The sequence below is a fragment of the Emys orbicularis genome, chromosome 7 (assembly GCF_028017835.1).
Source record: "Emys orbicularis isolate rEmyOrb1 chromosome 7, rEmyOrb1.hap1, whole genome shotgun sequence".
Lineage (NCBI taxonomy): Eukaryota > Metazoa > Chordata > Testudines > Emydidae > Emys > Emys orbicularis.
Genome location: NC_088689.1, coordinates 34975168 through 35047256, shown reverse-complemented (window position 1 = coordinate 35047256; position 72089 = coordinate 34975168). Strand labels below are relative to the sequence as shown.

Sequence of the window (72089 nt, the reverse complement as noted above, 5' to 3'; positions counted from 1 at the left end):
GCGCCGGGGGGGAGGGCAGTCGGAGCCCTGGGAGGAGGGCGGTGAGCCCCGGCCGGGGCTCCGCTCTCCCCCCGGCGGCCAGAGCGCCGGGGGCAGGGCGGCGAGCCCCGGCTCTCCCCCCGGCGGCCAGAGCTATACAGCAGCATCAACCTTGAGACCTCAGCCGTCCCTCTTATCGCCTGCTCAGAGACTGCAAAGACTCAGGAAGAGACCGCGAAAAAGCAAAGAAGACATGCTGCAAGAAGTGATGCGGCAATCTATTAAAGAGAATGAGAAAGCACAGAACTGGAGGGAGAGAGAAAGCAGGATCCGCCAGGAAAACGCAGCGCACCGGCAGCAAAGCACGAAGCACCGGCAGCAAAGCACGGATCGGCTCATAAGCATCCTGGAGCGCCAAGCAGACGCTATCCAGGAGCTCGTAGCCATGCAGAAAGAGGAGCAGTACCGCAAACGCCACCCCCCCCCCTCAGCCTTGTCCCAAAACTCTTTCCGTTGTGCCCCACTGTCACCTCCAACCCACTTTCCCCAACTTCCGTGTTCTTCACGCCACCCGCTGCCTCCAACACCAGTATCTTCACCACCCAGCCCTGAAAACCACGACCCTTACCCTCTGCACTCAACCTCCATCACCATGCAGTATAGCCAGCCTGAAGTGCAGCACTCACTGCACAGCACACCAGACAGGACATACGCGAATCTGTGATTATACTGTTCCCCACTCCACCCCCTTGTTTCTTTTCAATAAATATTTTTTTTTCTTTTCAATAAATTGATTCTTTGGCTTTGAAAACATTCTTTATTATTGCATAAAGTAAAAGACTCCTGAGCATGTCCGTGAATGCCACAAGCAATTTTGTGTCATACGTGTTACGCGGCTCGATAGCATCGTCGGACTCCTAACTCTCACTGTCACTTTGGATCTTAAGGAATAGTTCGACAACCAAACGTGACGTGCTGGCGAGATAAGTCAGCATACGCCTCAGCAGTTCGGGCTCCATTTCCCGCAGACAGATCGCGCTGCACAGAAACCGTTGAAAGATGGCGCCAAAGGTGAACAGAAACAAAGGGATTTCTGGGATGCGAAGCGATGCATCACGGGGCGTTGGGACAGGACCCAGAATGCCTCGCACCCACGCCCCCTTCCCACAACCCACGGTGCCAGAATGGGAAAAGGTGCTCTGTGGGATAGCTGCCCATAATGCACCGCTCCCAATAGCGCTGCAATTGCCGCAAATGTGGCCACGACAGTGCTCTGGGCAGCTGTCAGTGTGGACAGACTGCTGTGCTTTCCCTACTCAGCTGCACGAAGTCAGGTTTAACTCTCAGCGCTGTACATCTGCAAGTGTAGCCAAGGCCTAAATAAATCGAGCTCCTGGAGTCTATCACTATAAGGCATGTTTTCCAATCCTTTAATCATTCTTGTGGTCCTTCTCTGAAATGTCACCAATTTATCAACGTCCTTCCTGAATTGTGGACACCAGAACTGGACACAGTATTCCCGCAATAGTCACACTAACACCGAATACAGAGGTAAAGCAACCACTCTACACCGACTCAAGAGTCTCCTGTTTACTTGTCCTAGGATTGAATTAACCCTTTTGGCTACAGCATTGCACTGGGAGCTCATGTACAGCTGATTATCCACCATGACCCCAAAATCTTTTTCACAGTCACTGCTTCCCAGGATAGCGCCCTTCATCTTGTAAGGATGGCCTATATTCCTTGTTCCTAGATGTATATATTTACACTTAGCCATATTAAAATGCATGTTGTTTGCTTGCACTCAGCTTACCAGTCAATCCATATCACTCTCTATCAGTGACCTATTCTCTTCATCATTTACTATTCTCCCAATCGTGGTGTTGTCTGCAAACTTTATCGGTGATGATTTTATGTTCTCTTCCTGGTCATAGATAAAAATGTGTAACCCCCAAGGAGATTATCTAGATTCCTGGGGCTCTGTCTGCTGGCAGCTCAGGGAGAGGCACACTGTCCCTGGGAGGGAGGGGGAGCCAAGGCTGACTCAGAGTCTGCCCGGCAAACAATAGGGAGTGAAATGCCCTCCCCAGGGAGCTCAGGAGAGGGGAGAAGCCATTTTTTTGAGACAGTCTGGTGCCAGCCAGGGCAAGGGCAGGACTGGCTGTGTGGGGAGCTGGTGAGTCCCAGGCCTGCATGCAGGGTTCCCCCTGAGAACTGGCCTGTAGGGACCTGAAAGCAAGATCCATCAGCTGGGCTTTTCCTTCTGCACTGATGACTCCCAGTTTGTAGAGTTTTGATGGGAAACTTCCCCAGCCAGGCTGAGTTAGCCCTCCAGCTCCCTAGGTGAGACCAGTCACCACATGGTCACCTCTGCTCTGTCTGCTAGTTCAGGGCTGCTGCCTGCTGTGAGTGTGTCTGGATGCTGGGGTAGGAGACTACAGTTTGGATTTTAGTTTAGTTGTGTAAGCTGCACCTTGAGCCCTGCACCCCTTTGAGGTGAGGGAAAATCCTGGGACCAGAAGCAGCCTGACTCCTGCCTGAAGAGGATCCCTGCCAGCAGAGATCAGCCCCTCTGCAGTGACCGAGGAGTCCAGAGTCATCTCTGAACCTGAGGATCATTCACGGAGTTTGTGAGTGCACCATCTTTTAGTCAGTCAGTCAGGGAAATTGTTTTGGGGACCCCCTACTCCCTGAACTGTGTCCTCAAGCCAGGGAGTAAGGGTTTGGGGATTTTATAACCTGCTGCGTATTAAACCTGTGGAGGGACTTACCACCTCCTGCCACTTGTGAGTCCTTTGGGCTGTACTGAACCCAGTCAGCCACACTGCTAAACCATTGCAGAGAAGATATCGTGGTCATAGGTCATGAAGGGCCCCAACAAATTACGCGTACCAATGGGACACTGATCTTACATTTGCTACATCAGGTCACGTGACTGGGGAAAGTCACCGGTATTATCAGTGTGGGCACCGGTGACCCTAAGAATAGTGTTTTACCCTGTTGTGTTATATTTGTCTCCTGTTTAATATAATTACTGTGTTGAATATATTGTATGTATCTGTGTTATTTCTTGGGCATCTCCAACTATCTGGCAAGTAAGTGGTGGTTACCCTGTGGTTTGAATTTTCCTCCCAAGCTGCCCTGGTGACCTTGCCAGGAAGGAGCGAGGTGGGTGGAGGCATTGCCAAATAAATTCATAGGGAAAAATAAAGAAGATACACCCTGCTGAGTGGGTGGCGGGATCCAGAAGAACCCAGACCTGTCCACCAAAACCTGTAAGCAGATTGGCATTAAAGAAGGTAACCGGGTGGAGAGGGGGCGCTACAAATGTTAAGTAACAAAGGCCAAGAACTGATCCTTGTGGAACACCATTAGAAACACATCTGCTTGATGATGATTGCCCATTTACAATTACATTTTGAGAACTTAGCCAGTTTTTAATACATTTTATGTGTGCCTTGTTAATTTTGTATCATTTGCATATTTCTGGTCTTTGATCTGAAACTGTACACTGTATGCTTTTCAGTTTCAAAGTCCCAAATCACTATCCAGAGTGACAACCACTATAAAGTTATCATAATTTGGAGGTTTCTCTGGATAGGCTAAAATACATCCTATTCTGAATTAGTTACAAGATTATTTTTACCCACTGTGGTAAATCACCACTGAGCACACCTTTTTCTCTACCTATTTCTGATATCACCAGATTCCACTTACTTTAAAAAGTATGCCTGGAACTTTTAAATTATTGCAACATCTCAGTCTACCTCTTGATAAACTGCAATATCCATTTAAGTTTCATTTTTTAGGTCTTCTGAAAGCCACTACTTGTAATCAAAAAAAAGACAAGACAAGAAGAGGCCAGTTGTGATTTTCTTTTTAAAAAATCTTTTATCCAGACTCATATTATTTAGTTATTCTATTCTATTCTAAATCATCAGTCTTTCTTCATAATAATCTGAACCCCATTGCCATCAGAACCACCCTACCCAGATTTGATTCCGCCATGTCCATTCCACATAAGGGAGTTTTATAATAACTAAGCTATTAAAATATTAAATAAAAATAATTACGTGAGAAACTTATTCTTAAATATTCTCAAAGTAGTTAATGTATTTAATGTGCATGATTAAAAATCACCATTTACATTCTTCATTTCCCATTAATTCTGCAGAATCTTAGAGTAACATGCCATACAAAATGTTAACTCATCCATTCATAAGGGAAAAAAACCCACCCATTTTCAGCATGCCTGAAATCCTTTTGACTATCAGCCTGAGGCCTTCAACAAGCTAAGGATCTGACTCCCAGAAATCCTGATAGCTGAAACATAGAGATGAAAGGCATTGGTTAGTGCACTGTCTCCAGTCGTTAGTTTGCTTATAATGCATGACAAACTTATATTTTTGTTGTTACTTCTAATTTTTGATGCTCTTTGAATATTTTTTCTAACAGAAGGACAATAATTGAACTGAGTAAGAGCTTAAAAGATGGTGGTGGTAACGCTAGAATTGCAGAATGGGAAATGTAGAGCTAGTGAAGAGAGGCAAAAGGCAACTGGGATGGAAAGATAAAGGAGATGCAAGTCAGAATACCTAGGACTGGAAAGGGCTGCAAGAACGTGAATGTTTCAAACATAGCACTTCTATTTCCCCAAATCTTAAATAATGTTTAAGGTCCATAAAAAGAAGCGTGTGAGAGGAAGATAGACACAGACATTTTTAACCAGGGTTTGTGCTATCCATTTAGACAGATTCAGCACCTCTCAGGGTCCAATCTAATACTGTGCAAGTAGGTGGAATTTCCTTCACCACAAGAAAAATCCCAACTTCTCCATCCCACTAGTCTGGTATTCCCCTTATTGCTGTACTGTAAAGTTGCAAAAGCACCTTTTTTTTTTTTCCTTCTTCTAAATTTCATTGCCTCAGAGAGCAGCAATTAGGGAGCATGGCTAAATTCATCAGCACTTCCTCCTTTGGGATTGATTTAAATTAATGATACTGATCTTGCCATGTTAAAACTCCTTTCCCTGGGAGAGTTCATTAATACCTACTCAGTTTTCCTTCATTAAGGCACCTATCCCATACGCAGGCAAAGAAAAGCTGTGCAGCTCCCAGGCCCAATCCGCACTTCCTGGCAAGGAGGGCTGCTTTCTGGATGTTGGCAAGCCAAATGAAGGGTAATAAATGTAAATAATTCTGGAAAAAAGGAAGTGGTGCTGGACAAAGTAACAATACATTCTAACTAGCAGTTGTTTGCTAAGGCTGGCACTAAAGTCTTATACGTAAAGGAACTCAGTCAGAAAAGCTTTCGTGCTTACTTAATCATAGATACTTTAAGGAAACTAGAGGGATTTTGAAAAAAAATGGATTTTTCTTGCTTTGCCACAAGAGGAATGTTGGTTGAAGCAAATTACTGGTGGAAGCAGAAAATTAGCATGTTTGATAATAAAGAAAAGGCCCATATTATACAGAGCAAACTAGTTCTACTATAAGACCATAGCTATGAACAATGACACCCCAGTTAATCCTGCACAACGACACCCCAGTTAATCCTGCACAGTAAAGACAAGTCTGACAAATTAAAGCTACATGGTGGCTGCCTGACCTTACAGACCCAATTTTAAAGAGGTCTCTTACAGTTTTAAAGAGGACAATGCATGCAATTGGCAGGGACAGTTCTTTCCAGTGATCTCACTTTCATTTCAAGTATGCTATGTTCAGAGTACCCCGGGCTAAACTGATGTCATAATAGGCTACTTCATTTGATGGCAAAAGTCTCTGCTACAGTATTTAATTTTGACTGCATCATTAACATCTGGCCATGCATCGTAAACTAATCTAAACTGAGTTACTGTATAAAACAAACAAACACGATTATTGGATTGTCAAGAAATTGACACCAATGACTTTTAATCATTTAAAAAAATGGGCAATGATGATCAAAAACAGAAGGAAGATTTAAAATTCAGTGTAAGTAAAATGGCTGATTTTCTCTCTCACACAAAATGTTGCCAAACTACAGAAAAAATGCACTGGCACATCCTCCATTAGGGAGTCCTTCCTGCCATTGACTTCAAGGTTCTTTGGCTCAGGACCTTAGAGCACAGATTATTTTGTAAAGGTAGAAGCTGCCTGCCGCCAATCGCCAATAGGACAAATAGGTTGCAACGACAGGATTTTCAGTAATAACTATTACTGTCCCTCGCAGCTAGGCGATGTACAAAGGCTCCGTTTGAGCTCCCTACAGTAAAGGTTGCATTTTATTCTATTTTTACGTGTTTGTTGCACTTGACTTTGACTGACAGTGGAAAATTGTTATTCCAGTATTCATTTCTATTCACCTTCTCCCATGAGCTTCTTCCCAAGACAGCATATTGTACATTAGCTTTGGAAATAAACAAATGTCAGAGTTACCATTAGCCAACAGCATCTGCATAAATTCACTAAAGAGCTTGAACACTATCATTTTATTACATAATTTGGACCTTGTTATCAAAGGGATCTGATGATAAATCACATAATAAACACAAAAGCACACAGGGATCCACCCTAACAGCACTTGAACTTTGGATAGCTAGACTACTTATTAATTATTATTAGGAGTAGTAGTATTACCATAGTGCCTAGGAGCCCAGTCATGGATTAGGACCCACTGTGGTAGGTGCTATACAAACACAGAACAAAAAGATGGACCCTGTCTCAAGGAGCTTCCATTCTAAGTGTAAGACAAGAAACAACAGACAGACAGACAGACAGACAGATGATGGAGCACAAGAAAAACAATGAGACAATACTGGTCAGCATGATAAGCAGTGGTCTCAGCACACCTACAGCCTAACCATTGTCAAGTTTTTTGTAGGTGTCATGGCAAAAGAGAGTTTTGAGGTGGGATCTGAGAGCTTGAACAAGAGTTTTAACTGTGTGGATAGATAAGAAAGGCCGTTCCTAATATGTTGTAGCGAAGGCTGTAGATAAGAAGGATCCTGCTCTAAAAGACTTCAGTAAACTTTCAGACTTTCATGTCAAAAAGACTTCAGTAAACAATACGTGGGTATCTGAATAAGCACACAGTGGCTGTCATTAAAAAAAAAGACTTTTTTAAAAAAATCACCACACCACTGTAATATGAGCACCTTAAATATCACACAGCAATAACTAATGGTAAATACTGACAGTGTAAAAAACTACATGTTCATGGAGCTCCAATGCTGGACTATTGTCTAAAAACTGTTGCGTACCTGCATTTTATGCACCTTCCATCATGAACTCACCTACCTCTGTGATGAAAATGTGACCGTTTTCTGAAAGGCACAGATCTGGGGAGCTGGATGGAACACTGGTTTAGTAAACTCTCTTTCACCTTTTCTGGGCCACATTCAAATCCTACTTTTGTTCATTTGCCACAGCTGAGAATTTCTACCCAAAAGGGCAGGGCCCTTAACTACGAGCCATGTAAAAGGTGTGTTACTATAACTCTCTGGGGAACCTTGCACAAAGTTACAGCATGCCTATGTTCCTGTGCGCTGTGCAGCAAGTGAGTCCTAAATTCCATGGCAAGACCTGCTGGTCTTTGAGGGTATGTCTACACTGCAATCAGAGTTGTGACTGCAGCATGGATACACATACCCGAGCTAGCTTTGATCTAGCTAATTCGAATAACAGCAGCAGTGAAACCTTGGCAGCATGGGCTGCAGCATGAGCTAGTTCCACATGCCCAGGACCCTGGGGATGTTCTCAAGCAGCTAGCTTGTGCTATCATGGCTTCATTGCTATTGTTATTTGAGCTTGTTCAATCAAAGAGTTTGCGTACACATGCTGCAGTGACACCTCCAATTGCAGCATAGATATACCCTGAGAGACTCTGCTGTGGAAGATGGCAAATCCAGTAGCAGCTTCAGGTAAATAAGGTTTTTATTGAAGTAAGTGTGAAAATGAAAAATACCAAACAGTGCACTATTTGTGTTATTTTGATATTAAATTAAATTTATTTTCTGCTACCCTTACATTTTCAATGTATCTTACTGTGACACTTTCTTGGGGTGCCAGAGCTGGAGGCCACTATGTTACCCCCCTGCCTCAGCAAGACAGAGACTTGCTGGTGCTAATGTTCTTTGTCGGCTTTCTCTCTCTCTATTCAGGACAGCTCTAATTTCATGTGTGATTCACTGCGGCCTGCCCCAGCCTGGTTTTCTGGCTTTTTATTTATCTTGCTCATCTTTATACTTGCCCTGTAACCTTTTCTTGGTATCCACCCTCCTCACTTGTGAATCTCTCAAAATCTAGTTTATGAGTGCTTGAAGTGTGAACCTCAGCCAGCCAGCAAACTGTGTGTAAATCCTGCCTGACTTCCCAACTGTGACGCTTCCTCAGGGCACTCAGGATTGAGAGGTTTCAGCGTAGCAGCCGTGTTAGTCTGTATTCGCAAAAAGAATAGGAGTACTTGTGGCACCTTAGAGACTAACAAATTTATTTGAGCATAAGCTTTCGTGGGCTGTCAGCTTGCTGTAGCCCACGAAAGCTTATGCTCAAATAAATTTGTTAGTCTCTAAGGTGCCACAAGTACTCCTGTTCTTTTTTCAGGATTGAGAGTCACTTTGTTTCTTCATCCACCCACCCCCGCCCTGCCTCAGCTGAACCAAACAGGCTGATGTATAAACTGTCTCTCTGGAGACAGCGAACTTATTAATTCTGTGCATGTCCAGTGACAGTGACTGCATGCTACAGAGGAACACTCTTCAAGACGGCACAGGGAGTGGGGTGCACTTACAGTTAACCTGCAGGGCAAAGTAAAGGCTGGCAGAACTTCTAAGGAGATTGTTTGGGCGGCTAACAAACTGGAGTGACAGGGAGATGACACCCAGTTTAGCACAAGAAGCTCTCTCTCACTGAGGCATGTGAGTAACAAGGTAACTCACAGTCCTGTGAGGAAGCTTCACAACTACACTGCAGATTTCTGTACATACACAGTTCATAACTCCATTGTAGGAACTGTCAGGGAGGCAGGAGGGATTTGAACATGTGGGCAGTTGGATAAGGAACATTTGGGAACCAGGAAAGGCATTGGCAACTGTTTTGGAGTCAGGTTTAAGCCCATTAGTGAACATTTATGTTACAAAGATTAGCAGTGAAATAGTGAATGTTGACATTTAAATTGCCCTCATTACATTTCTGAGTTAACAGCCCATTGATATTATAAGGGGAGTTCTCATATTTCTTACAGCTGTAGTTTTAGGCTCTCTGCAGACTCGGGGAAAAACTGCATTGGTTTACACTTGGCTTGTATTTTGAAGGATTTTGTTTGTTTGTTCTGTGATTTGTATCTATAAGAGCCAGAAACATAATGTGTTTTAAATTAATCCTTAGATACAGGATTCAGTTATACAGAAAAATATAGAGTCCACTGCTATGGAATACATGGGGTCCTTATGACACCTAACTAAAGGCAGAACTACTACCTCTTTGGGGCAAGGACTATCTTTTTATTCCATGTTTGTACAGCACCTAACACAATGGGGTCCTGGTCCATGACTGGAACTCCTGGGCAATACATTAATATAAATAATAATAATAATAAATAATAATAATAGCACCTTACCTTCATTAGCACTAATTACTGTGTCCACAATTATTAGTTTAACTATCATCTATTAATTACATGTGTGGCCTTCTTTTATTAAGAGATACTTAGGATTATTTTCTGAAAGCGCTGCATTCCATTTTATTCCACCACATTTCAGAATGATGTTATTTTTCTGTAAACTTTCTGAAGGAAGACAACTAAATTTAGTTATTTAAAAATTCACCTCTTCACATTCTATTCTTGCCATCACCTGTTGATTTGCTCAGTAGGGATTATTTTTGGACATGATCCTGATACTGGTTTAGGAGCACAAGAAAGTATCCATTAATATAACTCCAAAAGTCTTTAAAACTAACATGTTTAGAAACACACCAGTGTCTGTTGCTCAATACGTGGAGGAAATAAAATGGGAAGTACAGATTAAATTTAGACTGGGTTTTACGTGCTCTGCTCTTTTAGTTATGATGATAAACTGAATAAATGCCTGCATAAGCTATTAAAGACAAATCTGCTTTTTGTACCAAGTGTGGGTGATTATGAAATCCCCTTTAGTGAAAGGAGGGGACGATTTCCTTTATGACAAGACAGTGAGTCTGAGTCATAGGGGAAAGTCAAATGAGTGAGTACAGGAAACAGAAATTCAGATGAAGTTCCATTAAACGAAAGAGATGTATGCAGGATATTAGCTTTATTGGAGAACTCAAGAAAAAGAAAACAAAACAAGAAACAGAATGGGAGCAGGTGAATGTAGTTGTTGGCTTTAGATCACTGCCAGCCTATGGTAAGCTAATTATTTTGGTTATAAACCTTACGTGTTATATAATAAACCTTAAGAGAAAATTGAGCCAGTACGTCATAAACAGAAAAAAATTCCACCCCGGAAACCACAAGAAGGACCAAACAGTCTGGTGAAAACAGAACAAGTTACAGTGGTGCTACTCCTGTCTAGGAAGGGGAAGTACTTTGGCTCTGCTCCTGCACTCACTGAAATCAATAGCAACTAGCTATTAACAGGGCACCGTGTACCTGCTTGTTTGAAGTTTATAGTGTAGTCTGTTTGGGGGGCTGTGCACTAAGCCTAGTGGCCTGCTAGGTAGGGTTGGCAACTTTCTATTTGCAAAAAACTGAACACCCTTGTCTCTCCCCAACCCTCACTCACTCACTGATTTTCACTGGGTTGGGGCAGGGTGCGAGAGGGGGTGAGGGCTCTGGCTGCGTGCTCTGGGGTGGGGCCAGGGATGAGGAGTTTGGGGTGTAGAAGAGGGCTCCGGGATGGGGCAGGAGGTTGAGGTGCGGGAGGGGGTGAGGGCTCTGGCTGGGGATGCGGGCTCTGGGGTGGGGCCAGAAATGAGGGGTTCAGGGTGTGGAAGGGGGTTCCAGGCTGCAGCAGGGGGAGGTGAGAGCTCTGGCTGTGGGCTCTAGGGTGGGGCAGGGTGTTTGGGCATGGGAGGGGGTGAGGGCTGCAGACTCTAGGCGGCGCTTACCTCAGGCGGCTCCCAGGAAGCAGTGACATCTCCCTCCAGCTCCTAGGCGGAGGTGCAACCACATGGCTCTGCACGCTGCCTGCGCCTGCAGGCATCGCCCCTTCAGCTCCCATTGGCCGTGGTTCCTGGCCAATGGGAGCTGCTGAGCTGGTGCTAGGGGTGGGAGCAGTGCACAGAGCCCTCATGGTCACCCTTCCACCCAGGAGCCAGAGGGAGATGCTGGCAACTTCCCAGGAGTCTCGCAGAACCGGGTAGGGAGCTTGCCTGTGCCGCAAACTGGACTTTTAATAGGTCCCTTTTCGACCGACCATTCCAGTCGAAAACTGGACACCTGGCAACCCTACTGCTAGGGAAAGCTGAGAGCTTCCTAATGAGGCTCTAGCCTGCTATCCTTTGATCCCTGTCCTTAGAATCCCTTAACTAGAAGGCAGGGCTACTCAGGAAGAACAGGAGGTTAAAAAGCCAGCCACTAAGCAACCAGAGCAGCTAGTGAACAGGAGAAGAAAACAGGGAGTTTAGAGAAGGAGCATGAGAGCAAGCTACACCTAACATTCTCTAAAGTTAGGTCAATAAACCCCATCCCCTCTCCAAAAAAAACCCAGCAAAAATAAAAACAATGCAGGCAGAAGTCCAGGAGCAGAATGGAGGCTATCCACTTTATTGCACTGAATGCAGCATGTTTGATTACATGCCTTGTAGGCTGGTGGCATGTGTGCACATTCAGTGCAAGCAGCTTATGGCCCTCAGAGTCCAAGTGCGGGTTCTTGAGACTAGAGGGGCTGAACTGGAGGAGCTAATGGAGGCAGAGAAGTACACAGAGAACACTTTGTGGGACACAGTAAAACGGTCCCACCCCCAGTCTGACGGCCTCTGTGCTGCTGAAGAGGATGAATCTTGGGGAAGGAGAACATCTCAAACTGGAGCAGAGGGAAATAATCCCATAGTTGGGACCCACCTTCCAGATGATGTCATGGTATCCTCTTGCACTGAGGATACTCCACCAGGGGAGGGGACCCCAGGTATTAAGAAGAGACCGGCAATAGTACTGGGGGATTTGATTATTAGAAATCCAGACAGTTGGATTTGTTAAGACCTCGAGAACTGCATAGTGAATTGACTGCTAGGTGCGAAGGTTGCAGATCTCCTGAGACATTTACACAGACTTATGTGCAGTGCTGGGGAGGAGCTGGTGGTCGTGGTATGTGTAGGAACTTTGACAAAGTCAGACCTGACAGCTATAAGAGAGTGGAGGAAAGTCAATATATCAGCCCTAGAATGGTAAAGGCCCTTTTCCCCCTGAGATGAACTAGAGATACCCGAGTCCAATTAAGGACCTTTAAAACCCCCTCTTCTGGTGAGAGAGAGGGAGCAGGGATGAGAGACAAGCTGCAACAGGCTAGTGGCAGTGGGGAGAAAAGGCACCTTCTGAGTGGAAAGCTGCTCTCCTCCCTAAAGAAATCCTCTGTCACAGGCAACTACACCTGTCTTTCCCCTCCAGGGTCCACAAAGGGCACCTACTTTAGGCTTCCAGCTTTCAGCTGTCACCTCTCTTGGGTGGAGACCCATGTCTCACTCCCTCCTGACCAGGAATTTTAAGGATACACAGTTCCCTGCCTTACACTGTGATATTCCCTGCAAGCCAGACTGCCTAACAAGGCCAGCACCTGTGCTTTGCTTTCTCTCGGAGAGCTATGGCCAGTGTATTGCCCATAGTTACAAGTTACCTCACAGCTCTTTCTAAGCAAGTACATTTGTTCTTAAGGTAAAAGCATTACAGAGACAACATATTAAAATCAATAAACATTCCTATGCATATAGGTCTGATCCTGCTCTCATGAAATCAACAGCAACTTAATATTAACAGGGCTTAATACATTAAGGTCTCCCAAAGGTATTGCAGGAAGCTGTCCAGTCTGTCTGTCAAACCTTCCAGGAGGCCTGATTTGTTAATATCCCAACATATATGTGTTCAATGCAAATGAGTTTAGTGTATCTCATGTATTGCAAGGTCGGTACTCCTCTTTAAAGTTTAACTACATTATAAAAATATTTATATATGGTCCTTGTAATGATAGGTACTAGCACAGTGGCTCTCAAACTTTTTTACTGGTGACCCCTTTTACATAGCAAGCCTCTGAGTGCGATCCCCCCTTATAAATTAAGAAAACGTTTTAATATATTTAACACCATTATAAATACTGGAGGCAAAGCGGGATTTTGGGATGGAGGCGGACAGCTCACACCCCCCATGTAATAACCTCGTGACCCCTTGAGGGATCCCGACCCTCAGTTTGAGAACCCCTGTACTAGCAGTATATTAATTCTTCTAGGCTGCAGAACCACAGCAAACGTCATTTCAGACATCAGAGAGCAATTATCCTACTGCTCAAATATAAACAGTGCAGAAGTTGGCAAACTCGTTCTTTGAGTTACAGCCAATTTTCTTTGGAGGAAGTTTTCAACAACAGCTGAAGGGTTTATTTAAGCTCAAAGAAACAAGAGTGTGCTGAGGGAGAGTTATGATATAAGAGAAGGGAGGAAAGCTGGACAATATTTGTTCCATCAATAAGTTCAATTGAACAGACTACCCCGGAGCTTGCAAACTTTCTCAATTTCACAAATGGAGTGTGAGATGGTCAAAATAAAAACACAGCTCCTTAGTGAGCTGGAAAGATCTTTATTGACTACAGTGGGCCTTGGATCAGGCCCTACATTACTGGTTGGTTAACCTTCATAAAGAAAGTTTGGTTGTTTGCTCCTGGAACTTCCCTAGCAGCATTTCTTTCTTGGGAAGAGTTGGTTTACCTGTGTCAAGAGCATAGGCGCCAACTCCGTGGGTGGTCTGGGGCTGGAGCACCCATGGAAAAAAACTGGTGGGTGCTCAGCACCCACCGGCAGCTCCCTGCCCCCCCTGCTCCAGCTTACCTCTGCCTCCTCTGCGAGTGCGCTGCTGCGTCCTACTTCTCCCGCCTCCCTCCCAGCGCTTGCGCCACGAAACAGCTGATTCGTGGGGCAGGGAGGGAGGGGTGAGGAGGGGGAACGCGGCGCACTGGGGGAAGAGACGGGGCCAGGGCGGGGATTTGGGGAAGGGATCCAATAGGGACAGGGAGGGGGCGGAGTTAGGGCGGGGACTTTGGGGTGGGGTTTGAATGGGGTGAGGTGGGGCCAGGGGCAGGGGGGCGTGGGCACCCACCGGCGCCGGAGAAAGTTGGCGCCTATGGTCAAGATCCTGGGTGAAAGTAGGCAGGACTAGTAGCAGGAGCTTGGGATCCGAGCCAGTGGTCAGAGCCAGTATCAGGGTCAAGAGTCAAGCTGAGGGTTAAGCCAGAGTCAGAGTCAGGAGTGAAGCAGAGGGCCAAAGCCAGAGATAAAGTCAGGAATCAGGCCGAGGGTCAATACCAGGTATCAGGGCCCGAGTTGGGGTTGCAGAGGTCAATTGGGAGTCAGAATCCAAGTCAGAGCCTAGGTCAGTAGCAGGAGTTCAGAAGCAGGGCAGTCATGACAGCTAATTAGGGATCCATATTGTTTCCTAGACACTTCCTACAGGGCCGGCTCTGGCTTTTTGGCCGCCCCAAGCAAAAACAAAACAAAAAAACAAACAAAAAGAACGGGGCGGCCAGAACGGCAAAGCAAAAAAAAAAAAACCAAACCTGCGGCGCGGCCGGAGCGCGGGTGCAGGGGGACCGGCTGGGGGGGTGAGGGGGAGGGAGTGGGCGGGAGAGGGAGAGAAGGGGGCGGCCAGGGCTACAGCAGGGGCGCTGCCACGCAGCCCCTCCCGCTGCGCTGCTTCCTGCCGCGAGGGCTCCGCTCCGGTCGGCGGGGAGGGAAGGAAGAGGACTGCCCTGCAGGGTGCTCTGGTTCTCTGCGCCACCGCCCCCTACAGGGCGGCCGGAGCGGAACAAGAACAAAAAAAAAAAAAAAAAAAAAAAGCGGCCGTGCCGCCCTAGGATTGGGCAGAATGCCGCCTCCAACAATCTGCCGCCCCAAGCACCAGCTTGCTCAGCTGGTGCCTGGAGCCGGCCCTGCTTCCTAGTACGCCCCATGGGCTTATTTAGGATCAAGGAGCCAGTCAGCGATTGCTAAGACCGTTGCCAGTCAGATCCCTCAAGGCAGCACTTCCTGTGGTGTAAAACCTTTGTGGATTGCAGGCAGTAGTCAGATTTACAGCTGCAGACGGGTGGCACAGGGGGGGTCATTGCCTTGTATTCCTGCAGGCCCAGGTTCAAAGCCTTACAATCTGCACCATTCATATTAGCTATGAATTGTTTTTCATGAACTGATTTATTTTTCTATCCGGATATTTGGTTTGATTCTTCTCTATAAAACTATAGTTCACAAAATCCACATGATATTCATAACAGCTGTGACATAGCTAAATCTACAGAGTTTTTCATAAAGTAAATTAAAAGATTTGACTTTATGAACTGCTTTTACACAGAACCTCTGTCATAACTATAAAGGGAAGGGTAACAGCTCTCCTGTGTACAGTACTAAAATCCCTCCTGGCCAGAGACTCCAAAATCCTTTTACCTGTAAAGGGTTAAGAAGCTCGGGTAACCTGGCTGACACCTGACCCAAAGGGCCAATAAGGGGACAAGATACTTTCAAATCTTGGGGGGGGGGGGGAAAGGCTTTTGTGTGTGCTCTTTGTTTTAAGGGGTTGTTCGCTCTTGGGACTGAGAGGGACCAGACATCAATCCAGGTTCTCCCCATCTTTCTAAACAAGTCTCTCTTATTTTCAAAATTGTAAGTAAAAGCCAGGCAAGGCGTCTTAGATTTACTTTGTTTTCTCATCTTGTAAATGTACCTTTTACTAGAGTGTTTATCTTTGTTTGCTATACTTTGAACCTAAGACAGAGGGGGGTCCTTTGAGCTCTTTAAGTTTGATTACCCTGTAAAGTTACTTTCCATACTGATTTTACAGAGATGATTTTTACCTTTTTCTTTAATTAAAAGCCTTCTTTTTAAGAACCTGATTGATTTCTCCTTGTTTTAAGATCCAAGGGGGTTTGGATCTGTATTCACCAGGAGTTGGTGAAAGGAAGGAGGGGGGAAGGGTCAATTTCTCCTTGTTTAAGATCCAAGGAGTTTGGATCTGTATTCACCAGGGAATTGGTGAGAGAGTTTCTAAAAGCTTCCCAGGGTAGGGAATGGTGGCAGCGGACCAGAACTAAGCTGGTAGTTAAGCTTAGAAGTCCTCATGCAGGCCCCTACATTTGTACCCTAAAGTTCAAAGTGGGGATACAGCCTTGACAACCTCTATCCCAGAAATCTTAGGCTCTGCCACTTCAAGTTTAAAGTCCATGAGAACATATGTAATCAATTTTAGAAATGTTAAAACCTTTATATGATGTTTTAATACCAGTTCTTGAACCTATGCCAGAAGAGTTGCTCATCTAGCAAGCATCGGGTGAAAGCAGCCTCTTTGTTACAGCTGGGAGTATTTGCTAAGCTTTAGTACTTAATTACTGACTATCATACTGCGCAGACTCCAAAATTGTTAAAGATTTGGGGTAACATTTTTCAAAAGCACCTAAGTGACTTAGGAGCCTGTCTCATTGAAAGTCAGTGGAATTTAGGCCCTTAAGGGTATGTTTACACTGCAATTAAAAACTCGCAGCTGGCCTGTGCCAGCGGACTCAGGTTGTGGGGCTCAGGATAAGGGGCTGTTTAATTGCTGTGTAGATATTTGGGGTCAGACTGGAGCCTTGGCTCTAGGACCCTGTGAGATGAGAGGGTCCCAGAGCTCGGGCTGCAACCCAAACCCGAACATCTACACCACAATTAAATAGCCCCTTAGCCTGAGCCCTGTGAGCCCAAGTCAGCTGGCACAGGCCAGCCGTGGGTGTATAACTGCAGTTTAGACATCCCTTAGTGACTAAGTCAGTTTTGAAAATGGGATTTAGGCTCCTAAGTTTCTAAGGCACTTTTAAAATTAGAACTTAGGCACATTTGGAAAATGTTAATCTTTGTCCATATCTGATTTTCTACCATAGCTTTATAAAAGTTTCAAAATAATAATTAAAATAATAAAATAATAATAATCCTCCCAAGAAATAGAAACAAAACAAGAAAACCCCTCAAGTGTAAAACCTTCAAAAAAGCAGGCTTTGAAATTTCAGTTGTAAATTTGAATGGGTATATATTTGTACATGCATTTTTTGCAGTGTTAAGAATTCGCATATGCAAAAACTCAGTTGTGAATGTAAATCAGTAACATAGCCATCTGACTAGCTGCTCTGTAGGAGCAAACAGTGTGCATATACAAGTGAGATTTTGCATGTGCAAAGTTGAAAAGCATATGTGCAATAAAGTGTACACATACTCAACATTGTGCTGGCAATTTTAGAGGCTAAGTTGAGGCCCTCTCGCCTTTGAAAATTTTACCAACAGGATTTAAACTAGTGTCTAATCACTAGTGGTGGAATCAGACTCCAATTTTAAAGTGTTGTTATTTCTCTGTTGCATTTACTATTCTGATAGTAGATTTGCAGAGATGGGCCTAAGCAGCAAATTTCAGATTTTGAACTCCCAAAGTGCAGATGTGTTCAGATCAAGCCTTTGGCCCAGTATAGAGGTGGGACCAAGTCATTAAATTTGGTACTGGATTGAGTTTAGCACTGTTATGAAGGCATGGAAATTGACCATATCCTAAATAACAAATGCTTGGGCTTAATAGGACCACATTAAATGTGCTTCAGACTGGCTCTAAAAATATTAAAAGACTCTGCTGGCCTTCTATGTCATAAAGTAACAGGTGGATAATTACAGTAGATATAGTTATATCTCCATAGTATATCTATACCGCCAGTAAAACCTCTGTTAACACTATTTGACAGTATAATTCAATCCACTCTGCTCTACAGGAGTGAGGTGTAGGTCCAAACTCCAACAACTACCACCACCACCATTAGGGTTACCATATTTGAACATTCAAAAAAGAGGACACTCCACGGAGGGTGTCAGCCCCATCCACAGTCCACCCCTGCTCCTCCCATGCTCCACCCCCACTCTGCCCCAGGTCCCGCCCCCTTCCCGCTTGGCCCCGCCACTGCACCCCTCCTTACCCCCTGGCCCGCCGCTGGCTTGCTGCGTCCCTCCTCAGTCCCCCACCCACCACTCGCCTCTTCCCACCTGCCACTCACCTCCTCACTCCCCTGCCAGAAACCCCTATGCCCGCCCCAAGAACCCCCGCCTGCCGCTGGCTAACCGCTTCTTGCCTCCTCACCCCCGCACACCCACCCGCCGCTGGCTCCCTTGCCACTCGCCTCTTTAACCCCCGCTGTCCGCCGCTGGCTTTTTCACACACACACCCCGCTCACCTACTCACCCCTCACCTACTCAACCCCCGCTGCTCACTGCTCGTCTCTTCACCCCGCCCCACTCGCCTACTCACCCCTCCTGCCGCAGATCCCTCTGGCTCCTAGGATCAGGGGCAGCCAAGGGGTCTCCACGAGCTGCGCCCGCCACAAGCGCAAGCTCCGTGGCTCCCATTTGCTGGGGAAAGCGCCAATGGGAGCTGCTGGAGTTGCGGAGCAGGGCTTGCAGGCACTGGCAGCACGCAGAGAGCCCTCTGCCCCCCCCCCAACCTGATCCAACCCTAAGAGCCAGAGGGACCTGCCAGGGGGTGAGGTGGGGGGTCCTGGCAGTGCTTACCTGGGGTGGCTCCCGGGAAGCATTCGGCAGGTCCCTCTGGCTCCTAGGGTCGGGTCAGGTCGGGGGCAGAGGGCTCTCTGCCTGCTGCTGGCGCCTGCAAGCCCCGCTCCCGCAGCTCTGATTGGGTAGGAGGGAGCCGGTGCAGCACACGGAGACCCCCTCCACCTCTGTGCCTAGGGGCCGCCCACACTGCAGGCTCCTTCTGGCGGGCGGGCGTCGGGAGCTGCCCCAGGAAGTGCCACCAACCCCGGGACTTTGGACTTAGGGTTACTATACGTCTGTATTTTCCCGGACGTTTTTAGATATTTAAAAATTCCTCCCGGACGGTGATTTAAGAACTAAAAAGCCGGACACGTCCGGGAAAATATGGACGTATGGTAACCCTAACCAACATACCCCAGAGAAACCCTAAAGTGCTGCAGCCAAATATCACAGGAACTCTAGCAACAATGCTTACAGTGCAGAACGGGGTCAATTCCCCCTCCTAAGAAAGAACAAGAAATGTTTGCTCCTATCTCAACAATAGCATCAAATACTCCCTTTACCACAAAATCACGGAGGATTAAAAAGTAAATGCTAACGAAATCATGATCCACTCCTGTAGATCACCACTTCCAGACCTCAACAATAGTGTAACTCCCAATTAGCCCCTCCCAAAGCTGAAAAACAGTCAGAATACTTAAATATTGTTTGTGTTGCGGTAGCACCACAAGGGATTTCGGACAGGAGGGAGGGACCTCTTCTAGTAGGCACTTTACAACCAAATAACACAAAGAGTCCCTCCAATCTAACGTTTAAAACTTGTCTACACTGGCACATTACAGCGCTGCAACTTTCTCGCTCGGAAGTGTGAAAAAACACCCCCCTGAGCGCTGCAAGTTGCAGTGCTGTAACGTGCCAGTATAGACAGTGCACCAGCGCCGGGAGCTACGCCCCTTGTGGGGGTGGGTTTTTTATAGCTCTCCAGCACTGTGCCGCGACTACAAAAGCCACGTTAACGTTGCCAGTGAAGACGTGCCCTTAGACAATATACAACAGTAGAGCAGGTTGAAAAATGCAGAAACATTTTTTGTAAAAATGTTGAATTTTTGAAAAACATTGGCCACTCTAAAGACAGCAAAAATGGTGGTGGTGGGGGGGGGGCGCGTCTGTGTTAGAGAAAGAGGGAAAATGAGTGTTTGAGTGGACTCTCCACTCTCTCCCTTTTCTACTTTTACTTTTATGGTGAGGGGGGGCAAAGGAACAAAAAATGAAATGTCAGCTTTGGAAAACTGAAATGAAATGAAAATATCAATTTGAAATTAAACGCATTTTCATTTCAATTCTTTCATCAATATTTGAAGTTTCTAAAAAAATGAAAGTCAAAATGGAACTGTGTTTGCAAAGTATTTTTATTTTGATGAAACTGTTTTTTATTTTAAAAAATTGATCAGCTTTACCTTTTCCCAACTCACTGACAAACAGAAGGAGCTTGAAAATACAAATCCAGTTAATGCAACATGATTTCACATGTACAGATACTCTATAACTGGCTAAGTTTTGTTCAATAAAACAAATGCTGTATTTTCAGTTTTAGTCACTCCTTCCTTGATCCGGAACTTCTGCCCAAACTTGAGATATTTCCTGAGGTCCTTATATGGAATGTGGAAGTTGAAGAAAAAATTCATAGACCAGAATGTGTGTATATACTGTACATTTAGAAGAATTCTCAGCAGGTGACAGAAAGGGGAGTCTTCAGAGACAAAGGCAGTGAAATATGTTTATGGAAACTGGATTTCCTGCATACGTAGCTAGCTGTATAAGTCTGAAGCTTGGCACACATCTAATTTTGGCTTAATAAAATGAATACTTCCTCCACTTTTTTTATTTGAATTGTAGGGAAGGTGACTCACACAGATGACATAACAAGCAGGCATTAAGGGGACAATGTAGATGCCATCGGCTGAGCAGGATTCTGACAAATTCTCTTCAGGATTCTCTTCAGTCAGAATTCTGACTGTAACCCAGTTTAGGAGCCTTAAAATGCAAAGGCAGCAAAACAAGTGGACATTTTGTACGTACATTGTGGTCTTAGATACCGCATGATATGTCCGCATTTTTATTCAACTTCCACATTCCATGTAAGGATCTCAGGAAATATCTCAAGTTTGGGCAGAAGTTCCGGATCAAGGAAGGAGTGACTAAAACTGAAAATACAGCATTTGTTTTATTGAACAAAACTTAGCCAGTTATAGAGTATCTGTACATGTGAAATCATGTCGCATTAATTGGATTTGTATTTTGTAAGTGAAAATAAACAGCTTCTTCCGTTAGTCAGAGGTGGGAAAATGTAGACCGGAGCCAATTTTCTTTAAATAAAAATGCAGTTTCATCTAAATCAAAATATTTTGTCAACAATTCCATTTTAGAAGCTTCCATTTTGATAAAAAAAATTCAAATGAAAATACTTAATTTCAAATTGACATTTCATTTCAGTTTTCAAAAGCTGACCATATTTAATATTTTATTTTTGTTCCTTTTCCCACCTCTCCCTCCCCCCTACTTTTTTCTCTTTGTAAAAGAGAATAAAAATAGAAGAGGCAGAGAGAGTGGAGGGGGGAGGAAGTTTTCTTCATTTCCTCCCTGCACCCCTCCACACATTTTCTCCCTTTTTAATTTTCTTCCACCTTTTCCAGTGACTTCCACCATATATCACCAAAGTCATCAATATTTTTCTGCTAGCTGATTTTATGGTGCTGGGACAGTGACCCCAAGCTAGGCTATGCTAAATGTGAGGAGAGGCAGAGGCAAACCAAGACAAAAGGGATAATTTTAAATTTTTTGATCTCTATAAGGGAAACCCAAAATTGTACCAGAGCATAAATAATATAATAATAAACTGTACGTTACCAGCACATTAACCTTCGCAAGCATGTACACACTACTCTTCCTTACTTTGTGCAGTTAACACCAAAGGCATCATTACTAACAAGAACAAAATAAATTACTCAAGTTATTCATTATCGCTTCAGAGAAGAATCAACTCTTGGTCTCCTTGGTTGTAAGTCCAGCTCCATTCTTGCTGTTCTATTCTTTGCTTCTGTTTGACTTGATGTAATCCCTAGATTCAATGTTCCTGTGGCTCTCTCTCTTTTCAGCAAGTTTCTCCACAAGCAGAGTTAAGAACATAAGAATTGCCATACTGGGTCAGACCAATGGTCCATCTAGCCCAGTAACCAATCTTCCGACAGTGGCCAATGCCAGGTGCTTCAGAGGGAATGAACAGAGAGCAGGCAATCAAGTGATCCATCCCCAGTCATCCACTCCCAGCTTCTAGCAAAGAGAGGCTAAGAATACTCAGAGCATAGTGTTGCATACCTGCCCATCCTGACTAATAGCCATTGACAGACCAGGAACTTATCTTTTTTTGAACCCTGTTATAGTTTTGGCCTTCACAACATCCTCTGGCAAAGAGTTCCACAAGTTGACTGTGCATTGTGTGAAGAAGTACATCCTTTTGTTTGTTTTAAACCTACTGCCTATTCATTTAATTGGGTGACCCCTAGTTGTTGTGTTATGTGAAGGAGTAAATAACACTTCCTTATTTACTTTCTCCACACCAGTCAAGATTTTATAAACCTCTATCATATTCTGTTAGTCGTCTCTTTCCAAGCTGAACAGTCCCAGTCTTTTTAATCCCTCATCATATGGAAGCTGTTCCATAGCCCTAATTATTTTTGTTGCCCTCTCTGTACCTTTTCCAATTCCAATATATCGTTTTGAAATGGGGCGACCAGATCTGAACGCAAAATGTGGGCATACCCTGGATTTATAAAGAGGCATTATGATATTTTCGGTCTTATTATCTATTCCTTTCCTAATGGTTCCTAACATTCTGTTAATTTCTTCACCTTGTAATCCCCACTTGACCATTAGGCACTTTAGAACTGTATTGCATCAACAGATGTTCACACAGTCATTTTCTCTGTTTATTTACTGTAGGTTGTTGGCAGTTGGACTTTTAATTTACTGTTTTCAGAATCTATTTTAATCTAACAGCTTTTCAATCAATTCCCTTTTTCATCAATTATATTTATTTTCAGTTGTTTTTCCCCTTGATCAGGGCCGGCTCCAGGCACCAACATTCCAAGCAGGTGTTTGGGGCGGCAATCTGCAAGGGGCGGCAGTCCGTGTGTTTTTGCCCCCCCCCACAAGCAGCACGCCGAATTGCCGCCGCGGACGGCAGGGGCAGTCCGTGTGCCGTTAGGGCGGCACGCACATTTCCGTGGCGGTGGCAATTCAGCGGCAGCTTCTGTCTTCAGCTGGAGGCGGCTGATGCAGGCAGCTGAAGACAGAAGCTGCCGCCGAATTGCCGCCGCCACGGAAATGTGTGTGCCGCCCTAACGGCACACGGACTGCCCCTGCCGTCTGCGGCGGCAATTCGGCATGCTGCTTGGGGCAGCAAAAACAGTAGAGCCAGCCCTGCCCTTGATACTCTATCTTCGGTACATCTGTAGATTTTATTTCCCTCTACTACTTCCCTTCTCCAATAGTGTCTGCTCACATTCCGGTTCTATTTTTTTTACTGCTTCTTCTTTCCTCCTTCTCACTTCCCAGTCCCCTCCTCTTATTCTCCTCTTCCTCTTTCATTTTTCACCTCAGCTTTTACCTCAGCTCTGGTTCATCCACTAGTTCAGCATCTAAGTCCTTCTTCTCTCACAGCTTCTTCCAACTGCCTGTCCTTCTCTGCTGACATCTTCGGAGCCACTCCCTCAGCTTTCCCAGGACAGCATTCCATACTGCTCAATCACAGCCTCAGGTCCTAATAGCATCTCAATAACTCAAAACTACAGCAGGTGCTAGTGCTGGGGCCAGGGTTACTACACTAATAGTATACCTTCAGTATAAGGTATCATAAAATCTCTGAAATAAGTTGCATGAACTGAACTTTGAAAAGACTAAACCAGCAGACAAAGGGGGTGGCATCATACTTCTCAACCATGATGCCTATGTTAATGAGGCCAACCAACAACTTTCCAACACCTCCTATTATAAAGAACTCAAAAAAGACCGCACATGCCAGTTCATCCAAGAATTTAAGGATGTCATCAAATCCTTCCTCAAACAAGTCCAAGAAAAATTCTACAACCTCATCCCCACAAGCCCACCCCAGGAACCTTCTACATGCTTCCCAAGATACACAAACAAGGAAACCCAGTCAGACCCATCATATTTGGCCATGGCATTCTTACTGAAGGAACAGCAGGACTCCCAGAAGCCATCCTCAAACCACTCACCACACAAAGGGGCAGCTTTCTCCAGGACACAACCAACTTCCTCTAGAAACTCCTCAACATTAACAACCTCCCTATATATCAGCATCCCTCAGAATGACTGCATTGCTCCCTGCCTCAAATATCTACAAGACAATGGACAGCACTCAGATATCCACTCCAAACACATCACCCAAATCATCCAAATTACAAATTATGGGAACAGCCAGGATGGCTCCCCAGTATGCCAACCTCTTCATGTGCCATCTTGAGGAAGAATTTCTGGACAAAAGCACCATAAAACCAATGATAAACCTGAGAAACATCAATGATATATTCATCCTCTGGACAGACAACCCAAACTCCTCAGATTTCCACCACAACTTCAACAACCAGCACCCATCCATCAAACTCTCTTTAGAACACTGCCGCACCAGCAACAACTTCCTGGATCAGCTTCAGCAATGGTACCCTACAGACAATTATATAGAAGAAACGCACAAATCACCACCCTTACCTTCACAAATCTAAACACACTAAGAAATCTGTTATCTACAGCCAGTCACTCAGATACCACAAAATATGCTCAGAGGAAAAAGTCTGGGATATACACCATAACACACTTAAAACCACTTTCACCAAACAAGGACACTCCACCAGAGAAGTAGATTGTATCATGGAATGGGCCACCCAAATACCCCAAGAGAACCTGCTTCAATACAGAAAAAAAAAGCCCACCAACCGCACACCCCTAGTTGATACTTACCACTTCACACAGGAACCCATACAAGGTTTCGTTAAACAACTACAACCCATACTTGATGGGGACCACATCCTGAAAGAACTTTCCTGAACCCCTTGTTCTGGTATTCAAACAAAACCCACACCTTGCCAAGCTCATCATCAGAAGCAAGGTCCCCACAGACCAGACCCCACCAACTCAAAGTGGCACCAGACCCTGCCATAACAACAGACGCAAAACTTGCAGAAATATCTCCATTGCTACGATACTCAACCTTCCCCCCTCACAACACACCTTTCAAGATGAATGCGTCCTACATCACTTGTTGTGATAGTGCACTAGATGAGGTCCTCACGCCTAAGTGTCCCAATAACAACTATGTGGGTGAAACCAACCAATCACTATGTTCTTGAATAAACTCACATAGAAAAATGATAAAAAGGGTAAAACACCATATCACCTGTGGGTTAATATTTTTCACAAAACAATCACTCTATATTTGACCTCTCAATCATCATCCTCAAAGGAAGCCTGCACAAAACCCTCAAAAGACAAGCCTAAGAGCTTAAATTCATAACTTTGCTAGACACTAAAAATCATGGTTTTAATAAAAACACTGGATTTATGGCTTATTACAATAATCTGTAACCCACTAACCCACCTTTTTTGTCCTATGACTGCAAAGATGTTAACTGGGCATTTCACCTTGAATGGTCTCTTGCAATATGTGTTTATTTATGCTAAACAATTTGTTCCATCTTGTAGTTAATGGTGACACTCTGAGTACTTTTCCCAGACCTGGAGATCTCCGTGTAGCTCAAAAGCATGTCTTTCACCAACAGAAGTAGGTCCAATAAAAGATATTACTTCTCCCACATTGTCTCTCTAATATGTATGCATCTATTTTTAGCAAAGGTCTAGCTTTTACCCTGTTTATTCAGTGTCTTCATTTTTGTAAGTGTCCTGTGTTGGGACAGAGGAAGCATGCACAGATGTCTCCCATGTTGTCATAGGATAATTCAGAGTTCTAGGTTCTGACGCTAAGTGTTTACGGTCATTGTAGACTGGTATATCAACTAATAGATGCCTTAGTGTGGCTTTAGGTAAAGGAAGGTTGAATCCAAACTGCTATTTCTGCCCATGCTTTGTCTGTTTTTATTAATATAATAACAGGTGCATAGGAAACCAAAATGTAATCAGTCCTTGTGTCAAGGAAAACCCAGTGGAGATAAAAGGTAAACGTGCAACCAAATGCATTCTTTTTTCTCCATATATCCATTCAGTGAATTAGTGAATGATTCTTCTCAATTTCCATCTTTTACATTTTGGGTCTATACAACTGGGGTCAGGTTGTCCCACCTACCATTTATGTAGCAACTGAAATCTGCTGTACTCAAAGACCCACACCTGAAAAAGTGGCTATTTTCTCAAGGTAATAGTTCCTTTCATATAAAGTGTGTGCTTAATATATACTTACTTATAGACATGCTGGCCAGAATAGATGTACCTCCTCAGGGGACTAGATTGGGACTGAGATCCTAGCCCCATTGAAGTCAATGGGAGTTTTGCCATTGACCAGCAAGCCAGGTCTTCACCTGGAAATTCTGGAGACCTGAGTTATATTTTTATCAATATCACCAATATCCACTGTGACCTTGGGCAAATACTTTCATTTCTCCCCATCTCTAAAGAGGATGATGATACTTATGCACCCTGGTATAGGTTTTGAAATCTATTTAATAAAAGCAATAATAAATATTTGTTACAACTAAACTGAATTCCATGTGCATGTGTTCTGTGTTGCCTGTGCAGCTTCTTAATAATTAATATATTTCTTTCCCTTCCCATTTAATGAGTAACAATTTTCTCCACGCTGCTGTCTATAATTTACTGTGTTCTTTTGCAGTTAAAATGGATTTCCTGTAGGAAATCTACTCCCTTGTTGTTATATAAAACTTCTTTGTCTGAGCATTTATTCTGGCTATTAATATTGAACCCTTGAATATTTCAAGACCACTTTAAAAATGTCTCTGACTATCCTTATTATCTACCAATATTGGGTAATAGAGTTTTCCTCTCAAACCAGGTGAAGTCTCATGAGCTGCTGCATCTACCTCAGCATGCATCATTTTGGACTGCTCCAATACAGCGGACTTAGGAAATCAGGATCTCACTAGTCAGGGCTGTACGGTCTTTTCTCTTTCTTGCCTTGCACAAGTAATTCTTTTTGAGAAGGATAGGTCTTGAAGGCATTCACCTCGCCTAACCAGGCGAGAAGAGCAGGCAATAGGACCTATCCACTGCTACTGTCTTTAATACCCCAGAGAGAAGTAGGAATAAACCTCTGGATGGGGGCTCTGACTATATTTTTATTTATTTTAGTAAAAGGACACCTACCCAGATGGAATCTAGCCCTTGTTGCTGCCATTGGCATTTGGCAGAGGGGTTACTTAAGGAAAAGGAAAGCAGGCAAAAGCATTAACTTCTAGAAATGCAAGGTACTGCTTTTTAATTTGACGCTGCAGGAATCTGTATTTCACTTGGGGCAAAAATAAAACTTTAGTTTGTATTCTTACCCAATCTCAGAGACTGGGACTGGGCTTGATTAGTAGATGCAAGGCCTCCAAGAAATTCCAACAGCTGCTACAGGAAGTACTGTTGACTATTCAGGATGTGGTACTTTTCCCTCTCAGGGTATGTCTGCAATGCAATCAAGAATTGCTGTTCCTTAGGCACACTGAAGACAGCTTTAATTTAGCTAGATCAAAGCTAGCTTGAGTAACTGCACTATAGCTGCAACAGCAGGGCAGCAGCATGGGCTAACCTTCCAAGTATGTACCCTGGGCAGGATTGTATTTGGGAGGTTAGTGGGGGACGTTGCCCCTGCTGCCGGTACTAGGGCTTGTGCTCTCTTCGGGGTGCCTAAGGAGCAGCAATCCTTGATTGCATTGTAGATGTACCCTGAGAGGGAAAAGTACAATATCCTCAATAGTCAGCATGTGCTGCAATCACACCTCTTGACTACAGTCTGTGACAATACCTTGGCATAGTGCTGTAGGCAACTCCAACCACACAGTGCCCTCTTTTGGGACAGAAAGATATTTAAAAGCCTGACATCTGTAGCTATTAAATATTCCATGGCACATTTTTCCAGTGTTAGAAGGGTTAGTCCCATGATCCCGGACAAATTTCAGTTGAGGCAACGCACTTGTCTTACATAAGATTCCTCCTGTAATTCCAATTGTTTGTGTATTCTTCACTGCCTGGGCTGCACTGCTGTGTAATGCTGCCACTAGCTGCTTGGTTCTGGGATGGAGAGAGTGATTCCTGTTTGATTGCTTAATTGATCTGTGAATGGGCCAACAGGCCCTTTGTGTTTTAAGGGGCAAGTCATTTGAGATCAAGTCACCTCTCCCTGATGTTCATGTGAGGAAAAAACATTGACCCTGTAAAAACAACGAGGAGACTGGTGGCACCTTAAAGACTAACAGATTTATTTGGGCATAAGCTTTCATGGGTAAAAAACCCACTTCTTCAGATGCATGGAGTGAAAATTACAGATACAGGCATAAATATATATTGGCACATGAAGAGAAGGGAGTTACCTTACAAATGGAGAACCAATGTTGAAGGCCAATTTAGTCAGGGTGGATGTAGTCCACTCCCAATAATTGATTAGAAGGTGTCAATACCAAGAGAGGGGAAATTGCTTTTGTAGTGAGCCAGCCACTCCCAGTCCCCATTCAAGCCCAAATTGATGGTGTTAAGTTTGCAAATGAATTGTAGCTCTGCAGTGTCTCTTTGAAGTCTGTTTTTGAAGAATGGCTACTTTTAAATCTGTTATTGAGTGTCCAGGGAGATTGAAGTGTTCTCCCACTGGCTTTTGTATGTTATCATTCCTGATGTCTGATTTGTGTCCATTTATCCTTTTACATAGAGATTGTCTGGTTTGGCCAATGTACATGGCAGAGGGGCATTGCTGGCACATGATGGCATATATCACATTAGTAGATGTGCGGATGAATGAGCCTCTGATGGTGTGGCTGGGTCCTATGATGGTGTCACTAGAGTAGATATGGGGACAGAGAAGGCAACAGGGTTTGTTACAGGGATTGGTTCCTGGGTTAGTGTTTCTGTGGTGTGGTGTGTAGTTGCTGGTGAGTATTTGCTTCAGGTTGGGAGGCTGTCTGTAAGCGAGGATTGGCCTGCCCCCCAAGGCTTGTGAGAGTGGGGGATCATTTTGATGGTGGGGTGGAAATTGTTGAAATCCAGATGGAATTCTTCAAGGGCTTCCTTCCCATGGGTCCATATATAGAAGATGTCATCAATGTAGCGTACATCAGCGATACTGTTCCTGACAGCTTGTAGTCGATCCTCGTGTGGAATATTATTGTAAAGAGCTTCTACATCCATGGTGGCCAGGATGGTGTTTTCAGGAAGATCACCAATGCATTGTAGTTTCCTCAGGAAGTCAGTGGTGTCTCGAAGATAGCTAGGAGTTATTTCAGAAACCATTTCAGATTTGGGGACAACCTATACCTTCAAGTCAGCGGCACTGCTATGGGTACCCACATGGCCTTACAGTATGCCAACATTTTTTATGGCCAACTTAGAACAATGCTTCCTCAGCTCTCATTCCCTTGTGCCCCTCTGTTTATAGTTGGTGGGGAAATTCTGTCTCCAAGTGCCCTTCCCATTTCTGGGCCTGCTGCCCAAATAAATCTGTTAGTCTTTAAGGTGCCACCAGACTCCTTGTTGTTTTTGTGGATACAAACTAACATGGCTACCCCTCTTGTACTATTGACCCTGTAAACACTGCAAGGATGTACAGTAACTCCTCACTTAACGTTATAATTATGTTCCTGAAAAATGCGACTTTAAGTGAAACGATATTAAGCAAATCCAATTTCCCCATAAGAATTAATGTAAATGAGGGGGTTAGGTTCCAGGGAATTTCTTTTTCACCAGACAAAAAACTTTATATATATATATATATATATATATACACACACACACAAACACACACACACACACACACACACACATAGTATAAGTTTTAAACAAACAATTTAATACTGGTACACAGTGATGATGATTGTGAAGCTTGGTTGAGGTGGAGGAGTCAGAAGGTGGGATATTTCCCAGGGAATGCCTTACTGCTAAATGATGAACTAGCAATTGGCTGAGCCCTCAAGGGTTAACTCTCACACTCTACAAGGCAGCAGGAATGGAGGGAGCATCGCAGACAGAGACAGAGACACACACTGTGTGTGTGTGAGAGAGAGAGAGAGAGAGAGATGCACATTTTCCCCCTAAGTACACTGCCTTGTTAATTAGATCTGCTTGCTGAGACCACAGCTGCTGCCAGCAAGCTCCCTCCATTCTGAGCCCTGTCGTGTGTCCCCTGCTCTATGGAAGATGGGGTAAGCGGGGTTCAGGAGCAGGGGGGCGGGGGACACCCTGACATTAGCCCCCCTCTTCCTTCCCTCCCCCCTGCACAGCAAGCAGCTCCAAGGCAGAGGGCAGGAGCAGCACATGGCAGTGGCGGGAGGGACAGCTGCAATTGCTAGCCTGATGGGCAGCTGCTGCACAGGGAACTTAGGGGAGCAGGGAGCTGATAGGGGGGCTGCCGATCCACCCTGGTTCCAAGCCCCCACCAGCTAGCTGCAACGGGCTGCTCTTCCTGCAAGCAGTGGACAAAGCAGGCGGCTGCCAAACGACGTTAGAAGGGAGCATTGCACATCTTTAAGTGAGCATGTTCCCTAATTGATCAGCAACGTAACAGCGGGGTGGCAGGGGGGTCCCTGGAGCGAGGGGCTGGGGTGGGGAAATCAGGGCCCAGCAGGCCGGGGGGGCAGACAGGATTCCCCCCTTGTCCCCCTCCAGACGACACCAGTACCTACTTTGGAGCCTGGTCCGGGAGCCAGCCAGTTCTCTTCGTCAGGCTGGGGGGCGGGAAGAGCAGCTGACCAGATGCTGCCAGGTTCCCTTTTTGACCAGACGTTCCGCTCAAAAACCAGACACCTGGCAACCCTAACCAAGTGGGCAGGTGCCCAAAACACAGCACCTCCACTAGCAGAGTCCTCACTGTACTCTAGCATTAACTCAGATCACTTCAAAGAGAGCACTTACTGAATTACCAGTCTCATTTCCTGTAGCATCCGTTCATAGGTTTTTGTTTTTATTTTTAAACAGAGATATTATCCAAATATTGGCTTGGCTTAACCTTGTTTAGCATGGAGATCTGACAAGATCACAACGTCACATGTCCAGTATAATACCAAACTCCCATTGAAGACACTAATCATCACTAGAAGTTAAGAATTTGGCCATCTGAAGTCAGTGGAAATTTTTCCTGATTTTAAGAGTAGAGCTTTGAGCCTTGGGTTACTTCAAAGCTGATATATTGGTTAAAGAGAAATCAGAGTTTGTAATTTGTCTCTCATTTGCCATAAAAGAGAACACTTCCTTTCCTTGCACTGCACCCCACAATATTTAAGATTATTATAATCAGGCAGATTAGATGGGGCTTTATTTCTGCTTAGTCAGTGTACACATCAGCTGGTTATATTCTTTTAAAAAAATCTAAGCTTATTTAGTCCCCTTTAGAAACAAAATGTGGTTTTAGGTAGTTAACATCTTTTCAGGGTAACAAAATTGTAATGTTTCATAGATTTTTATATGGAGATATTTCATTAGTGAAACAATCACCCCAAACAGCTACTAAGAATGTCATATGGCTTCCCCCCAAGCCTTCTGCCCCTCCCCCAAATATTTCCAAAAGTTTGCTGCCACCTTTACCATACAACCTGACAGTCTCAAACAGCAACAAAGGCCTTTATTCCAGGTTGATCAGCCTCTTAAGAGCATGTGAAATTCTTCTGCTAAAGAAAATTACATACATGTGCATTTTGGGATTACATGCAATATGTATACAGAATTGTCATCCTGCTCCATAAAATCATACCTTCACCTGCGTCTGTGTGGGGTTTACTAGAAAATCCAATGCAGGAGCTTTTCAGGATTTGCAGTCGGAGGACCAATGCTGTACTACTTCATTAATGGAACTCCCAGTGAAATCACTAGGGATTTTGCTGAGAGAGGAGCATGGGATCTGCCCCTAGACTTGTATGTTTACATTCTTCTATGAGCCTTTTATTTCTGGACTATCCTGACAATGTTATCAATAACTATGCTCTGTGACAGGGTCAGGCCAGACTGCTACAGGAGAGTGCCAGAGGGAAGGTATATTAGCCTCAGGATACACAGCAGTCCCTCTTCCCCTGGTAACTGAGCAGGGGTTACTCCAGGTTAATTAGGACACCTGGAGTCAATTAAGAACCTGCCAGAACAGGTTAAAAGACTTCCCCAGGCAGTCAAAGGTGTTGTCAGCTTCCGCTCAGCTTACCTCCACTCTCACAAGAACCCGGGAAGAACCCCACCCTAAACAGGAGCTAAGGACTGTTCTAGGTCCAAAGACCTGAAAAAAAGGACTCTTCTAGAGGGGAGAGACTGAGCTGTGTGTTTGCTGTGGTGCTGTCATGCCCAGAAGGGCTACCAAAGACTAGGGGTTCTCCCTCCCCCGGCAGGAGGTTTGGGAGGAACCCTGCCCAAGCAAAGTGGGGGCAATAAGCCAAGGGGCATGGGGAAGTAACTCAGGGAAGCTAGCAGCTTTTCCTGGGAACAGGCAACGTGAGGCTGCTACTTGTAGGGTCCCTGGGTTAGGGCCCAGAGTAGAGGGTGGGATCGGGCCCTCCCACCCCCTTTTCCTCTCACTGGATGTCCACTGAGGAGGCCAGAAGCCCCAGTGAAGTAGTGAGGGCCTAGCAGGCCCAGAAACAGGAAGGCCACTTGGAGACAGAATTTCCCCACCAACTATAAACAGGGGGGGGAATTCTGAGAGACGAGACTCGATCCTGACCCACCGCTAGAAGGAAGTGTGAGACCCACTGAGAAGAAGAAGAAGTCCTGTTACAGCTCTTACCAGCCTTAAAGCTTCTTGTTCTTAAACCAATGTCCTTCAAGATTCATGAAAATTAATGGAAAAATTCCTCAGTTTTGTGGGCATTCGAGTCAGATTCCTAGCCAGGTTTTTGCAAGTCAATAGCAAGTAATTTGTTTGGAGGACAACTACAGGAATTTTGAGTCAGACTCTTATGAAGTGGTCATTCTACTTTCACTTATACCATAATGTAGTGCAAATTATTCAAAATCAACATCAATATGAGTGGAATTTGGCCCAGATTTTTAGACCGAATTCTACCTTTCTTTGTATCATCAAAAACTGAAAGTTATTAAATCCTCTTGATTAGTGCTTTATTTTGGAGGACAAGCAAACTGTCCTATTGTGATATTCAGCATATATATTTGTCTACATGAACCTAAATATTTTAATAAGAAAACTCCTGCCTCTGAAATCTAAACAAACCCCAAACTGTGCTAGGGTGACCAGATGAGAGGAAGAAAATATCGGGACGCTGGGGCGGGGTCCGCTGGCGGAGAAAAAAAAAAAAAAAAGTGCTGCTGCAGGCAGAGAGAGAAAATCAAAAAACTGCTGGCGGAGCGAAATATCGGGACAAACACCGAAAAATCAGGATGGTCCCACCCTAAACTGTGCAGACAGAATCAGAGAGTGAGGTAATAGCCTGGACCAACTTCTGTTGGTGAGAGAGACAAGCTTTCAAGCTCTTCAACAGGACATTGTACCAATAGAAGATATATCCTCGGACCAAAACCAATACTGCATATAGACAGAATCATACACTTTCTGAGGACCAAATATAAGGCAGCAAAACACAGTTTTAAACAAATATAAAGATTTATTTCCACTTAAAAAAAAAAAGAGAGAATATACTGGCGTATGCAATATAAAGATCCAAATTATTGCAAAGAAAAACAGAATCAGATTAGACATTTAACGCCATCCAGAAGCAACCTTTTTTAAAATAAGATAGTTTCTTGGAATTCTTAATGCACACTATGTGTGTTGTTTCTATTCATATCACAAGTCCTCCTAGAACATCAAGAAAATATTTCTCTGTATGTATAAAACACAGTAACACAATATGCTTTATAAAAGCTAGCATGTCCAAAGGAAAGAAGGCAGCGAGTGTCTCAATACTTTCCTTATAATGTGACATTGTTTCCAAACAAGTAGTAACAGACATTACATATGCAATTCCATAAATATATATACACAAACATTAAATTAGATTTGTTATAAATGTTTTCACATAATATATATATATATATATATATATATATATATATATATATATATATTTCTGTGGCTCTGAAAAAAAATATACTCTTCTTTTAATTTATTAGCTGTACAAAATTAGCTAGGTAACAGACGAATTCCGTTATTGTTGTGAACGTGCGTGAGCAAGTGTTCCAAATAGTCTGTCCCAGTGGGTGAAGTAAGGAGCATAGTTACATTTGAACTTGAGGTGATGGAGATCATGATGCGGAGCTCCTCCATACAAGCCAAATGGCATCAGTCTGTTTGTTGACCATGGAAGTTCATAGCCTGAATGATCCTCCACTGACAGCCAGATATTAACAAGGAAGAAAATCATTTCTGTCAAAGGATGGCACTTCAGCAACACTGGATTTATGGCAGCAAAAAATCCCAGTGAAAGTAACTCCCAAACACTTGAATACTGTGTGGTAAGAGCAAACGTAGATACATGCTTATGATGAACCTTGTGAAAAGTCTTGTAGAGCCAAGGCACCTTATGATGAAGCAAATGCCACAGAAAATACTGGAAGTCAAAGAGAAGCAGGCAAACCGTTACATCCAGCAGGACCCTCGGCAGGTCTGGAGCCATTACTGGTAAATCCACTGGTCTCCAGTACCAATGAGCAACTGTCACTGGGAAGATAAAGACAGCGTGATGATAGACACATTGAACCATACACGGTACCATCATTCCCAGAGTTGGATAACTCAGAGGCTGGATTTTGTATTTTCTCACAGCTGGGACTTTAGTGCTTAAGAAGTCCAGTGCAATGTAAGGAAGACAGAAAGTCAGGTAAGCTGTAAACGAAAACAGCACTGGAAAGTAAGGTGACTTGAGCAATTGCTCCTTTGCTTTGACAAAGTCCCAGAGGAGCTGCAGAGTGACTGGGTCTAGCCTCTTCTCCATTCCGTAGCTGAGCAGCACACTGTGGTGCACGCTGCAGTTCATGTTGATGCTGTCTGAGGCTGCTGCGATTGTGCTGCTTTTGTAAGACGTTACCCCACCCAGTTAGTGACATCACACACAACGTGGTCACAAGCACTCCAGAAGGAAATCTCTCTCAATCCAAAAACAACAAAGTGCACTACAGCGTCAGAGCTGGTAGATGTGTCTCATTAGCCCATCTGTACTGGAGACTAATTTTGTAAATTGATGTATAGTTACAGGACAAGGCAATCATTAATATACTAAAACCCCCTCACTGTATTATATGAATGGTAACTAGAAACAAGCGAGTGTGCTATCCCTGAACAATAGAAACAGGAGAAAAGGTTGGAGTAGGATTTTCTGTGCCACTTCACCCCAGACATTTTAAAGAGCTGTCATTTTACCATTTTGTAAATCAAAGCAGTGGCAGCTCTGGCTCAACACCCATAGCTACACATTAATCAGGTCAAAATGTTGTATTTTTTCCTATAATTCATACTAAAAGATTTACCTGAATTTAAACCCCACATATGACCCCCAAACTCTTTTGAGGTGAGAAGGGTAGAAATTGGAACCCAGGTCCACACATACTTTGCAAACAGCCCGGATTCCTCTCTGTAAACAGTTCTTACACACGCCCCTGCCAAGCATACAACCATGTGCTTTATTTACCATATGCTATACAAGTGCTTGTCCCTATCAACATAAGGCTTTTACCTTCTGCCCAGACACAGGGCTTGGTTTCCCTGGCCTTTCCTTCCAGCCTCCCCTACCCTACCCTCTTCTCTTTTCACTGTCCTCTGCTGACAAGCTGAATCACTTTAACTGGTTAATCACCTGGTGCTCAATCAATTATCTTTTCAATTTGTGCCATGTGGGGATGCTTAAAAAGTGCATAAAGCGGTGAGTCTGGCTTAGGCTACTCACTCCTAATCTCCATAATGGGCACAATCAACACCCCAAATCAGGCTGTGGAGCTGAATTTGTGCCTTTGGCCCAAATCTGTCTAGTTCACAGCACATATTCAGGTTGTGATCCTGCACCCACTAAAGGAAGTGACATTGACTTAAGCTGGGTGCAAAGACTCACCTCCTAGAAGCTGTGTGAAACAAGTTGTATAATCCCTGTGGTTGAGGTCTGTAAAAACAGCATGTGCTAATAGCTTATGGGTTTGTTCTGAGGTTGTTCAGAAAGCCCCTTTGAGATAACAGATGCAGAGTATTATTTATGAGTGCTTCTGCTCCACCTTGTGGCCAAAACCAGATTTCAAATGGCATCATCAAGGATATAAGATTAAGTGGTTTTAAGATATAAGCTTGTATCAGAGAGACTTAGTTATAATGGCTATTTTGGAAGTAAAGATTTGCTTTATGCTGTCAGTGTACAATAATTTAAAAAAAAAAACAAAAAACAAAAAAAAAAACCACACACACATTGATGTAACTTTGATCACAATCCAAGATTTACTTAGTCCTTCAATTCAGTAATGGCAAAATTGTTTGTGCTGTCTATGGCTGAAACTAACATAGCTTTAATATCAGAAAAATATTTATGTTTTGCAAGGTGCGGAGTATAGGATATACCTTTTTTATTTCTGTTTTTTTTTTAAAATAAACTCCTACATGCCTTCAGAGGACCAGGAGAAGATGATAAATCCAAATTCATCTTGCAGACAGCTTCATTGAAAGCTTTAGCCCACAATTCTAATCAGAAACTTTTTGGCCCAAATGTTTAAAAATGTGTAGACAAAACACACATCCTTTTGTATACACAAAACACTTGATGTGTGCACACATTGGAGTCTGCAAATACTGGGCTTATGCATATGCTTCACATGTTGCATGTCTTTTTTTAAAAAAAAATGTAGACCTGTGTGTCGATTGATTGATTAACTGTCTCTAGCTTTCTTGATACTGATCACCTCATTAGAGTATAAGCCTAACTCAGACCTAACTCTACACTTAAAAGTTTTACCAGTATGACTATTTCAGTTGTGGGAAGGGGGAGGAGTTGACTTTTAGTAAAACAGGTACACTGATACAAGCCCTAATGTGAATGCACTTATACCAGTTGAGTTAATCTCCTGCACATACTGGAATCACCTTTATACAGATATTACTGAATCCACATTAGGAGGGGTTGTACCACTTCAGCTATACTAGTATAGCTGAAATGGCACAACTTTCTACTGTCTTCAAGTCCACAATAGAAGGAATACTGTGTTCCCTTTGTTCCCATACTGATGCATTTTTATGTAGTTCCAAGTTGTTTTATACCCCCAACCATCAAGTATCATAATATTATACAAGTAGTATATGAAAAAAAACCCTTCCATTTCCAGTAGAAAGTTTCTTGCAACATCAGAAATTCTTTGTAGAGGAAACTCACTTAAAGCGTCAAACATGGTAAGACGACACTGATGGACCTATCAGGACATTCTTTATGGATGCCATTAACACAACTTACGCTGCAAGTGATAATGTGAACACTACCTGGAAAGTGAAAAGGAGGGCGACCCAGAGAAACAGCATGCAGAACAACAGAGAAAAGTGAAATCCATCAACATGACACTCAGAAGCCTGAACATATCAGCACAAGACAGAAATAAATGGTGGAAACTGGTGGATGCCCTATGCACCTCAGGGTGCAGGATGCTAAAGAAAGAAAAGTGTAGTAAGCCAGCAGTTGGCAGCTATGAGAATCAATAGTTGGGAGGAGCACCATCTTGGCAGGAATGTGAGCAGGGGCGGGGAGGAAAAGGGCCTTGGTGGAAGGAGGAAGGACGATGTTGTTCTGGCTGTGAGTGTGTGTGAACCCAAGGAACAGGATGGAACCCAATGGCCCCCTCCCTCAGGTCCCCTGTGAAGGCAGATCAGCACTGCATGTTGCTAACGTGGTTGCAAGCATCACAAGGCATTTCGGTGGAGAGTCAAAGGTGTGGGTGTGGAGTGGAGGATTCCTTTGCCGGTTGCGAGAGGCCAAAAGGGGAAGGAAGGAAGAGAGCAGAGAACGGATTAACTCGACACTTTAGCTAGCTCAGTCCGAAGATAAGATGTTGACTCCCGCCAGCTCAAGGCCGCAGCACACATCTGACTCTTGGATGCCTGCCAAGAAAGACGGGGGCCTGGATTCCACCCCGACCAGCCGTGAGAAAGGAGGATTCAGGTGAACAGACTTGCAGGGGATTGCAATACTGGCAAGACGGTGAAGGCCAGCGAGGGGGAAAACAGTCTCACGTCTATGAAGCCGGTATGTTTTGGGAACGCTGAGGAAACCACAGAAAGCCGGTTTGGAGTGGTACAAAAAGCAAGGAGGACAGAGGTCCCTGAACAAGATGTCCCCAAAAGAACCCAGGACTTAAAAACCCTCCTGAGAGCCGAAGCAAATTGGAGATCAGCAGCGGACCCTGGACGACCCATGCACAGGACAGGAACTCCCGTCCACCCTTCCCCCTCTTCTTCTTACGTTACACCCAGGCTTAGCCAGCCTCGGGTCGTGCATGTGTGAGTATGAAAGTGGGTTAGGGCTGGGGTACTAACGCTTTTTTCCTCCCTCTGAGTGACGTGGGAGCATTCCCAGCACTCCGCTGTTATTTTATTACTAAGGTTTTAAAATTTAGTCACTTGGTGTGCTCCTCCATCTCCTCCCCTAAAGAGCCTGCAGCCTCAGACTGATCACCTGACACCCCAGGCAGATTGGTAACATAAATCTCTCACAACATGGATACAGCCTTCTGCTCAAGGATGGACAACACAAGCAGTAATTCTTCAAAAACAAAATAATATTTATTTAGAAGAAATGAGTAGTTACAGTGTATCTAATAAAGCAAGAAAGAATACATAAAATGTAGTCAAACATAACAGAATTACATTTGAAGAGTCATATAATAAAGCAGCAAAACAAAATAAAAAAAACCCACCATCACAGAATACAGACCATATAGCAGTTACACCGTAATAGGCATATACAGACCCTGCATGCACAAAGGCCTTAGTGTTAATGTTATAATCTAATACTATTATTTAATTTAATGTAGTATGCATGACCTTTACACTCACATAAAAGAGACTATTACAATGTTAGATTTAATTAAATCATTTGCTTAACACTAACATCCTGTGAGCGGTGATCAGCTAGGTGGGGTGGATCTCACTCACACACAGGCATCTAGCTTTATTGACAGGCACGCCCAATCATTCCTTTTTACTAGAGACAAAAATCACACTTACTTCTACTTTTCATAAAGCCCTCTGATACCGTCTATAAAGGTCTTTCTGCTCTGTCACAAAAGGAAGGCGATACTGTCAGGTTGCTGTTGGGGCTGCAGAGACGGTTGGAACTATTATGGCTGTCTTCCTGAGGCTGTCTCCAAAGCCTTGGTTTCTACTGCCTTAGAAGCTTCCATAGCTACTGTGTTCTAAAGCTGCTGCCCTCTACAAGATTCTACTGCTGCTGCTTCTGCAGGTAGCTGCTTTCTGGAATCTTCTTAAGATACCGTTACAGTTGTCTCAGCTGCTGTTCTTGCTGCTTCTGATCTTCACAAACCCCCAGAACCCCATGACTAAGCCTGCTGACTGTCAGACTTATATACTGGTTGTTCTCTCAAGGGCTGCTCATTAATGTAATGTATTAGCCTGACTCAGCCAATCAGCTTCCTGTAATTAGCATATTTCTAGATCCTTCCTATTACATCATACCTACTTTTAGATAGCTAAGCTCTTCCCTTTGATGCCATCTTGGGTAGAGCTCCTCCTTCTGATCTATTTTTAGATAGCAAAGCTCTTCTCTATGAATTGCTGGAACTTTCCATACCCTAACCCTGTGTCTTTCATAGAGGATTACTGCATCTGCCATTTTGGATTTCTAACTTTAAACTATCACTAATTACTATTTATCTAAAGCCTTCATCTTAAAACTAACTGCTGTTTTATGCAACTCAAAGTGTCCTGATACTGATACTTAATTGTATCAATAGGGAGAGGTGAAATTTCTACAATATTTAAACCCCTTTTTGTCAGTTTTTCTCTGCCGGTCTCTATCAAGGTGCTGCAAGGTTGTTCAAAACAGCTAAAAGCAAAATCTCATTACAACAAGACCAGACTAGAAGGAGTGTCAAAAATTACACAGAAAATGTAATGATGCCTTTTCAGCCATCAGGAAACTGCCTAAGGTGCTATTTGAGCTATCTCCAGAGCTGAATGGACAATATTTTGTGGTACACTACAACTGGCTGAAGCCCTCTGTGAATTCCCAGTGCACGGACACTGATCCTACACTGGAACCCTGGGTAACCACCCAATCTCAGCTGAGATACTCACAGGGGTCCTGTATTATAGTCTCCCCCAGTTCCAACACACAACCCCTAAACCATGTTCCTTGGTCAGAAAGCCCACCATGACCCTGGCCCAACAAAGATGGGGATAGTGAGCGTGAGTAAATGCTTGATGTGGCATCAGGGAGGGCTCAGCAGGAGAGCATTCCCGGGACTCACACCTGGCTCCAGTCTCAACCCTAAGGGCAGATCACAGCAGGTGCAGACTGAACAGATGGCTTAAAGACTTTGAAAAAGCTGCAGCAGGATGCAGGGATGTATCCTTTTAAGGGGGGTGAGGGGGTGGGAATAATGTAAGCCAGCAGATGGCACCTAAGGGCTTTCAGACAAGTCCTGGAGGAACAACAGCCTAGAGGGGCAAGAAGCTGGAGGATTTCAGGACAGTTGAGAGCAGCTGAGGGTGGGTGTACCATGTTAGCAGGATTGTATGCATGGGTGGGAATCGGTGAAGAGGAAGACGGACTATGTTGCCCTGGATGATGGTGTGTGTAAGCCCAGGAAAAAGGACTGTGATGGACACCGCTAGATTGGGGCTGGTATAAACATTTTGGTCATAGGTTTCCTGAGGGAAGGTGAAGGTTGAGTAGCTGAGGAGCAGAGCGCCCCACCAGGCCACAGGTCCAAACTGAGGAGCCACCTCACCAGGCTAGCATATCTCAATTCTATGTGCACCACTGGTGGGATTAGAGGCCTCAGGTGGGGAGGTTTTGGGCACCTCTGGAGATGGGTGAAGGGACTGTGCTATTGTTTCACTATTGCTGTTAAATTCCTTTAAGTCCCCCATCCCCTTTTGGCCCATTGATCTGTACTCATTCCCTTGCCTAGTATTCTTTTATATAAATCGTCTCAGAACTCCTGTATGAGTTTGTAGCGGGGTGGTCACTCGCCCCTGGTCTGAAAGGGTTAAAAGCCAGTCCTTGGAGAGGGCTGGGGCTGGGAGCCTTAGGCTGGGCTAATGGGGAGGCAGCCTCAGCTGTGGCCACGCCCCAAACAGACCCAGCTGGCCCTATAAAAGCCAGGAGCAGACACACACTGTCTCTCTGGATGTAGAGAGAGATGGGCCTGGCTGCTGGGGAGCTAGAGACAGTACCTGGAGTGGAGCAGGGCTGGGGGAAGGCCAAGGGAGTTGGGGAAGCTCCAGCCTGGAAACCCCCCAGGCTGCGGCCTAGTATAAGGCCAAATAGGTACTGGGGTTGCAGGGGGCAGCCCAGGCTAGGCAGAGGCAGCAGGTCCAAACCCCTCCTTGCCTGTGATGAGTGGCTTGTAAACTGCAGTCTGCCCCAGTGAATGGGGGCTAGATGGTGGGTGGCAGTAGCCATGTACTGAGGTGAAGTGGGAATAGTGGGTGGGGAGACCCAGAGACTGGGTGTACTGCCTGGGGGGGGGCAGCACCCAAGGAAAGGGGCACCAGGTCTGGGAGGAACATGGGGGGCCAGGAGCAGCGAGTGGCGAGACAACAGCCTGCAGAGGGTGCTCTGGGGCTGGCGAGCTAATTCCCAGAAGGTACCAGCAGGAGGCGCCACAGGGGTGAGTCATGCCCTGTTACACTGGTGCGAGAGAATGCGAGCATAGGTGGTCCGCCCGGACATAAGGAGCGGAGCAGGACTGGGACTATTGCCTGAGAGAAGCAAGGGGATAATGGAGCTGGGTTATGCAGAGGTGTTCTTCGCGGAGGGTTTCTGTGCCGTTCCAGGCTGGGCTCCAGGGCCGGGTCCCCTGAGGAAAGGGGCAGTCCGACAGCTGGAGAGACTCAGCAGCGGCACTGTGAGGCACAATGGGCCCTACAGGAACAGTTGGGGCGGCTAGCAGAGGAGCAGTGGGCCCTGGGGAAACTCCTGCAGAGGGAGTTCCCAAAAGACGGCCGAGACTGGTGGGAGAAGCCCTGTGCTGGGGCCAGGAGGCCTGGGGGAGAGTGCCCGGCGTGTTACACCTGTGGGCGGCGCGGACATGTACAGGAGAATTGTCCCTGCTGGGATAGAGGCAGGGAGCCTCCCCCAGGACGGGGAAAGGGACAAGCCCCTATGAGAGGCCACCTGGTGAGGGAAGTCAGTGGGCGACGAAGGTGTTGGGCCTGTGGGGGCACCTATGGAGTGCCCTACCCCGAGGAGCACGGCCCAGGGTAGCCCAGGAAGGGCTGGCCCTGAGAAGGACCAACAGAGGAAGACGGGGCCCAAGGCAGCAAAGGGGCGGCAAGTCTGCTTTGGCTGCCATGAATGGGGCCACATAAAGAGGAACTGCCCTCTCGGAGGAGGGCAAACTCCGGTGGAGAGGCCTGAGGATCCAAAGGGGTCAAGGACCGGCCAGGTAGCTGCTGCAGAGAGGGCAGTAGCCCTGCCCGGGAGCCACCAACGGGGGATGGCAGACAAGGAGACTGGGACAGAGTGGTCCCCACAAGAGGCCGGGACCCAGGCTGTAGTGGAGCAGGTCACAGTAGGCACCCAGACCCTGAAGGAAGAGGGCCCGGGAGAGTCTGGCCTGCATGCGTGGCTGGAGGCTGCAGAGCAGGCCCGCCGCGAGGCCGAAGCGAGGGCCCTGGACCTCGCTAAGGAGTATGCCACCGTCGTGGACAAGGAGGCCCGCTTGCCGAAGCAGCTGGAGGAGTCCAAAAGGAAACGAGTGGCTCTGGAGGCGTGTGGGCGACTGGTCCAGCCAGGAGACCCTCTCTACTCCCAGGGGTGGTGATCTGGAGGGGGCGGTGTAGTGGGGTGGTCACCCGCTCCTGGCCTTAAAGGGTTAAAAGCCAGCCCTTGGAGAGGGCTGGGGCTGGGAGCCTTAGGCTGGGCTGATTGGGAGGTAGCCTCAGCTGTGGCCATGCCCCAAACAGACCCAGCTGGCCTATAAAAGCTGGGAGTAGACACAGTCTCTCTCTGGCTGTAGAGAGAGATGGGCCTGGCTGCTGGGGAGCAAGAGAAGGTACCTGGAGCACCCAAAGAAAAGGGCACCGGGTCCGGGAGGGACACGGGGCAGGAGCAGCGAGAGGCAAGACATCGGCCTGCAGAGGGTGCTCTGGGGCTGGCGAGCTAATTCCCAGAAGGTACCAGCAGGAGATGCTGCAGGGGTGAGTCATGCCCCATTACAGAGCTATTGGGTTTTTGTATCAGGGGCTTCCAGCTCCATGTAAACAAAGGGGGTCTATGCCCAATCTGAAGAGAAATAGGTACAAGCATGTGCTACTTTAAGACATCTATCAGCACCTGTGTCCAGCACAAAGAAAGAGGGGGGAGTGGTACAGAAAAATTTTTTATATATATTTTATTAAATACAGTACACTCCACTAGAATGATTTTCTTACCCCCACCCATTGCATATGGCATGCTTTTTCCCATTCCATGTACTTAGTATAGTGTACTATACTCAGTGTACTAGTATAGTTGAAGTGGTACAACCCTTCCTAATGTGGATGCAGTAATATCTGTACGAAGGTGATTCCTGTATGTGCACATCCTGCTGCCCGCAGATATACCTCCACAGGAACAGAGGCAGCTGGGGAGTTTATAATCCCTATCCCCGTCCCTGCAAAGAACAGAAAGTTTGCAGAGGCTCCTGTGGAACATGGGATGATGTTTTTGTGCTGCCTCCACTCATGCTGGGACTCCCTCAGGGCAGCAGCCTGGGGAAAGTTGATAATTTTTGGACCCAGCTACCCCAATGCACATCCTCTACTGTACTGGAAATCACAACATGAATTTACTACGTTTAAAGATCAAACATGTTCCAAAGGAGGAAACACTAATGTACAAATGAAATTTACAGCTCGTGTTCAGTGCATGGAGACAGTAAATGAAGTTCATGTTCTCTATGGCAGAGAGAGTCTTGAGATTAGGCCCCTGCATAGCAACGGTGTTACTCACTGTATATCAGATTAACAGACAAAATACTGGGTAATGGGATTGTGTATGGGACTAGGAGTGTGAAGCAGGAAGCCTTTTCCCCAGGTCACTGGTGGGAGGAGAAGTCATAACCCACTGTATGAAGGCTTATAAGCAACGTGTTGGGTTCTCAGTCCAATTCCTGTGAACACATTATCAAAATTGGCACCCTTCTTGAAAGTCTCACAAAGAGAAGCTAGAGACTAAATGAATGATCTCTCTAGAGATCATAGTGATCCTCTCAGGACTGGGGTGAAGTGTGCCCTGGGCGTTTAGTCTGCTACCATATCCCTATGTTGTATCTGTCCTGGACACCTATGTCAATGAAGTATCTTTGACAAACATTATATGTATAACTACATGCAACATAACAGAACACACCATTCCAAGCTCTGACAGATCATCCTGATTTATTGAAAAATATTTAAAGCATTAATGATCATCATGCACTGTTGACTACTGCTGTCCAAACCACTTCACACACTTTCAGAGACTTCCTTTTTAAAGAAATTTAAAGCAACTGCCAATACCAGGAGTATAGAGCATAGGGCTCTGTTATGAGCCACAACTAGGATATTAATCAAATAAAAGTACCAGAACTTATAAATGCAAGGGACTTCCTGAGCCTCAATAAGGAGTAAAAAACCCCAAAACTATGGCTTTTTTCTAGTTTATTTACAAAGAATTCTCCACTAAGAGTTTAACATCTAATTTTCTATATCAAATAGAGGAGGAAGCCAAAGGAGAAAGGATGGCTTTGTGGTTAGGATTACAGAATGGGACTCTGGAGACCCTGGGTTTAATTCCTGCTCTGCCACAGAAATCCTATGATCTCCTAGCTCTTCAGTGAAGTGGCTGATTATGGTTCGAGTTCTAGTGAAAATGTAGGCACAGTATACTTGAATTACAGAATTGTTACCTTTGGCCCCTCCTCTGCCAGAACTACATATTTGAGCCTTGTTTTCCAGTGGTTATCAGTGCAAAAATAAATCATTACATACATCTTCCACCCTTTTCACTGCAATTCATAACAAGTAATGGTTACAGAAAGCACTGTTTTCTTTTAACCTGTTTGCTTCTCCCAGCCATTTGCAAGGTCAAACAATAAGTAATAATTCTCATCAGTACTTTGTATTTTAGACATAAAGGGCCTTAGTGTAGTTTTACATCAGTGTAACTCCACTGAAGTCCAGAATAATGCAATAGTGAATCAGACCCAGAATGTGTGACTCCAATTGGCGCTGAAAGCATGCAGTGTCAGCATGATTCTTCTTGGAGTAACATTAGGAAGAAAGTAAACTGATGTGTTTAGTTCTGAAAAATATGGCTAACTTATGATTAAAGCACAAGAGAAAATAGCTAGGTGTCTTTGGTTCCTGTGCTGCCAGTTTTAAACTGTCACTGTGTTAGCAAGAACACCACTAAAAGGTTTGGAAAGATCTACAGTAGAACCTCAGAGTTATGAACAGACCAGTCAACCACACCCCTCATTTGGAACCGGAAGTACACAAATCAGGCAGCAGCAGAGACCAAAAAAAAGCAAATACAGTACAGTACTGTGTTAAACTACTAAAAAAATAAAGGGGAAAGCAGCATTTTTCTTCTGCATAGTAAAGCTTCAAAGCTGTATTAAGTCAATGTTCAGTTATAAACTTTTGAAAGAACCATAATGTTTTGTTCAGAGTTATAAACATTTCAAAGTTACGAACAACCTCCAATCCCAAGTGTTTGTAACTCAGGTTCAACTGTATTTGATTTTCAAATTGATTTTAATATTTTATTCAGGGGCAGGTGCTTATCTTTTGAACTTTCAGGCTGCTGACATGCAAAGTGGGTTAATTTGTCTTTTAAACAGATCAATAAATCTACATGGATTTAAAATATTTCCTCTAGGCAAAGGCACATTACTGTTTTCTGACAGTATTACCACATTGCATGAAGTCAGCAGGATAGCAAAGGGAATGTAAGGGTGAAAGAAATAACACTGTTTACATCAAAAATAGATATTAATCCAAACCAGTAGTCATTATTGGCATTTTTAAAGGCATTATAAATAAAGATGTGGTGCTATTTCCAAGACAACACCACACATTCCAAGAGAGGCATTTAGCAAGATTTTAACCCCACACGCCCCAGGCAGCTTTACAGATATGTGCTCATCTCGTTAATGATTTCTTTATACATGCGATGGGGTGCGTCGAGACCCCAGATGAAATCCAGATGTTCCCATTCAGGAATGTGTTTGTGGTAAACCAGATTAGTGACTTGAGTGAGCAATATGCCAATATCCTTCCAGTCTGCAAGCCAGTCATGTCCACCAGTCCACAGTGCAGTTGGCACGGTCATATCTTTTACTTTGTAGAATGGAGGGGTAGACTATGGGTGGAGGGGGGAGAAAGATTACAATCTTTTAAAAATGAAAGCACATATATATATACACACACACACAAGACAGACCACTCTGGCTTAGGAAGAGCCAGTCTGCTAAGGGGTTTGTCTAGCAGTACTGCAATGTACTAGCAAATGCAAGAGGATAGAAGTCAGAATCCTAGCCCTTCCCTTTCTTTGCTCTGGAGCGGCAGTCTCTGGGGAGCAGCAATCAATTCAAGAGAAGCCCTGACTAACTCCATGTTAAAGCCTGCTCGGTAGGAAGAATGAGGTCTTTGGACGTTGCAAGGTAATGTTGGATGAGTTGTGTGTGCAAAGAGTCTACCATGTAAAATTTAAATCCCAAAACTGCTTTTACAGGTCACTATTACACTGAAAGTAAAATTACACCTACCAATGAGCATGCAGGTTTCTAGCCTGTATTGCACTGCTTAAACTAGGATTACTGCAAGAGATTACAGCCACAGTAAAGCAAAAGATGGGTAAACTGTTAACATTATGCACAGAGATCTAGAGAAGAATTTGGTATCCAAATGAAGCTGCAGGGGGGCTTTAAGTAGGCTGAAGTTTGGCCAGGGCAGCATAATTAACCCTATACAACTCTAATGATCTCACAGCACTTCTCACTAATGATCTAAAGCTGAGCAAATAAGTGATTTTTCAACTGAAGGGCCATACCAAAAAATCTGGGGGGGGGGGGAATTGGTTTATTTCTAACTAAAGATTTTTTTTTACGTTTTTGCTAAAGTGAAAGACATTTAAAAACAAAATGGTTTCAGACTAAAACACACCCTAAAACACTAAAATGAATTTTTTGTTTTTTTTGTTTCGTCCTATTTTTTTAAATATGTAGATATATTTCAAAACCAAAAGTCAAAACTTTTCAGAATGGTCAAAATGAACAGCTTTGACATTTTCCAAATATATTCTCTCCTTTTGGCTGAAAATATTTCCAAATTTGTGAATACTTTCAGTGCCCCTTACATGCATTTTTTTTTTTTTTTTTGGTTAATTCACTATTCACTGAAAAACCTGCACCCAACTCAGGTCTTAACCAAGGTCTTGACTGATTTACTGCACCTCTTGCAACGAAGTATCGCTCCATGTCATATTGGAAACACTGACTCTGTACTGACTCGGAGACAACAGTGCCACCTTATGTCTAATCATTTCTGAGCGCCTATATGTTTGCATCCCAGCTGCAGGTCCCTGCTTAATTTGCAAGGCCTGACAAAGGGTACGTCTACACTTACCTCCGGGTCCGACGGCAGGCAATCGATGTTCTGGGATCGATCCCGGAAGTGCTCGCCGTCGACGCCGGTACTCCAGCTCAGCGAGAGGAGTACGCGGCATCGACGGGGGAGCCTGCCTGCAGCGTCTGGACCCGCGGTAAGTTCGGACTAAGGTACTTCGAATTCAGCTACGTTATTAACGTAGCTGAATTTGCGTTCCTTAGTCCGAAGTGGGGGGGTAGTGTGGACCAGGCCTAGATCACAGTCCGACATGGTCTCCTGGCAGTTTTTGAAGTTTTCTGTTTTGTTTCTCAAGGATTGTAAGACTTCCATTAAAAGTTCTTTACCTGGTTATAGTGAACCAAATTTTCAGCCTTGCTTCCCCAGTCATAAGCTTTGAGTTCCCCAGATTTAACGGCCTAAAACATAAATATTCACACATAAAAACACAAAGGTCAGTGTCTGCACTCAGGAATTGTATAGAAAGAACATGAAGGTTATCTGGAGAAGTGCCTTAATCCTATGTGATTAAATTAAAAACAAAGAACACACCCCAGGGAGAGGAGGTAATGTTTTACCTAGGCAATGAGACAAAGATAATTGGAGCAAAGGAAAGCCGAACTGATTATAGCCTTTGTTCTTCTAAAATATTCATGCTACCATTCCCACACCTCCTTCTCTCTACCATTCCCACGCCCACTTCTTCTCCACAAGGTTTCTTAGATCTTACATTTTCACCTACAGATTATGGCCAGAAGCAGGAGCAGACGCCATGTACTAAAATGGAATAATACACAGGTGTCCAGATTTTTAAAAGGTAAACATCCAAGTGTGCTGGATTTAATCCAAATTGGGAGTTGCACATGCACATTGGACTGTATATTTCTGAAAATCTGGCTCAGTGCTGCAGGTCACTATTTAAACAGTAAAGATTTTTTTCCTCCAAAGCTGCTGTTTTGGTGTATTTGCATTGCAGCAAAGCAACTATGAATTCATGTCTCACAAAGCCATCTTAGCCATTTTGGTAACAAGAAAACTTAGCCAGTTCTGGGAACAAGCATGGATCATAGCAAAAAAAAAAAAAAAAAAAAAAGAAATATTATATATATCCAGGCCAACCACTCAGGCGCACACACATTTTTTGCCTAATATTACACAAAAACACCTGTTAAGTCTGGCAAGGTAACCCCATGCAACTAGCCATGAGAGTTACAAAAGCAATGCTGGTGATGCAAGACACCCTTAGATATTAATACATTCTGTTGCTTTGGCTTAAGGCTCCCAGCCCAATTTAATTCCCTTGAAATTATCTCAATTGTATAGATTACCATCTTAAGAGCTCAATTCTGCCACACTTGCTCAGATTCAATAGTACCTTACTGCAACTCAATGGGAAGTACTACTCGGGGAGAAAACACTCTCTACATTAGACATCTCTCAACATTTCCCATTTACTAGTAGCAACAGTAAGAAAGGTTGAGAAAAAAAAAGTTGAGTGTAGACAAAGGAAGTGTGTGGGCCAGAGATTTATGTAATTTCATGGGCCAGGGTGATCACAGCCCTCCAGGAACTAATGGGGTGATTAGGCAAATTCACTCAGGTTATAACACCTCCAGTGAGGTACTACCACCTGGAAAGGCTAGCATATACAGGTTCAAACTGGATTCTCCAGAGACCAGCAGACAAAAAAAAAAGAATTTTGGAATAATAGCCTGACTTTAAACTGACACAGGGTCTTCTTTCTGATCTAGCATATAAACAGAACCTCCAATCCAAAATGTTGGAAGGATTGACACCTGTCAGAGCCCTTGTTGGAGTTGTAGGGGGAGGGAGATTTCTGGTAAGCTTATTAGCATGCGTGTAGGTTCTTTTAATTGTTTGAAGTCTGTTTTATCTGTAGTGCTTTCACCTTAAGAATAAATATGCTTGCTTACACAGGGCTGCATGGTAACTTATAACTGGGGCAATTAATCTGTTCAAAGCCTTCGGAGAGAAAGCAGCACACATGCAGGCCTGTTAAGGCAGTCCGGCTTGCTGGGGAATTCACAGTGTAGCAGGGAACTATGCAGTGCTGAAGTACCCCAGTCAGTAGTGAAAGAGATGTGGGTCTCTGCCAGAGGTGGACAGCTGAGGGGCCAGGAGTCTAGAAGGGGTGCCCTTGCTGGACCACAGAGGACAAATATAGGTGCAGTTGTCCTGAACTCTGACAACCACATCAATGGAGTTTTCCTTTAAAACTTACTTAGTACCATTTACAGTCTAAAAGTTTTCAGAAACAGCAGTCTAAGAAACATGAATTTTTAAAACCAGCTTTCTTTATGAGCCTCTTCCCACTTCATTCCAGGCCTGATACCTAACCCATGGAAGCTCAAATTACACTTATCAGACCAACACACGCTTTGTTTAGAAAACCAGGTTGACTCTAAGGCTGGGGGGGGGGGGGAAGAGGGGGAAATCGATCTAAGTTACACGTGAATAATGTAGCTGAAGTCGACATACTTAGACCTACTCACCATGGTGTCTTCACTGCGGTGAGTTGACTGCTGCCGCTCCCCCACTGACTCTGCCTGCACCTCTAGCGGCGGTGGAGTACAGGAGTCGATGGGAGAGCGCTCGGGGGGTTGATCGCTGCCCGCCGATCCAGCGGGTAGTGTAGACATACCCTAAGCTTGTATCTCACTTTGAGGAACCTATGCAGGGACCAGCAGCTGCTGATTCCACAAGAAATTTCTTCCCGCAGCATAGGGGTATTGCACCTACTTTATACCACCGAGATACAGCCACTTAAATTAATTGCAAGTATGTGGACTGCAAAGTGTAAAAAAACTGTAACTATCCACAATTTGTCCACTTGCCCTGCTACAGTATGTAGCTCATGGTCAGAAACCAAGGTTACTGAAGGAGAATCAAATGTTTGTTGTAGCAACATGATCTCTGATATGGTAGTTTAAAACACAGGCAGAAATACTGTCTGCTGATCTGGAGCACCTATTATTTTGCACTCATGCAAAAATATATGCCGCATCAAAATTGCAGTGATTAACACCTGCTGTTCTGACTTTCTCCTTAGTAGTCCCAGAGTCTTATCGAAGTTGTACTACCATAGGATCATTTTGACATTTTTACCCCATTTCACTGACAGCGATATTTTATAAACAAGTTAGGTTAACAGGCACTTTAGATTTCAGAAGCTCTACCTGGCTCCAATGGATCATGTTTTGTACAGATGTCCCAGCAGGGCAATGTGTTGAATACACGTCGACTCGGCTCTGCAACAGCAACATAGTTAATCACAGTTTTCATCTATTAATGTGCATCAGTTCCATCCTTTATTGCTTTTTGCACAACTGAATAGAGTAAGTTTAAAAGATATAAGTTCTGATCAGAAAGTTAAGACTAGACTAGTATACACAAACTGGATAGGATGCTTAAGTCTTGCCATTCATTGAATAACACTGTCAACTTAGTTTAAACTAAATTTGATCTAAAGCTGATGTTTTATTTTACTGTAAAATTACACTTTAAAAAAAAAAAAAAAAAAAAAAAAAAAAAAAAAAAACAAGAAACTGAATCTGACTAGGAATGTTTCAATGTTTTGGTCTGATTTTTTTCCAAAAAAACAAAAACAAAAAAAACAAAAAAAAAACCAGCATGGTTGTGAAGGAAGAGATGTAAGCCTTCTCCTAACACACTGAGAAAAACAAAGAACGGTATTGCTCAAGTTAATAAAAGTTACTAGATGCAAAAGTGAAACTAACCAATCTAGCTTTGTTTCCCAGCTGAATGAAATGCAAACTAAATTTAGAAAAACCACTTCAGTTTCAATATTCTATGGTGTCCTTAATACAAGGATTTTGTCAAATATTGACTTTAAACTTAACAGTAATATGCATGAATAATTTTTACATCAATTTACAAGTTTAAAAATGTTAATGTTAGCAAAAGTGTTCCAAGTTCTTCTAAGTTTTAAATGCCTCCCTACACTATACTAGTTTTGACCAACTGTTAACCTACTTCTACTAACATAGGTTGTTGCTCCAAATAAGCTTAATTTATTTTCAGTTTAAAAATACTGTCTTCTGAAAGCTGAATCCTCAGGCAGAGTAAAGTCTAAATCCATATTTAGAACTATGCAAAATTGTGTGTGGGGAGTGGGAAATTCTGCACACAAAAATTACCATTTTTCCCATTTCATATAAATTATGCCAAATTCAGATTTTCAATCAAAAAATTTTTAAATTGAGGGTGAAATCCTGGCCCTATTGAAGTTAATGACAAGACATCAATTGGGCCAAGTTTCAAGTTGTGACTTTGCCCAAATAGGTTTTTTTTTTTTTGGACAGAAGAAATGATTTTGCAGATTTTCCCACAATATTTTAGCATAGTTGCGTGGAAAAGCAAAAACTTAACATTGAAATTAAAGTTTTGTTGGGAATATTTTGCACAATCTTCCCCATATCAGACTGTCCCCATTTCATTGCTCCTTCAGATGGCTTGATCCCACTGGAATAGCCAGTCGGATTCGCACTCACTCTCTCTCTCCATGTGCTGACCAAACCCAAAGCTCCTTATGTCTATTAGAACATAGAAGCAGCCATACCGGGTCGGCCTAAAGGTCCATCTAGCCCAGTATCCTGTCTTCCGACAGTGGCCAATGCCAGGTGTCCCTGAGGGAATGATCTGAACAGGTAATCATCAAGTGATCCATCCCGTTGCCCATTCCCAGCTTCTGGCAAATAGAGGCTAGGGACACCATCCCTGCCCATTGTATTCTTACTATTGTGTCCCGACCACCGTCCCCAGCTTACAGTACTACTCCACAAACTGATTCTAAAAAAGTGGCATTGTAGGATTCCATGTTTATTGTCTGTCACAGATGTTCAGAGCAATGTAGAGAGATGTTCTGCTATTTGGTGTTTGTTTGTTTAAACAAAAACCCAACTCTGGAAACTCAACCTTGAGACTGGAAATTTCAAGCTCGATTCTTTCCTTCTGAAGTTTTATCGCCAGCAACAAAAGGTTCCTCAGGCCAAATTATGCCCTCATCAAAACATACGTCCCTTCAGTCTTTAAACTGCATCTTCAGCGACACCTCTGCAACAACATTTCCTCCAATGTATTTGCACAGGTGTAACCAATTAGGACTTGGTAGATGATTTTTTACATAAATCACTTTTCAGACTAAAAATACACTTAACCAATTTGTCCACAACACACCTGCACTGTGTCTTGTGCTTCAATCTTCATTTGGAACACAGAACAGCTACAGACTTTTAAGATGTACAAATTGACTCCTAGAAAAGCATTTGCATATGTCCACTATGAGATCTGGAAATCTCAGCAGCTCTCACACATGGATGCATCCCAAGCTGTGAAGTCTAATCTTTACTTCTCCCTTCTTTCCATGTTCTATACCATTAATTCTCTTCTCCATCTATCCATCTTGCCCATGTTCTTCCCACAGAGTACAAAAAAATTGTTTCATCCTTTCAATCAATTTTTAAATTTAGTTCTATGTATTTTATCAACTAGACTGTGCAGCTGGACTCCTGTCTATAGCAAGAAAAGATACTCATTCAAACTCTCAAGAACTAGAAGGTATTAAACTTTTTAAAGTTACATATGGAATATAAACACTCTTAGATCATAGTCTATACTCTTAAAAGTCACAAGGAGATAATTGCTAGGTGTATACAGAACATACCATGTTTAAGTTTTTCTCATCAAAGCCGCATATAAGAAAGAAGAAATTGCCACAAAGGTCATCAAGTAATCTGTGGGTACAAACATGAGTGGCAAGCCACTTCAGCAATGAATTCTGGGGAAGGAATTGCTTCTTTCCAAACATATCCTGCAAAATAATAAGCACATACACATAACAGAAGGCTATTTGCTTTTACTCATACTATAGGTTTCTTGGGATAACTACTTCAATTCATAAAAGAAAGATTGTTTTGTATTACACTTTCTCACCATGTGAGCCTAGATCATTAATTTGAAGTGAAATATATAATCAGTACCTTTGCTATCAAGTTAAAAACAGAAGAAATTATTCATGGTAAACCAAAGAAAATCCATGAAAATTCAAACTTTTTAAAAGGTTCTTATCAGTTTTGTATTCATTATGTCAGAGAGGGCATGTCAGATTTCTGCTAAAGGTTAAATATTTTAAGCTACATCTGCTTAAGTTGGTATGTTTGATATTTGAAGCTTCCTCAATTCAAACCATGTGAATAAAACCAAGCTTGCATTGTGGTGGCAGTTTCCTCTTGCAAGATATTATTTTTAAAAAGTCCAAGGGTTTGAACATGATCTACAGAGTGCTTTTTACTCACACTGACACAGCACAAAGACTATGACCCATCCACTGGTTTGTGGTTAACTGGGTGGTTCCACAATAGCTCACTGTGCAAGTCACCATGACTGGGTCAAGTTTCACAGGACCATGTGAACAGGTGCATTTTTTCTATAAAATAAAAGCCTCTTATCTGGGAACACTGATCAGCCTATTATTCTAACTAAGCAGCCATCTTCACTGTGAGAAGAGGGACAGAGGGAGCTGGCAGGTGTTATTTGGCCTCATCTCTATCTGCCTGAGGGGAGAAGGGGAACCAGTGGCAGTTACAATACACAAAAATATCTATTCAAGATATGTCCTGTGGTTAGAAAAGGTACACTGTGCCTAACAGAGATAAAGTGACACTTCCAATATCTAAAACCTTGTCTGCCATAACTCACATGGTTCCCCCTCCTTCTCCCACCAAAGAATAGCTGGTGAATAGAGGTGGGCAGCCCAGCCCCTGTACACAGCACACAACAGTTAGTGAACATCTTCACTGTATCCTCCTCCTGTTTCCTCTCACTCTTTGTTTGGCAACTTGTGTGAAAAATAAGAATTTCGAATTTCAAGTCTGAAAAAGCACCATAGTATTTTTCACCAGCCCAACTCTCCTTAATGGGAGCAGCATTTATGCTAATACTCTCCTGCCCAAGAAACTGGCATTAGATTAAACAGGGTCTCTAGGAGACATTCCAATTTAGTGGAGTAGAACATATGAGTTTATCAATGGAAAAAATCTATATAAGGACTGAAGTACACAGAGGTGACTGCTAAATAAATCTGCAGAAACTGATGACAAATGAAAAATACTCCATATAAAGGAAGAAAAGGATATCACATGACCCTACTAAAATTGTCCAGTGTATATATTAATCATGGCTTTTTGGCAACACAAGTCTTAGACCCATGTGCAAATGAGTAAATATAATACTGATTCTTTCAGGTCAAGCCCTATTTATAAGATACATTTTAAGCTTTAACTTTCCCCTAGCTTCTCCTGTCATGTATTTAAATTTCTCAGCCTGATAGTTCAATTTTCCCATTTTGAAGGCTCTCAACATCCTTGTGTATGGGACATCAAAGATAAATATTAAGCGTTTTCAGATAGTATGTGATCCACCAACATCAAAACAAATGTTTGCTTTTACATTATTATTCACCTTTTTTTTTTTTAAATGCGGAGCATGGGGTGCAATGGGCAACATCAAATGCATTTTGTGGTCACTGGGCCAAATTCTACTCTCAATTATGCAGTTATCAATATGGAAAACCATCACAGAGCAACTCTGGACATATATTGATACAAGGTCAAAATTTGGCTTAGAATTCATGTCATGCATGTTAATCTTCTGTACAAGTGTGTACATAGCAAGAGAGGCACATTCATATGCATTAAGTATCTTGACTGAATATCTTGACTGAAATACATACCTTGAGAAGCAGCTCTGGAAGCACTCCAAGTTTTGTCAGAGGGCTAGTGGAGAACTTGATTGTGGCTACAGGTGCCAATGCAAAAAACATTTTTATTTTCTTAGCCAGCTCTGGCATAGTTGAAAATGCGATGAAAGCTGTTAAAAATAAAAAAATAAGACTTCTTAATAAGACAATATTTGACAGAAATGAAATCAGAATTTTAGCTAGGCATGTTTTAATTATAGAGTGTAGTATGTTTTAAGTTCTGAATTTGGAAATTGTGTATGTGTTCAAAGAAGAATTTGAATTAGCATCAGTAAATACTGGTTTGGTTAAATACTGGTCTTTAAATACTGGTTTGGTTAATTAAAGGTTGACCTGAGCATCAATTTAAATTTTAGTTGGAGTGATGAATCTATGATTTTTCATGTACATTTTCACAACTCTTTAGAATATTTGTTTTTACAGAAATTGGATGAATAGCGTAGTCTATTAGCTTAATTTACTGTTTTACAAGTTTTCACTTCAAATAAATAGGTGAAAGTTAATTCTCTAGCCTTTTAGTATTAATGAGGATACAAAACAAACTGTACTAGTAAATCTGTATTTTATCATTATTTAACCAAAAGTGCGCCAATCTCTCTCTTTTAAAACTGTATTTAAATTAAATCTCTTAACATACCTATAGTGGTACCCTGTGAATGGCCAATGTAATAGATTTTCTCCTGTCCAGTTTTATTCACAATAAAGTTTATAGTGGCAGGAAGGTCGTATTTAGCCATTTCATCAAAACTATAACAAAGACAAGAAGATGGCTATATAAATAAAGCTATAAAATTTCCATATCAACATATGCAGAGAAGAATTACTGAATGGAACTTTAGTACATTGAAAATTAGTCAGCTAAGAATGAATAAAAACTTCCAAAGGTTGATTCCGAACAGCCAAACTCTGACCAAGATTCACTTAGGGCTTGATCCTGAACCACTCAAGTCAATGGGAATTTTCTCATTGATTTCAATGAAGGCAGGATCAGGCCATTATAGCAAATGTATAGTTTCCCATACTGTTAGCATATTAGCACATATATAACCAGGATAAAAAATTGCAGTGGCACAATCTTGTTTAATCTGTTACTGAAGTGGGGTAGTAGATAGAGCATAAGAACGCCCATACTGGGTCAGACCAAAGGTCCATCTAGCCCAGTATCCTGTCTTCCGACAATGGCCAACGCCAGGTGCCCCAGAGGGAATGAACAGAACAGGTAATCAGCAAGTGATCCATTCCCTCTCGCCCATTCCCAGCTTCTGGCAAACAGAGGCTAGGGACACCATCCCTGCCCATCCTGACAAATAGCCATTGATGGACCTATCCTCCGTGAACTTATCTAGTTCTTTTTTGAATCCTGTTATAATCTTGCCAGTGGATGTTGTGAAGGCCAAGGAGTTCCACAGGTTGGCTGCACTGGGTGAAAAAATACGTCCTTTTGTTTGTTTTAAATCTGCTGCCTATTAATTTCATTTGGTGACCCCTAGTTCTTGTGTTATGAGAAGGAATAAATAACACTTATTTACTTTCTACACACCAGCCATGACTTTATAGACCTCTATCATATCCTCCCTTAGTCATCTCTTTTCTAAGCTGAAAAGTGCCAGTCTTATTAATCTCTCCGTTCCATACCCCTAATAATTTTTGTTGCCCTTTTCTGAAGCTTTTCCAATTCCAATATATCTTTTTTGAGATGAGGTGAGAGCAGGGTGAAATTTTTCAGATGAACAGTTTATTTGCCAAAAAAAATGCAGATTTGGCCAAAGGAATTTCAGGGGGAGGGATGGGAGGGAGTCCTCCCTCACAGTCTTTATCCCAGTGCTTAGGGCACGGTCCTGATATGTGGGAGACTCCGCTTCAAACCTCTGCTCTGGAGCAGCAACTGGAACAATTAGCTTTCCCCGCATCCCAGGAGAGTGCCCTACCACCCGCTTATGGGCTATTCTGGGGTGGGTGTCTCAATCCCTCCTCTTGAAGGGGTTTCACTTTGTATAAAAGTACATGAATAGCCATTGGGCCAGACAGACAGTGGTAGAGAGAATGACTATATCCCAGTGGTTAGGGCACTCTCCTGGGAAGGAGACCTGGGTTCCAGTCCCTGCTCCACAGCAGGAATTCAAACCTGAGTCTCCCACGTTCCAAGACAATGCCCTGACCACTGGGCTAAGGGGGAAACCCTACTGCCTCAGCTGTGAATTGAGACCTTTATTACCTTTTATTTTTTAAAAATGCCTGGGAACAAAACATTTCATTTGACCCAAAAGGAAATTTTTCCTACTTTTTCACTTCACCAAAAAATGTTTCAGTTTGACCCAAACCAACCCCCCTACCCTCTCGCCTCCAAGAACTGCCAGCAAACCAAAAATTCAGTGATCGGCACAGCGCTAATAGTGGGGGCATGGCATCATGGAGGAAATGGCAGAGGGAAAGGAGTGGTTCCTGTTGACAGCATGTATAACATGTAATAAACAGCACTCCTCAGAAATGAGATCCAGCTACCTGAAACCCCAGAATACTTCTTGCTTCACTGTATAGTGTTTATGCTTTCTGGACCAAGTGTTCCCCCTGCTGTTTCCCATCCAAACATCAAAGCCAGCATCTGCCAGCATAAAGCCCAGGCTGTTGTTGTCCAAATTTGTGATCCAGTTACTACCATCTGCAAGCAAACCATGCTGCAGAAAAACAGCAGGCTTGGGACCTGAAAGATAAAGCATTTTACGTAGTTAAAAATCAAAGCTTCATGTTCTCCTCACACTGAAGTCCTGACAAACTCTAATGAGTATTCAATATTTGCTTCATCTCTATATTTGAGTGGTTAACCTATAGGACTGTAAGATTAGCAGCCTTTATGATACTCACAAGGTCTTAAATTCATGCATTGTAATCTTCCACAATAGCAGGGTTTTAAAGAGTTATTTTATTGTAGTTATGGGTTTAAAAACCATTACATTAGGTTCTTAACTAGAGCAAAAGGGACTTGGTATTTCTCATACACAAAAAAGCAGGTTTGCAACAAGCAAACCCAAGAAAAGCAGGAACTACAGCAAGAACAGAGAGCTATTTGTTCCCAGCGTTTATAATTTCTGGGTGATAAGAGGCCTGATCCTGGAGGCATGCTAGCTTTTCTTCATTGTCCTTGCTCCCCTCCTCTTCCCACAAGGCTGTGGAAGGCCTTCCCATAGGTGACTTCCAGGGATCAGGCTTTTCAGGCGAAGACAATGACAAACTAAGATGGTGTACCACTGTCTTTAGCATCAGATCCCCTTCCACTATGTATCAACATTAACATGTGCTGCAGGTTCTCACAATGCGTAGGAGCACGGGAATGGAAACTGGGAATGGAAGGCAAACTTACTTTAATACCTTCCATTCAACTGTTCATGTTGACTTTTAGCGCTCATTAACAAACTGAAATTCATTGCCATTTTTCTTTAACACAACAAATTTCCCTTACAGTTTTTGCAGCTGTGGAACCGTAGACTGTTGTGGACTTTCGCTCCAAAAGATAATGTCATACATAACTGCAATTAATCCTATTCACATTTGTCAGATATTGCAACAGAAACATTATGAAATATTATGCACTATAAATTCTGTCAGCAGTAAATAAACACTGTTTGGGAAAAGATACCAGGTCTGTAACAGCTTGAAGTCAACATGAACTTTGAAGTCTTCATTCTTCTTCTAGGGGATCATACTTGACAAAAGTTGCTCAGTAATCCTTGTTTTTAAAAATTAAAAGTGCTTTACAAAACATGAACTTTGATACTGCTTCCTTCTCCACCCCCTCATCACTCTTTTGAGACAGGAAACTTCACTCTATTTGCTTATGTTACAGATGAAAGGTTCAATAAAAAACCCACAGAAGCATAATCTATCTTCACTTTGTGGATTTCTCAGGATTTTTTAAGCACAAATATAAAACTAGCCAATTTGACTAGCTTGCCTTGTGCACCAAACTGTCTACCCCTATGCTCTTTGAGACAGTAGTTAGGGCAAACATGCTTAAGAGACATCAAATCAACCATTAAGGACAGACAGATTTTTTTGCCTTTGGTAGAAGAGGGTCTTTTGCCATAGTATTTGTTCACACCTGCAATTATAGAATATTTGCTTTCCCCTCCTTCCATAAGATACATATGTATGCATCATACATCTTCAGCTTTTTAAGCTCCATGGGTACAGACTCTACCCTCAGATATAAGCATACAACTCCCATTGAAATAAATGATAGATGCATGCATGCCTCAGAGGACAGAATTTACCCCAAGGGACATTAAACATAAATTGATTCTGACTGAATTCATCCATTGCTATTCAGGTCTACAAGCATATTAGTTTCCACAGCATAGTAGTATAACAGATCTAAGACTGTTTCCTGCACATGCTTCTCTTCTTCCACATCCATTTTAATCTTATTTTCAAAACATTCTATAGCTTAGGCCTTGCCAGTACCTTTGGCCTCATTCCCTCCTATACACACTCCCACCCTCTAAACTTCTCCCAAGCTTCTCTTCTGAAAACTCCCTTTGTCTCCACTTTTGATTTCCCCTCTCCTAATTTTGTGCCTTCTTTCATGCCACTCTTTATGGCGTGGACATCCTCCTGCTTAGTATATGCTAATAATTCTCCTTCCCTGTCAAACCACTTCTGAAAGACCAATTCTGGGGAGGCAACAAGCAACAACATCCACATGGCCCTCTGTCTTGGCTTTGGTTATGTTAAGCTGTACTGCACCCATTTCTTTAGAAACAAGATTTTTTTATTATTATTACAATATTTTACATACTATAAATAGCTATGTACAATATGGTGCTATAGTAATTATTACTTTGTTTTATAGTTTACTATAAAGACAAGGAGAACAACGTGCTAGAATTTAAAATCAGCTTAGTCTAATTCCTATTTCCATGCAGAAATCAGAAGAGCATTGGGATTTTTGTTTGTTTTGTTTTGGGGGAGGGGAAGTGTCGGTTTGTTTTTCAACAGAAGAGGAACAAGACCTGCCCCTACCTTTAGTGTTAGTCAAAGTTTTTAAAACAAAAAAAGTTTAAAAAATTAAAATTTTGCAACAAAACAGACTTTAGCACATTCTTACTTAAAAAAAAATTACCATTTCTCATTTATCATAAAATGAGTTTTTTCAGTAAGTGTAAAATTTCAACACAAAAAAAAGTGTCCATTTTAGATCCTACAAAATACAAACCACTTACAAATTGAATTTTGGGAGGAAATCCCTTCCCCCAGTAATCTACCTACTCTAACATAGTCTGCACTGTTATTTTCCTTTATAAGTAATTGTAAGCCGCACAGGTTACCAACATTTTATCCTGGTCAGGTTTATTACAAGAGTTAGATCTCTCTAAATCAAAGTGATCTTTTTCAAGACTTTCCTTTCTTCAGGCAGAAGTATATCTTACCCTTCTTCGTCCCATGGCTTTTCTTTCCATGAGGAATTCTGTTAATGCTAAGGATATATCCATCTTCAGTCACCACTTCATGCTCCTCACTGGGGTAGCCTCTGTAGGTAACAATTTCACTCTGCAAAAAGAAAAACAAAAGCTTTTGATTGAAACTGTTGACATTTTTAATTCATTAATGTCTGTACAATGCTTGGAGGTCTTTCCACAGACAACAATATAGAAGTGTGATGTCTCCATTGCTGTGGCTATGTCTGGTAGGTGGTAGAGAGAGACCATCAGGGAAAGGTTTGTTACTAGGCGATGATGCGTTCAGTCCCGCACGTGTTTCAGTCACCAATGAGAATTAGGCACCCAACTCCCATTGATTTTCAATAGGAGTTGGGAACCTAACGATTCTTGGTGCCTTTGAAATATCTCTTACCTGTCTCAATGTCCAACCCCTACAGAGAGAGAGAGCCAAGTTCTAGTGCGTATCCCAGGCTAAAGCTGGTAGTCTCTGTCTCCACTATAGAGAAGACACATAGGTCATCTAGTTTACCACTAACCAGGGGAGACAAGAGTGCTGGAAAAGGGGGCAGGGGAAAGAAGATCAGGGACAACAGGATAAATAAGGGGAAGACTGAAGTGGTAGAAAGAAGGACAGACAATGCTCATTGAAACAACAAACATCTGTCAATTATAGACAAGCAATGTCACCAAAAATTGTGCTATCAGTGGTAGATGAGGGGATGCATCTCTCTTCTAAAGGGCAAGATTTTTAAAACATTTCAAATATTAGAGGCATGATCCTTACTCCTATTTATCACTCATGGAACACTATCACACTTAAATACATCATCTAAATGACCCACAACACAGCAGGTTTGAAACAAAATGTTGTATAACAGTGGCTTCAATAAAGTCATTTATATTATGACTTAACCATCACAGCAAGAACAGGAAAGTTTTGCACACTGTTCATATGCTTGGGTTATGGCTTTTAATGTCGGACACTAATACTATAAAATAGGACTACTAAACACTATCTCTTCTAAAAACTCACTTCTGTTCCATCACCTGCAAGTGAGTTAGTTCACAAACCTTAACAAAAAAAAATGCTCATTTAGCAGAATCATTTAGAAGATGTGCAAATGCCTAACCGGTACAATTGCATGATCCTATTGGCAATAACTCTAGTTACCTTTAAAAAACAGTGCTCAAAAATATGCTAGGTGTTGTATGGAAAAGGCAAATTCTCTCTTCCCCAAAAAGTTTATAAGCTAGTTTCAGATGTGATGCAACAACTGAAGATAACAAAGAGGGTGGGGAAAATGAGGTGCCAATAAGATCACAAGTAATTAACAGCAAGTCCTTACCCAATAAGGGTAAAGACTTGGTTAGTATGACAGAAAGAGGGAAAAGCGACAAGAGTGAACACCAAAGGGGGAGCAAAGCAATTGTCAGGAAAAACTTACTAGAACCTTACTAGCAACAAGAGGTTTTAATAAGTACAGTTCCTACTAGCAGTTTTAACTAGAGTGGAAGCAGGACCACAGAGAATGATCTGGAAAAAGGCATAAACAGTGGGGTTGCAAAGTTTACAGATGATACAAAATTACTCAAGATAGTCGGCTTTAGACCTAACTACCAAGAGTTACAAGATGATCCCACAAAACTGGGTAACTGGGCAACAAAATGGCAGATGAAATTCAATGTTGATAAATGCAAAGTAATGCACATTAGAAAACTTTATCCCAACTATACATACAAAATGATGGGGTCTAAAATTAGCTGTTACCACTCAAGAAAGATCTTGGAGTCATTGTGGATAGTTCTCTGAAAACAACTGCTCAATGTGCAGCAGCAGTCAAAAAAGATAACAGAATGTTAGGAACCATTAGGAAAGGGAAAGATAAGAAGACAAAAAACTATCATAATGCCACTATATAAATCCATGGTATGCCCACATCTTGAATACTGTTTGCAGTTCTGGTCACCCGATCTCAAGAAAAAAATATTAGAATTGGAAAAGGTACAGAGAAGGGAAACAAAAATTATTATCGGTGGGGAACAGCTTCCATTTGAGGAGAGATTTAAAAGGTTGGTACTGTTCATCTTGGAAAAGAGAGGACTAAGGGGGAAATATGATAGAAGTCTATAAAATCATGACTGATGTGTAGAAAGTGAGAGTGTTATTTACCCCTTCATATAAGACATGAGACAGCATATAGGCCAGAGATATATATTTTATTTATATATGTTACTTCCTCTACATCAGGGGTCAGCAACCTTTCAGAAGTGGTGTGCCAAGTCTTTATTTATTCACTCTAATTTAAGGTTTTGCATGCCAGTACATTTTAACATTTTTAGAAGGTCTCTTTCTATAAGTCTATAATATATAACTAAACTATTGTTGTATGTAAAGTAAATAAGGTTTTTAAAATGTTTAAGAAGCTTCATTTAAAATTAAATTAAAATGCAGAGCCCCCCGGACCGGTGGCCAGGACCCGGGCAGTGTGAGTGCCACTGAAAATCAGCTTGTGTGCTGCCTTTGGCACATGTGCCATAGGTGGCCTACCCCTGCTCTACATCTTTCTCACACGCACTCCCATACCCTCAATCAACCCACAGCTTTTTTCAATTTGCAAGCAAGTAGGGAGATGGAAACAGAATATCACTGACAAGACTCCTACTTGCTGTCAGGCATGTAAACAGGTTTAGGCAATTTAAAGAACTAGGTTAGGCAATTTCCCTCCGTTCCTTAATCCAGATCTACAACGAGAGCATTATTAATTAAAGTTTAATAGGCAAAACACCCTTCCACAGTTAAAGTCATCATTATTTTTAAAAAGTCAGCATTTTCCCCACAGTAATTATACTACAATATCTGAGATAACTAGTTATTCCCTGTATATAGTAATCATATGACAGATGACAAACATCAATTTTTTTAAATGGCAGCTACTGAATGGAATTTTACAATACATAACTTACAATATTCATAGATGTTTCAGGATCCACATTTCTTCTTCTTCTGACAAAGGTTTCTGAACTTACAATTCCTTGGATCAAACATGCCACAATTATAAAGAGCCACATCTTCATTCTGTAGAAATACATTTCTTTATTTATTTGTGTAAGAAAATAAGGCTTTGTAAAAACTACACTGTATAAGAAAAAAAAGATTTATGCTGCGAAAGAAAAAAAAGTGAGACCCTGAGGTTAAGTTGTATGGCTTCTTCTACAGAAGAAATAAATAGAGGGGGACAAGGGGGGTTAGGAGTAATATACAAAGAGTCACTTTGTCTACTATAATTGAGAAACTTTTCTGCAGCGTTATTTCTTTTCATAAAGATTTCCAGTGGATTATTACAAATAAATCAAATATTCTTCCCTTCCAAAAATCAACATTTTTTTAAAATGGTGATGTAGTGGACCAGAAACAAAAACACTATAACAGCACATCAATTTTAAACAAAGAATGGCGAAAGCTGGGCCAGCTGTATTAAGTTGTGCATGTGCTTCCCTGGATTTGCTCTTAAAAAAAATAACTAAGAAAATCACTACAGTTTTCTTGTGCAAACTGCCCAAAAAGTATAACCCTCTCACATTAGCAATATTAACAATGCTATTCACCTACAGTTATATTCAGCCCTGACTTAGCCATCTCACAACATCCAATGTACTCAAGGAATGTCTTTAACAAGGAAATAGCAGCTCCTGCCACTGTTTATAACCTCTCTTTCCCTTTCCACCTCATAAGCACTGCTCACAGGAGGTAAAGGACAAAAAGGCTCAGGGGCCACTGATGTGACCAGATATTTTTATTACTAAAAAAAGAATGGTGGCCGTTAATAGTTTATAAACTTTATTTTTCCCATCCCAATGGACCCATGTTATTTTTCCCATGGGCAGCATATAACACACAAAAACCTAGGCAACAGCCTAAGTGCCTCCCACCACAATAACAAGTCCGGTGGCACCTTAAAGACTAACAGATTTATTTGGGCATAAGCTTTCGTGGGTAAAAAACCCACTTCTTCAGATGCATGGAGTGAAAATTACAGATGCAGGCATTATATGACACATGAATAGAAGCGAGTTACCTCACAAGTGGAGAGCCAATGCTGACAGGGCCAATTCAATCAGGATGGATGTAGTCCACTCCCAATAATAGATGAGGAGGTGTCAATTCAAGGAGAGGCAAAGCTGCTTTTGAAATGAGACAGCCACTCCCAGTCCCTATTCAAGCCCAAATTAATGGTTTTAAATTTGCAAATGAATTTTAGTTCTGCTATTTCTCTTTAAAGTCTGTTTCTGAAGTTTTTTTGTTCAAGTATAGCTACTTTTAAATCTGTTATAGAATGTCCAGGGAGACTGAAGTGTTCTCCTACTGGCTTTTGTATGTTACTATTCCTGATGTCCAATTTGTGTCCATTTATTCTTTTATGTAGGGACTGTCCGGTTTGGCCAATGTACATGGCAGAGGGGCATTGCTGGCACATGGCATATATAACATTAGTAGACGTGCAGGTGAATGAGCCCTTAATGGTGTGGCTGATGTGGTTGGGTCCTCTGATGGTGTCGCTAGACACAACAATAACTTCATTGACAAGAAGGAATCAAGGTGACTGAGGTAATATCTTTTATTGGACCAACTTCTGCTGGGGAGAGACAAACTTTCAAGCTTCCCAGAATTATTCTTCTGGTCTGGGAAATTTAGAGTGTCACCACTAAATACAAAGTGAAAGACTGTTTAGCATAAGTAGTTAACACATTTCAAGATGAATGGTCCCATGAAATGTGTGTTAACTACTCATGCTAAACAGTTTGTTCCCTTTAGCTGACACACTCTTCCCAGAAAAAGAGCTCTGTGTAAACTCAAAAGCTTCTCTCTCTCTCACCAACAGAAGCTGGTGCAATAAAATTACCTACCTTGTCTTTCTAATCTCCTAGGACCAACGCAGCTACAGCAACACTACATACAAGAATCAAAACAGAATTCACTGCAACACATTTAAGAGTCTGAGATTTAGCAATATTCGTGGCATCTCTAAAGGATCACAAGGGCAGCTAAATGGCTCCGGTAGTAACCTAGGGCTTGGAAGATCTGGATTTAAGTTCCTGCTCCACCATAGACTTCCTGTGTGACACTGGGCCACTCACTTCTCCTTGCTGTGCCTGTTCCCCCCCATCTATAAAATGGGGATAAATACCTACAATAAGAGGGGATATTTAAGTACTTTAGAGAGGAGGGGAAAGTCACACAGCTGTGACCCAAAGAGGCAGCATGCTGTCAGCTATTAGTATTAATTTATTATTCGCACTGGGATAGCACTTGATGTCGAGGATCAGACACAGTTCAAGCCCCCAGCGTGCTAGGTGCAGTACAAACATCTAAACAACAATCCCACGACACAGCACAGAGAAACAGGAAGTCATATCAGGCGCCCCTGCGCTAGGGAAGCGAGGGCACGGCTAGAGCTAGGCATTAAAAGAACGGCAGGGGACGGGGCCGGGGCTGGTTCCCTCGGGTGAATGAGCTCCAGGGCAGCCCCAGGCCTCACGGCGCCCTATAAACACGGATCCCAGCGTCCTGGCACCCGCCAAGTCTCTTGTCACCGCCCAGGCCCTGCTGCCGGTGCGGGGGAAAGGTCCGCCCCGGCCAGGCTGAGCGGTGCCCGCACGCTGCCGGGGAGCAGCAGGCGGCACGCCGGGGCAGATGTGCCGGTGGAGCAGGGCAGCGGCCGCACTGACCTGAGAGGAGGCTGCGGCGGAGCGCACCGGGCTGCCAGGGACTCGCAAGGGGCCGCGCGGCTGCTGCTGCTGACACCGGGGTGGCTACTCCCTGCAGCGGGCGGGAGAAGAGAGGAGGGGACGCTACGCTAGCACCGCCCAACCCCGCCGGCTTCCTCAGGCCACGGCGCGGCGCCAATCAGCGGCTTCTGGAGCAGGGGTCGCCCCGCCCGCCTTCCTCTCTCCCCTCCCTGTCTAGCCCGGGCCCCTGACCGGCAGCACCGGTCGTGCTCAGGGCTGGAGTGGAGCCGCCTGCTGCAGAGACAGGGGCAGTGATAACAACCCTGTCCCCGCCACACCTGCCAAACTAATCCCCCCTCCACGTGGGCACGCCCCCATGCCCTCCCAACACATACACTGCATCCGCCAATCCCATCCACTGCAACCCAACAACCCCCCCACACACACTGTCCCCCAATCCCATCCCACTGCACCCCAACAGCCCCCCCCCACACACCATCCCCCAATCCCATCCCACTGCACCCCAACACCCCACACACACACACCATCCCCCAATCCCATCCCACTGCAGCCCAATGCCCCTCACACACATCGTCCCCCAATCCCATCCGACTGCAACCCAACACCCCCACCACACACACCGTCCCCCAATCCCATTCCACTGCAGCCCAACGCCCCACACACACACCATCCCCCAATCCCATCCCACTTCAGCCCAACACTCCCCCCACACACACACCATCCCCCAATCCCATCCCACTGCAGCCCAGCACCCCCCCCCCCACACACACACCATCCCCCAATCCCATCCCATGGCAGCCCAGCACTGTCACCCAACCCCATCCCACTGCAGCCCAACAACCCACACACACACACTGCATCCCCCAATTCCATCCCACTGCCAGTCACACACACACTATCCTCCAATCCAATCCCATGCAGCCCAGCACCCACTCACACACACTGCTCCCCCAATCCCATCCCACTGCTGCCCAACACCCCACACACACACACTCACACACACACTGTCCACCAATCCCATCCCACTTCAGCCCAGCGCGCACACACACACACACTGCATCCCCCAATCCCACTTCAACCCTGCAATACCCCTCCACACGTGCAAAAAACATATTCTCTCCTAACACACACCCAGAGCACTTCCCTCCAAACCAGGGCACCCCTCACATGCCAATCCTCCTTTGCCCAAGTTTACTATTTTGTGGCACCCCAAAATACAATGGGCACTTCCCAGAAAGACACAGTCTTTGCCTAGTTTAGTTTAATTTAGCGCAATTTAAGGTGTGAAACAAGTGCAGATGACAAGCAGGGAGTAATGATTTTTCATAGATTCCAAGGCCAGAAGGCACCACTGTGATCATCGAGCCTGACTGCCTGGAGGACATAGACCAGTGGTTCTCAAACTGTCCAGATTGCTCTAGCCCTTTCAGGAGTCTGCTTTGTCTTGCATACCCCAGGTTTCACCTCACTTAAGAACTACTTGCTTACTTAATCAGCCAAACATACAAAAGTGGCACAGCACACTATGACTGAAACATTGCTTACTTCTCATTTTGTCTATATGAAATTTTAGTTTGTACTGACTTCACTAGTGCTTTTTATGTAGCCTGTTGTTAACTAAGCAAATATCTAGTTGAGTTGATGTACCCGCTGGAAGACCTCTGCCTACCCCCAGGCATACGTGTACCCCTGGTTGAAAACCACTGACACAGACCATAGAACATAAAGGTATTGGCACATTCTCTGCTCACCTATTAATTACAGGTGCCAGCAGCCTACACATAACTTATAATGAGTTAATGTGCTGAACGTATAAATCCATGCCCTGAAGAGCTGATAATTTGTGAGAATTAATGTTGCACAGCATTTCACAAGTATGAAGCACTATAATTGCTAAGTATTGTTCTTGCACCCACACTTAGCTTAATGACTGTGAATCAGATGCATCAACCCTGTCCCAGGGATGTTTAAATTACACCCAAGGGGATCCACCCTAAAAGATGAAGGCAGTTGCACAGACACCATCCTCTTTGAGGCTTTCCATTAACGATTACATGGGAGCCCTGCAGTGGGAGTTGCTGAAGGAAGGTGCTGGATTAGAGTATACATCATCTGACGTGGTCAAACCTCCTACACACCTAGCAACACCTACTCCCCCAACAGTGGGAGGTTGCAACCACCTTGCACCTACTGCTACAACCTCAGTTTTAGGAGCCGGGCGACTGCACTTAAGCCTGCACAAGCTTGACCTGAATCTTGTGCATAATACAGATGTAAATGTAAGTAGATACTTAGGGCTTGCATACACAAGGGGTTTAAATCAATTTAATCTGGTTTGAAACACTTTTGTACATACGATGCAATCACCACAACACACTAACTCTACATTTATTGCAAACTCTGGAGTCCTCTTGCAAAGTGGGCTGTTTGCTGCAAATTGAATTAGTTGGGTCTGTTGTTTGTGTGCACCCAATCCTGCTGCACATCACTTTGTTATACCTCCAATCACTATCCCACACTGCTTTGCAGGTGATCATTATTGGTCTGCCTGTTTACCTGCATGCTCTCCCCTGCTCTGGTGTCATGTTGCCAAGACATCTCTCCCCCCACCCCCCGCCATTTTAAAGCTGGTGGAGGGCCAGATTTTGCCCATTTGCTCCTGGGTTCCCATGTGTCAACATGGCTGAAATGCTACTCCAGAAGCCCCACAACAACATGCCTCACACAGCCGCCTGGAGCCATGCTGAGATGGATCTCACCAGCTGGGGTGAAGCGACAGTGCTGGAAGCTCTTGTGGCCAGCCTCCAGAATTATGATCTGTTTGTGGACATTGCAAAGCAGATGTCCAGGATTCTGAGCAGTGCCAGATAATATTAAAACCAGAGAAGATGGGGGTGGGAGGAAATCAGATAGGGGACACATAACCTGTCCATCTTTTGAGGAACTGGACAGAATTTTGCACTAAACAACCATCCAATCCGGTGAGGTTGTTGAACCTGCTGCCTGCTGTTCCCTAAGAGCCAGGATCTCTTTGGGACTCAGGACCCTGATGCCAGCCAAGTAGAAAGCCAACCTGATTCCTGCAATGCAGCCCAAGTCCCAGCCAGAGGCAGATTCTCTAGAGCAGCATTTCTTGCATGTGGCCACCAGGGTTTTTTTGTGCAACCACAACAACCTCTTGGGCGGTGATTGGGGGGCAAAACATTGGCCCCTCCCCCTCCTGGATGTGCTGCTCTGCACTGCCTCTGGAGACAGGTGAGGTGCAACACTGCAGGAGCAAGGTGAGTTATCGACCCACCTGGGGGGAGGAGGAGCTCAGGTGTCAGCCCTATGGTGGTTGGAAAGCAGGCTCCAGCGGCAGGACTTCAGGAGCCTGGCTGTGCAGCCCCGGCAGGTGCTGATCCCCGTCTCCAGCCACATAGCCTAGGGTTACCATACGTCCGGTTTTTCCTGGACATGTCCGGCTTTTTGGTAATCAAAACCCCGTCCGGGGGGAATTGCCAAAAAGCCGAACATGTCCGGGAAAAATACACCCAGCTTCCGGCATCCCTGGCTTACCTTAGAGCGGGCTCCGGCGGCTGCTGTGCTCCCTGACTCCTCGGCTCTGTAAGAGCCGAGCTGCCCGAGCGCTACCGGCTTCGGGCAGCCCCCATGCCTCCGGACCCTGCGCCGCCGGCCAGGCACTTCCACTCGGGGGGCGCAGGGTTCGGAGGCATGGGGGCTGCCCGAAGCCGGTAGCGCTCGGGCAGCTCGGCTCTTACAGAGCTGAGGAGTCAGGGAGCAGCACGCAGCAGCCGCCGCCGGAGCCCGGGAGGGGAAGTGCCCGGCCGGGGGTTCAGGGTCCGGAGGTCTGGGGGCTGCCCAAAGCGGGTAGCACTCGGGCAGCTGTTTCACGTGGCTGGGAGGGAGGAGGGGGAATGCGGGCGCTCAGGGAAGGGGGCGGAGTTGGGGCGGGGAAGGGGCGGAGTTGGGGCAGGGGCAGGGCCCCGTGGAGTGTCCTCTTTTTTTAATTTTTAAATATGGTAACCCTAACATAGCCCTGGTCTCCAGCCATGGGGCTTCGGGCTCCAGCCCCTGGTTCCAGCCATGCAGTGGCAGGTGCTGGCCACTGACTCCACTCCCGGGCTCTGGCTGTGCAGCAGGAGGCACTGGCCCTGGGCCCCATGACCCAGCCCCAGCCGCACGGCAGTTTCCTCTGACCATGGGGCTTTGGGCACCAACCCTTAGTTCCAGCCGCGTGGCCCTAGCCTCCAGCTGCAGGGATTCAGGTGCCAACCCCCAACTTCGGCCGTGCGGCCCCAGCCCCGGTGCTGATCCTCAGCCACAAGGCAGTGAGGGCCGACCCATGGCCTTGCAGCAGCAAGCGCCAGCAGGTGCTGACCCCCAGCTCTGGCCATGCAGCCCCAGGCTCCAGCACCCAGCTCCAGGTTCTGGCCACATGGTGGTGGGCACTGGCCCCAAGCGCTGACCCACGGCTCTAGCCATGTGGCAGCAGGCTCCAACCCCCGGCTCCGGCCGCACAGCACGTGCCCCTAGCTCCAGGCTCTGGCCACGGGCACTGACCCCCAGCCCTAGCCACAAACAGAAACACCTTCCTTTCAACTGGCCAAATACACACTCCACCACCATTCTCCTACTGAGGGAAGTAGTTAAAAAGTTTCTTCCTTTTGTCCAAGCAGCCTGAGAATGTCTTCATTATTCAGGGAACCAGAGGATAACCCAGGTCTCCCAGGATAACTGGAGCAACCTCCACACCATTAATGTCCATAGTAATCCTGGGGACAAATGGTCCTTTCTCCATTAATGTACATAGAGCTGAGTTCCATCAGTACACATATGGCCACCAAGTAAAAGTGATATCAGGCCATAATGCCTTCAGACAATCATGGCCAAGTCCCTTCTTAATTCTCCAAAGACATTGCAGCACACGTTGATATATCTCCAGCACTACCAGGTAGAGATCAGATATTGTCCAAGATGATTACTGGTGTTAGCTGACACCCTGAGCAGGGCACAGAAACCCAGTATCAGTGAGTTGGAGAAAGAGGAACACCATCATGTTAATGGATTCAGTCTCCCAATTTCAACAGTGAAGCTGTTGAAAATCAAAGAGGTCTATGGAAAAAGACATCCAACAACAGGTAGTCAAGGTAGCGATACCAGCAGAGAGGCCAAAAGACAAAAGTCAAGTACTGGTAGGAGCAGAAAAGGTGGCAGTTAGCTAATGTCTTGTTTGCAAAGCTGATGATGCTTGTTGTGCAGGTTTATATTTTGCTTTTATTCACCAGGATTATTTAAGGGTATTATTTGTTAGTATTGCCATTTCATTTGTGCAAAAATCTATATAACTGAGTTCTTATTGCACTGAAGAACGGTGTACCAAATCCCCAACCTACAGTAAAAAACACTGGCCATACAATACA

General features: G+C 44.0%; 2 protein-coding genes across 2 annotated transcripts; both read right to left on the bottom strand.

Annotated features, from left to right (window-relative positions):
* Positions 1–34057: 34057 nt before the first annotated feature.
* Positions 34058–34885, bottom strand: CH25H (cholesterol 25-hydroxylase). The gene has a single exon (XM_065407115.1). It carries the CDS (start codon positions 34883–34885, stop codon positions 34058–34060), a length of 828 nt encoding a protein of 275 aa, XP_065263187.1.
* A 9573-nt stretch (positions 34886–44458) lies between these two features.
* LIPA (lipase A, lysosomal acid type) lies at positions 44459–66728 on the bottom strand. Its single transcript, XM_065408631.1, has 10 exons — positions 66646–66728; positions 63883–63994; positions 60907–61027; positions 57986–58184; positions 56121–56230; positions 55457–55593; positions 53390–53536; positions 50883–50954; positions 48033–48104; positions 44459–46441 (listed from the first exon to the last, which is right to left on the bottom strand). The coding sequence occupies exons 2-10, from the start codon at positions 63991–63993 to the stop codon at positions 46208–46210; spliced, it is 1203 nt and encodes a 400-aa protein (XP_065264703.1). The 5' UTR covers position 63994; positions 66646–66728; the 3' UTR covers positions 44459–46207.
* Positions 66729–72089: the final 5361 nt, after the last annotated feature.

Bases quoted from the DNA above. Each gene is read 5' to 3' on its own strand.
- LIPA (XM_065408631.1), bottom strand. From the start codon at position 63,993: ATGAAGATGTGGCTCTTTATAATTGTGGCATGTTTGATCCAAGGAATT. The intron at 58,185-60,906 runs GTAAGATATACT...TTTATCTTTCAG, and splicing joins AAGCCATGGGACGAAGAAGG to GTCCCAAGCCTGCTGTTTTT. The intron at 53,537-55,456 runs GTATGTATTTCA...ATTATTTTGCAG, and splicing joins TTCCAGAGCTGCTTCTCAAG to GATATGTTTGGAAAGAAGCA.
- CH25H (XM_065407115.1), bottom strand. From the start codon at position 34,885: ATGAACTGCAGCGTGCACCACAGTGTGCTGCTCAGCTACGGAATGGAG.